General features: G+C 37.7%; 2 protein-coding genes across 5 annotated transcripts; one reads left to right on the forward strand and one right to left on the reverse strand.

Annotated features, from left to right (window-relative positions):
* The first annotated feature begins 11,345 nt into the window (after positions 1-11,345).
* On the forward strand, positions 11,346-39,165 carry LOC147179903 (voltage-gated inwardly rectifying potassium channel KCNH7-like). Of its 4 annotated transcripts, none has more exons than XM_086067610.1 (18): positions 11,346-11,665; positions 13,601-13,831; positions 19,997-20,152; positions 20,742-21,221; positions 23,776-23,796; positions 24,501-24,524; positions 25,137-25,351; positions 26,831-27,256; positions 28,299-28,530; positions 28,600-28,767; positions 30,126-30,325; positions 31,484-31,736; positions 31,814-32,019; positions 33,287-33,371; positions 33,573-33,857; positions 35,088-35,247; positions 35,360-35,535; positions 37,455-39,165. In XM_086067610.1, the coding sequence occupies exons 1-18, from the start codon at positions 11,590-11,592 to the stop codon at positions 37,568-37,570; spliced, it is 3,510 nt and encodes a 1,169-aa protein (XP_085923736.1). In that variant the 5' UTR covers positions 11,346-11,589; the 3' UTR covers positions 37,571-39,165. The 4 variants fall into 4 exon arrangements, with proteins under 4 accessions (XP_085923736.1, XP_085923737.1, XP_085923738.1 ...); XM_086067611.1 differs by having other exon boundaries at positions 31,493-31,736; positions 37,455-39,161; XM_086067612.1 differs by lacking the exon at positions 23,776-23,796 and having other exon boundaries at positions 30,126-30,326; positions 31,482-31,736; positions 37,455-39,161.
* Positions 38,688-43,629, reverse strand: gca (grancalcin). The gene is made up of 8 exons (XM_086067614.1): positions 43,329-43,629; positions 41,753-41,971; positions 41,613-41,682; positions 41,475-41,518; positions 41,253-41,400; positions 39,960-40,073; positions 39,820-39,878; positions 38,688-39,344 (listed from the first exon to the last, which is right to left on the reverse strand). The coding sequence occupies exons 1-8, from the start codon at positions 43,350-43,352 to the stop codon at positions 39,318-39,320; spliced, it is 705 nt and encodes a 234-aa protein (XP_085923740.1). The 5' UTR covers positions 43,353-43,629; the 3' UTR covers positions 38,688-39,317.
* Positions 43,630-72,089: the final 28,460 nt, after the last annotated feature.

Below are 72,089 nucleotides of genomic sequence, written 5' to 3' on the forward strand. Positions count from 1 at the left end.
CTATATGGCCATTACTGTGAAGAAAAGAGTGGCCGAATACTAAGCAAGCGTTTCAAACAAGGCAAGGTAATTACTTGTTTGACACTCACCTCAAGCTCTAAAAGCAAGATTCTTCAAGATGGGTTTTATTTGAACGCTCACAAAAGGCGGTTAATTTGCACATTCAGTAAGTGCCTGAGCTAAAACTGATTTCCTTTCCTTGATGAATACAAGCGATGTGTGTGCGTGTCCCTTATGCGTGATACTTTTCAAGTGCAAGGCTGGCCTGTAAAACTGACAACAGTATAACCTTGAAAGATTTTTTAAAAAGTGTTTTCTATAACAACTCTCCCACAATATTACAAGTGTGTCTATCCTAAAGTGTCTCTCTTTTTTGATTTTATTGTCATCAAGTCCTGTCAATCATATTGGCCTGTGTCTCTTAGTACTTAAATTAAGTAGTATAGATACTTTTGTGAGAAAATACTGGTAAAAGTAGGAATACTGAGTCAACTCCAGTTTAAAAAAAGAAAGAGGAAAAGTAAAAAAACAAACATATGGACTGAAGGGCAGTGACGTGCAAAAGTAAAATCTGTTTTACTATCAGTTAAATGCCCATTTTGAGAACATAAAATGTAGTGTCTCTTTTTTATTCTTTACTTTAATCATGCTTGCACTAAGAAACAAAAATAAATCGGTGAGCAAAGGTTTGTTTGTTTGACATTTATGCTATCAAAGCATGAACTGGAAAACAAGCAAAACATTAACTACAGAAAAAATACCATATATGCATTTTAGATTCGGCGGAGAAACTTTGACTTTGAACGCAAGGAGCTTGCGTTTTTTTAGGCTTGCCCATTTGCCATGATCAACAACAAACAATTCTTTGCCTTTCTTTTTGGGCCTGCACACCCAAGATCTCAATTAATCAAGATCTTTTACATTAACTCGCTCTCTGATTGTCTTTCTTAAAATGTTCTGCTTGCTATCGGTTGGAAGAAGTAACAATATTATTTTGACCAAGTTAGCAGTAAATGTAGCGTTTAAAAGTCACATATTTACAGAAAAAAAATATACTCGAATACAGACACCTGTACTTTGATATTTCCCAGCACTGGTTGTGAGGTTTGAGAGATACAAGCAAATGGCTAGCAATGACTTTCTTGTTGGTGAAAGAGGTTTGTTACTTCATGGCCATGATGGACTCTCAGTGAGGCTTTAGAAGAAAAGTCGGATTCATCTGTCTCACGGGGTGGCCTTGTCCATCCCAATTATGACCCACATTTAATTTGGCTTTTGGAAATGCCCCTGATAAAATTGCCACTTTCGCTCATTTCCCAAACCTGCATCCTTTTCTTTCTTTTTTTTTGCAGAGCCCACAGGCTAAAATTCATTGCCCTACTCTTGCTAGTTTCCAATGTTTTCATGGCAGCTTTATACGCTACTGCCTTTTTGAAAGTTCATAGCCTGGCTCGGAGGCAAAGGGGGGGGGGGGGTGAAACTGTAAGGTAAGCTCACAACCCCCACCCACACTTCCAGTTGAAGAATCAGGTGCTGCCTTGAAAGATTTTTACATCATCTTCCCTTCACTGCATTTAATGATTGTCGTTTTTTTTTTTTGCCTAGTTTTTATAAATGGCTAATTTCACATGAAATAAGGATGGCAGCAATTTGCAATAGGAATGTTATGTTATCTTGCACCCACGCTTGTGAAAAGTGCTTCCTTATTGCTGTACCCACTCAGGCCTCCGTTGTATTAGGGACGTTTCAACCTTCTGCTGGCACATGCAGCAAGTCACCACTGTGATCTTTGAATGTCAGGCCAGGGGCATCCAGAGACCAGCAGTCCTCTCAGCTGAGCATACGACAAGTTGATAAAGAGCATCAGAGCACACAGTGCCAAGATGATACCAAGCCAGGTCAAAAATGCTACCACGTGATAACAACATCATAGACATTAAAACATTTCTTTGGCATTTGGAATCAGTGTCCTGGCTACAAAATGAACATTGTCCTTTTTTTCCCCCTTTTGTTTATGCCCCATATAACTTCTGTTTAGTTGACTACGTATCTTGTGTCATCAATTTCACCTGTTCCTTAACTGCACCCAAAGTCAGGTGAGTGGACCATTACTCCTCACTTTCAGCCTTTTATATGAACCCTATAAAGCCTGAACCATGAAATATATGAGCGAAAATTCCGATTCTTTGTAAAGACAGTATTTATTGGTCTTTTTGAACATACAACAACAACAAATTAAAATCAACGTCCACATATGACTTTTAATTTGTGTCATATTTGATACATCCGGTCACAATGCTTTACATTCATACGTCTATAACTTAAAATATAATCATAAAGAGACATATCACGCATATTAGTATTTTCAAAATTCAAAAATAACATTTCCCATTATTAATAAGTATAGGTGTCTCTCCTTTCTCAATTGGGGCATCTTGCAAGATCGCTAAAAAAATCCATCAGCTGGGTATACTGCCCTCTAATGGATCATCCATGCAATGCATGTGTCAGATTATATACGCCAGGGTACAGATACGTTTGGCTTTGTAAGGTTAAGTAGTGCTGCCGTGACACGTCTACCGAAAGATCCGACAGCGTTTCCTTCGTTTAGTGCGCTCAAGGAAGCAAGTGTTGAAGAATCCTGCTAAGAGTGCATGAAGACATGGCAGAGAATGCGGGACACCAATCTTGGAACTTCTCTGACACTTTGTATGTATTTAATATGAAAGCGGATGGGAAGCCAATTCAGTGTTGAGAGTATTGGAGTATGTGCTCATATTTGCGCATTCCTCAACAGGATCATGACATCAGAGATTTTGACGTGTTTTGTGTGGAAGAAACAAAGACAATGGACCAACTTTTCAGTGAGCCGAGTGGCTGCAAGCTGAATACATGCAATTTTACAGAGTTGTGGACATGTGTAGGTGGACATAAGGCCCTTATCATCTCTCACTATGGTGATGTGAAACTGTGAAAGACTGGACAGGGGTGGTGGGCTGGAGACAGCCTCCTTTCCTCAGTGGCTGTCGTCTACTTGTGAACTGTGTATTGAAAATCTTTTGAATTTAAATTCTGAAAATGTGGGCACTTGTGATTTAACAGGAGTGTGGGACTCGAGGATTTTCTGGAGGGCCTTGTTGTAATAGACAACTGACTCACTGAGGAAAAGTTTTGGACAGTTGTAGAAATGACCTCATCCTTTTGCATTATTTGCACACCTGGTCTCGCGGGTTTCATCTCATTTGTCTTATTTGTCCTTAGCCTACACTGGGTGGAAAATAACCCAAATTGGGTCAAAAATGGACCAACCCAACTTTTTGAGTAATTAAAAACATTAAATTAATGAAATTATTTAAAAAAAATGTTTTTATTTTTTTTTAATCCACAAAACAAAACGGTTTTTTTGTGCTTGTTTTGTGGGTTATTCATTTGGCTAAACTTTTTGGGTTGATTGAATATCCCATCTAAATTTGGTCAAAAATGAACTTTGACCGAATGAGTTATTTAATCCAAAACGTAGGGTCAAATTAAATAATAACTCAAAGCAACCCAATTTGTTGTTGTTTTTTGTGGGTTGTTTATTTGACCCAACTTTAAATTGAATAACCCAATTGCATTGGGTGAAAAATGAACCGACTCAACTTTTTGAATTATTTAACCCAGAAAGTTGAGTAAAATTAAATTAACAACCCACAGAGCAACCCAAATTTGGGGTTATTTTTTGTATTGTGTCTGTTGAATCTGGCAAATGATTGCTCACGGACTAGAGTTATGCGCCTGCACCCTACTTAGAGTCGCTTATCTCCAATGACTAAATAGCTTGGCACATTCTGTGAGCTAATGATTGCTCATCAAATAGTTTGGGACTGCTTTGCTTTCACAGAGCCTGGACGCATTGCCATTGTGATCGAAAGGGGAAATTCACTCCCATTTTATCAAAAAAAGGAGAATTTAAGTGGAATTGTCTAATATTCGGGTTATGATTCTTGTGGATATCTTATCTATAAGTAAAGATGTGACATGTTTGGTTGTTGCAAAAGAAAGAAAAGATGTTCAACCACTTCTTAAATGTAAAGCATCCAAGACATTAAACACCTCCTATATTTCAATATACAGTAGTGTAAGTCACATAATTGTGCACTGAAAAGGAGTCTATTGGATATACATTTTAAAAGCGTATGGACATTGGATTGTATATTCTATGCAGTATTTATGTCCCTGAAATATGATTTTAATGCCTGAAACCAATGTCCATACAATTTTTTACGTAAATCATTCTGCCTTTTTTTCTAACATGTTATGGCAAAGGCAATACATGTGTACCCGTTCTTAATTGTGTTGATAATTGCGATCCTTTGTTTTTGGACTTTATTTTAGAATAGGAGGTTTTGAGAATGGCTCGACATGTGAGACCAAATAAAGAGAGGAGGACCCTTGGACCAGACAGCACATATTTCATGCATGACAGGCACAGGCGGCCCTCTAAGCAAAATCAAGAACTGCAGGAAAATCTGGGACGTTTTCTGTGCTTTTTAATGATTTCTGCATCTTCATCATGTCTTTAGTTGAAGATCTAAATAATAAATGTATTATTGATCCTCTGCTAAACTCCCACACACCGGGAAAGGAAATCTTCATGTGAAGGTTAATTAAGTGGATGTGCTGGGAAAAGGGATGACCTTTTGGATTCTTCTGTATTTTGTGCAACAATGACAATCAACACTTGTTATGATGAAAACCAACAATTAAAGCAAACATCTACTGTATATACAACACATTTAAGACTAAGATGACTCGTCCAAATTTTGAGTAGTGAATTTCTGTTTTGAATAGCTACCTTTAAAATCATACTAGAATGTACATTAATAAGTTATTTTCAGAGATAAAATAATCAATTATAGACTTAGAACATTGGCTACACCTGCATTTAGAAAATACATGGATTATTAAACTGTCATGACAGTTTAAATTCCAGTTAAAATTCCATTCATTTAACAACCAAAAAAACGTTAGTTAAAAAGTTTTAAATAAATAAATAATAGTTAACTCTTGAATGATGTCAACTACCTAAATGTTGAAGCTGAAAAGTAAACCTCTGTTCTGGATTTGGACATTTATGCAAAAATACTGCTCTCCTTTGGTGAAAGTGGGAACAGCATGTTGAAAATTGCTCGTTTCTCAGTAAGCCAATATATAAAATTGATTACATTTTGAGGCCTTTAGCGTTCACATGTTCCCCCGAGGTTTGTGTGTGTATGCGCGTTTTTCTTTTCTTTTCTTTTTTCTGGGTACTCTTGCTTCCTCCCACATTCCAAAAGTAAGCATGGGAGAATAATTAGAAAAGGAAGATTTTAAATTGTTCACAGGTCCACCCACATACTAAAAACATGAATTTGAAGTTAATTGCAGACTTTAAATTGTCCACAGGTATTAATGTAAGTGTAAATGCTTGTTTGTCTCTACCATATGAATTGCGATTGGCTGGTTAGCAGTCCAAAGTGTAGCTTAAATTACATATTGCAGCACAGCTTCGACTCTCCAGTTTTTGCTGCACTTTGCAAAATGGCCTAAGATACCACAAGGTGCTAAAATTGTAGCTAATCAGAAAAATAGCCATTGTGTCAAGGAAATATGTGGAAATGATGGATCTCGACTCAAAGATGCAAATATTTGGATGTTGGAAAGGAGCTACATTTAGCCTTGTTTGTTGGTGGGTTCACTGCATGTGTACATTTTTGTTCTACTTAGTTACTATTAAAAAGCAAACTCGGATAATCTCTGAGACATTCATTTTTACTTGTAATGTCGTGAACAGATGATTTTTGCTCCAGTTATTTTGTCACTTGCTTTTGTGGCATCACCAGCAGAGGGCAACGTAGATTTGTTTTTCTTCTAAATTGGAGGCATCATAGCCAAGTAATAGAAATGTAATGTCCGACATTCATTAATACTTACTGATATTAAATGTACTCAGTACTCAAGTATTGGAAGTATTTTTTAAAGTGAACGTTGAGAATTGATTGTTTTGTTTACTTCAGTGGTCTAGTTAAAGGTCTGTGTGTTGGAAAGCCAGAAGGAGCGACAAGGAAAAAGGGACGCACTAATGCTGTGCCCATAAAGATGTCCTGATTACCTGTATTTTATTTTTATGATGACCTTTCCCACCAGTATCCCTACCTCATCACTCCAAGCAGGATTATTATTCCGCTTTGCACCTCAACAAACCTTTATGTTGTAGAAACAAAGATGGTTAGAGGAAATGTATCGGTGTAAAAACCTGACCGTAATGCAGTACAGTTGCCAGAAAAATAAACAATTAAGTACATATACATGAAAATCTGGTTATAAAGTATTTGGACTTTGTAAGATTACGAGACTGTTCATTAGTGGCAAGAAGTGGACAGTTTTAGGTTGGCCAAGTCAGTATCCAGACTCAAACCCTATAGAGCTGTGGTTCTTGAACTTTTTACTAGTACCAGTACCACCATAATAGATACGTAGCTCTCCAAGTACCACCACAATGACAACATGTAGTTGGCTTAAATAAAAACAATTAAAATGTTTTATTCCTTAAATGTATATATGTTGTTGGAAGACGATGATTTGGACATTAACACTGCGCTTAAATATATTTAAAAAAATCTAAATGTTTAAATTAAGAATGTACTGTACATAAAAGTTAAATAAAATTGTACATCTATTTTTTTATTTTTTTACCAAGCTGTGAAAGACTTTCAAATCTTAAATGGGACAAATTGTATTTTTATTTAATTCAGGGATTATTTCATGTACCAGTAGAGGGAGCCGGTACACTAGTAGTACTCGTACCACAATTATATCCTGTGTCCAATATCACAAAGCCAAATTTGTCGGCAGCATGACGTCACTTTCGGCGCGACTCGACAGTACGCACAGACTTGTACATGAATGGATCGTCAACACTGCCACATTGACCGACAATCCATTCATGTGTAAATCAGTCATAAATCCGTGCGTGCTGTCGAGTCGCGCCTGGGGTGACGTCATGCAGCCTTGTGAATTTGGACACAGGAATAGAGTTATGTGCTACAAACTTGTATTTGACCTGCCAATGTGTCACAGCTCACAGGCTTGATTCACTTACATCTGCTTTATGTCCAACCTTGCCAGCAAGCAGTTGTTATTTATTCACAGATACTACGAGAATCCATCTTGTACTGATCCCGCTGATACATTCGCAACCAACCTTTTTTAGGTCGGACCAATCAGGCGTTGTTTAGGGCGGGACATGCCGCTGTGATAAAACCAGGAAGCGCCGACGCCGGGGGATGCAAACACAATCCTATAGCTCAACCTACTGAGTGTCAGCCGACTAAAAATGTAGCAGCTTTTAGCACTATACTTATATGGAACACTTCTCAATGCCATTAGCTATGAATCAATACAACCTATTGATTGGTGAGCTAATTTAACCTTGTAAGACGGCCACTAAATTGATTGTCGTGTCAAGGGAAGATTGAATCTTCGGGTAAGGGTACAGATTTAGCATGTCCTCAGGCACTGGGAATATTTGGATCATATCCTGCAAAAAATAAAAATAAATGCAGAAGTTATCATTGTAAAGTTTCTCATATATTCTCCATGCTTGAGCAGATTTTTGACACTATGTGACAAGGGATGAAATGTTTTGCCCCACAGCTGAACTGACCTGCTTCAAAACAAGAACATTATTAATTCTGAGTGGCATCAGACATAATACGGCCAAACAAGTTGATGTCAAAGAGAATCAGTACATTTTCCTTGTGAGTTTTCATGGTCAGCGTATACAACAGTTTCCATGGCAACTGAGGCTGCCGAACTCCTTAAGCCTGTGGAGCTTGCATGGAAACGAAACAAAAGGATCAACGAGACACATGGAGGGGTTTTCTTCAATCAGATGAAGGCTGCAAGTTCTGACTGCAGCAGGATTGCTGATGACATGCAATGACTAATTAGACATTAAAGCAATGATTTAAAAAAAATTGCCTCAAATTGCCCATTTCTCATCATTTTATTTAAATCAACAATATGTTGACAAAAATATTGCGGATCAACATGGTGGAACTATTTCTATTTTTAACACCATCACTTGACTATTGTTAACTCATTCACTGCCATTGACGGCTATAGACGTCATAAATTAATTTTAACTATCCTATTAGTTTAACATTTTCCCACTTTTTTTTAACAAGAGTATGAAAACCTAGAATTGTTTTTTGTACATATAGAACAGATATACAATTTGTGATTAATCGTGAGTTAACTAGTAAAGTCATGCAATTAATTACAATTAAACATTTTAATCACCTGACAACCCTAATTTAAAAAATACAAAAAATAGTAATTATTTTTAAAAAAAAATTAATAATCTTTATTTTATTTTTTTTAAAGAAAATATTAATAAAAATTAGGGGCATCAGGCGATTATCATTTTTAATTGTAATTAATCGCATGACTTCACTAGTTAACTCACAACTAATCACACATTTTTTATCTGTTCTAATACAATAAAAAGAAAATCTAGGTTTTCATACTCTTGTTAACAAAAGTGGGGGAAATGTAAAACTAATAGAAAAAGTTAAAAATGATTTTTTTACGTCTATAACCGTCAGTGGTAGTAAATGAGTAAAAGGGGAAGTCAGCCCAATTTGTTTTTTTGCCAATAATATGTTCTATGCAGCCCTACTTGCCTAAATATGGCATTCTGTTTAATATTGTATTAGTGGAATATGAGTTAAGCAGCAAAATCCAACAGTTTTTATCAGTATCCGAAGGCGGCCATTTTGCCACATGCTGTCGACTGAAGATGACATCAATGTTGCTCAGGTCTCAAGCAACAACCAATCACAGCGCAGCTTCAGAAAACAGGTGAGCTGCGATTGGCCGTTGCCTGAACAACTGTGATGTCATCTTCAGTCGACAGCAAGTGGCAAAATGGCCGCCCCCTGAGCTGGATAAAAATGGCTGGATGTTGCTTCATAACTCACATTCCACAAATGTAGTATTAATCAGAATGTCATGTCATGTTCAGACTAGTGAGGTCACATATAACATATTGTCAAGACATGTTTAAGGTTGACTTCCACTAACATAACAACATTTCTTAAACACAAGTGGGAAAATTTAATATTTTTGGCCAGAGTTACACAAAATAACTTTGGTGTTAATACAGCACGGCTCATCACTAAAAGAAAACCATACTTACAGTGAAACATGATTGTGGTAGCATCATGCTCTGCGGCTGTTTTAATTCACCCACAACCGAGGCTTTAGACAATGCGGAAGGAATTATGAAGAGTTCCAAATAGCAGTCAGTGTTAGCACAGGAAACCAAAAACCAAGGTCAGGAAAAGCAGACATTTTTGGCCGGGGTTAATAATTTTACACAAGGTCTAATGTGATTGATTAACACCCAGTTTTAAAAGCACACATCACCTCATTTTATTTATTTAATATTTTTAACTTCACACTTGCCCCCCCCTCCCCTTTTTTTTGTACAGGTTATAGATCATATCAATGGTTGAAATATTTTAGAAATACATGTCTTGTTTTTGTCTTATTTAAATCAGATAAACCTGGCATCTGCACAGGGGTGTGCAGACTTTTTATCAACCGTACATGTGATGGGTTTTGAACTATTGGCTGTGAGTTTGAATTTTCCAAGTTCATTTTCAACCCAAGGGAAGTGTTATTTGATGAAAGGGAAAAATGGGAACACACTCCATAACTTATCTAATCTTACTCAAAAGGTGCTTGAAAAGGACAAGCCAGGTCATTAACAAGGATCTGTGGGCTGTACATGCCAGACTTTTGAAGTGTCAGAGTGACATCGACGAGACAAAGCAGTTCCTAATGCCAAGCTGAACAACCGTGTAGCTCTCAAGGCGAGGGCGAGGGACACTTGACGTCTTTTTCTGACTTCCTGCCAGTAAACATCCTAGCAAAACAATTTCTGCATAAGTGATTGCAACTTGTTAATTCATAACGTCTGCTGTCTCAAGGCACTTAACGCATCGAGCGTGTCAAGGACCACACTCTTAACTCATTCACTGCCATTGACGGTTATAGACGTCTATTTTTTTCCCACTTTTGTTAACAAGAGTATGAAAACCTAGATTGTTTTTGTGTACATTTAGAACAGATATAAAATTTGTGATTAACTCGTTAAGTCATGCAATTAAATATGATTTTAATTGCCTGACGCTCCTAATTTTTTATTGTAATTAATCGCATGACTTCAATAGCTAACTCACGATTAATCATAAATTTGATATTAGTTCTAAATGTACAATAAAAAAAAATCTAAGTTTTCATACTCTTGTTAACAAAAGTGGATTTTTTTTTTAAACTAATTGAAATAGTTTAAATGAATATTTGACGTCAATAGCCGTCAATGGCAGTGAATGAGTTAATACATTATATATAAGACCAACTGAACCCCACATGAGCAAACACTTGGCGACGGAAAAACTCCTTCTAAGGAAGAAACCACCAACAGAACCCAAGCTCCTTGGGGGGACCGTCTGCCTCGGGCGGTCGGTTTGAAACGGAGAGAGTAGAAAAGGACCGAGGCTAAGGTACAGAGAGAAAGTAACGGTATAATAATTGGACCAGCACCATGACATCAACAGCCATAATAGTGCTATGATGACAGCAATAATGACAAAACTGACACACATACCAAACTGTCGATAACAAGCAGATACATGTGAAGGTGCACCTCCAGGAGCAGACAGCATCCGCCATAGGAGCGAGAGAGACAAAGAGAAACAAGGTAGTTACATGGATGAGGATAGAGAGAAGAGGAAGAGAAGCTCAGCGAATCAAGAGCAATCACCCAGTAGGTTTTTGGCAGCAAAAGAGATAAGCCAGAGTCATCCCTAATTGTACGTTTAATTATAGTTCATTAAACTTAATTTTGAAGCAATTTTTTTATTAAATTGCTCAACAATTCTCTGTTGAATCTTAAATTGGTTCAACAATTTTCTTTTTAAGGTGTAGTTAAAAAAATGTGATTCTTGGCCCATTGGAACATGCAACATTTGCATGGAAAATTAACAGTATAGGGTTTGATTACCTTAAGACACCTGGGAAATATTTTCAATTGTGGAAAAACATGATGATGATGATGATGATGGCCTTTACATTAAAATGACTATCACGCCATTAAAGAAAAAAGCTTGGCAGAAGATACGCCTACCCTGCGTCTGTCAGCACTTTTTATCCCTCAAAGCACCCCCCCCCCCCCCCACACCACCACACACACACACCCGCACCTCTCACTGCCTCCGACATCCATCACTGATACCCCCCCCCCCCCCCCCCCCAATCTGCACTACCACACAAACAATGCACCGCGCTCCTGCATGTTATGTATCGACACAAAAGAGGATCTCGGAAATGAGAAGCAAGATCGCTTTTGTCTGCTCTTGGCTCCCGCATGCACGCGAACAGCCAAGCCCGTCAAGCGTGCGTCATGGGGGGCTTTATTTTTTCCTGACCACCATGACTGACTGGTGACCAAAGGAACTGATTTTTCATTTTATTTTTTGCGGGTGGAGGGGGGGGATCATGCCGGTCCGCAGGGGTCACGTGGCTCCACATAATACATTTCTCGGAGTAATAATTCGTAAATTCGAAGGACAAAGTGAGTACAGTGTATGCTATTTGTGTCCTACATGTGCTGTCTTGCATGCTGCGCCCCTCAAATATAAACATAAAGCACGAGTCCCTTATCGCTCTTTAAGTTGATTATATCGTCACCCCAAAATCGTCTTTCGAGCGGACCGAGACCTCCTATTAGTGGTACAGGTGCAAGAACTATATCTTTTAATTTCAGTTCAAATCTCACTTAAGCCTGCATAATTGTTTTTCTTTTCTTTTCTTTTCTTTTCTTTTCTTTTCTTTTCTTTTCTTTTCTTTTCTTTTCTTTTCTTTTCTTTTTTTCTTTCTTTCTATTATTATTATTATTATTATTATTATTATGTAAATCAAGATAGCTTCTGTTGTGATATTGACGCTTTTTATTGGGAAATAATCACCCTTGGGTTAATATCATCAATTATCATAATCATCATTATGACTAGAACGTGCATTTTTATATACATTTATGATACTTTGATCGGCTCTTACGTAAAAAGATAAGGTTTTAAATAATGTAGCTGTAAACAATAGTCACCAAAATTAAAAATACATCAATCCATCCATTTTCCGAACCACTTCTCCTCACCAGGGTCGATCTTGAAATAGTTCTCTCTGTGTAGTGAATCGACATACTGTATGATTTTCACTTTTTGTTACATTTACCCCAAGAACAATACTTATTGGTTTGCTGGCTGGAAAACAGCAAAAAAGGTACAAAGCTCTAAACATATGTGGTCGGATTTTTTTTCTAAAAGAGTCACCCCTACAACTAGCCAAGTCTTCCAAAATAAGATAAAATCCAAGATAAGAAGTAGAACTTAAACTAAATGAAAGCCTCAGTGCACTGTAAAAATGGATACCCTCAATTAGTTATCATAACTTGTTTTTATAATTCACTCCCACTCAAGATAATGAGTAATGGAATGTCAACTTAATTTTGTGAGTTAGTGGCATTGCAACTCAAGGTTATAAAATTTTAATGTGTCAACATAACTATTAATAATGTGAGTTTTCCCGCCATGTTTTTTTGTCACTCGCAATGCATTGTGGTCCATATCAATCCGGTTGAGTGAACATTGATGTTCACTGCTTTTCAGAGTGCAATTGTGGGTAATTTTGAGTGCCCTATTTTCGCTCCCTGGATATTCGGACACCCCTACAAAATAGTGTGACCCCTCAGTAGGGCATTATAGGGAGTAGGGTGCACATTTGGAGTTAACTTAATTTATGCAAACATAGAATTGTATATTCCTTTGACAAAAAAAAATCCGGTTTTCTTGATTGGATAATGTAATGTTGTGAGTTGTTTTAACTCAGACTTTTAAGTTCAAACAACAATTTGTATAACTGAATTATGCGAGTTGAAATAGCATATCATTGTAAGTTTCCTTGACAAGAGAATGCAAGTTTTCTTGAATGGATAACGTAATATAGTAATTAATTTCAACTCAGAATATCAAGTTCAAATAATACATTTTTACTAATCGGGAACTTTTACAACTTAGTTACCTGAGTTGAAAAAAATAAGCTTTTTTTTTAAGTTGAGTTAAGGCAGCAATTGAACTTTTATTAAATTATTTTTTTATTAATTTTTTAAGTTGAACCACTCTAATATTTTCAACAGTGTGGCGTCACTACAAAAAGCAAGGCAGGCAGCTTTATTGATATACGTAGTTCATTTTCAGACACAATGTGCTTCACATAGTTAAAATACAACATTTAAAGGCAAAATAATTTTAGACATTTAAAAGTAAACAAAACAAAACAAAAAGGTAAAACTTGACAATTAAGTCTACACAAAATCAACTTTCTCGAATAAAAACGTACCGTACAGCTGTGCACAAATTCATAGGGACAATTGCTAGTTTTGACAGCCTATAATGTCTGTTGTTTTGGCACCAAGTCTAACGAACCATTTCCTTCAACTTTTTGTTGACAGATAAGAAATTCATTATCGCCAATGCTTGTGTGCAAAATTGCGCCATCATCTACTGCAACGACGGATTCTGCGAGATGACCGGTTTCTCCCGGCCGGATGTGATGCAGAAGTCGTGCACGTGCGACTTCCTGCACGGTCAGTCCACAAGCCGGTACGCCATCACCCAAGTAGCTCAGGCCCTCCTGGGCTCGGAGGAACGCAAGGTGGAAATCATGTACCAACGCAAGGATGGTGAGTGACCTTGACTGACTTTGTGTAAAGGTTGATATATGATGTGGTGCTTATTTTTGTATGTCTGAAATCATGTATTGAAAAAGTCAACTTGGAATGGATACATTTTTAGAAATGTACTTTATCGCAGAGGTGGGAGTAATAGGGCCAGGTATAAATATATATCTTTTTTAGAGGGTGGGGGCAATATTCTGAGACAAAAACTCGCAAATTCGCCGCTTTATAAGGTGGCAAATTGCTAGAAAAAAACCTCGTAAATTTGCCACTTTATAAAGTGACAAATTGTGACTTTATTAAGTGGAAGGTTTGAGAGTTTTTTTCTCTGAATATTGCCCCCACGCTCTAAGAACAAAAAGTTTATACGTAGCCCTATTACGCGGTCGTACAGGTTACTGTGGTTAAACAAAAAAATCAAGATGGTCAATTTCAAGCAAGTCCACTTGGGATCCAAAACCAGTCTCCATATTATTATTACTTTATTCCATCCATCCATCCATTTTCTGTACCGCTTGTCCTCACAAGGGTCGCGGGGGTTGCTGGAGCCTATCCCAGCTGGCTTCGGGCAGTAGGCGGGGTACACCCTGAACTGGTTGCCAGCCAATCGCAAGGCACACAGAGACGAACAACCATACTCACAATCACACCTATGGACAATTTGGAGTGTCCAATTCACCTGCCATGCATGTTTTTGGAATGTGGGAGGAAACCGGAGTACCCGGAGAAAACCCACGCAAGCACGGGGAGAACATGCAAACTCCACCCAGGAAGGCCGAATATTATTACTTTATTGTTTGAGTTAATTATGAGTCTTTGCATTGCAAATCTTGCATGTTGCATGTTTTCTCAATTTTATATATATAAAAAAAAAAAAAACATCCAAAGTTGATCATCTTTAACACTCCCGAGTCATTCGGAGTGGGGTTGTCATTGTTTGTGATCCTTTTCAGTTTCAATGTCATGTTTTCAGCTAAATCCAAATCTGTTAGCTTCTTATCGATCGTATTGAGCTTAAATTTCTATACTTTCTTCATAACAAAGTCATGGACATCGAGGGGGGAAAAAAAGCACAGGGGACAAAATGCAGCCCGACTAAATATCAGTGTGAATTTAAACACAAAACATCTCCATCATAAATAATCCCACAGTGGCCTCCATATGGTTGTCTATCAGTCAAGCGTGGAATTGACAATGTGGAGTAAAGAGTTTTGATTGGGTTGTGTTGTTTGAACGTACTGGAAAGTCGTTGGAACGTCTTGATAAAGTCATTCAAACGTTTTGGTAAAGTTGTTTGAACGTATTGGTAAAAACCTCAAAGGCAAGCCAAATGCTAAAAACACATTTTTTCCCATAATGCCACAATTACTCATGTTCAGGATCTCTTCGTAGGGTTGAGGATTGTTAGTACTAGTAGTATCTTGTCTTTTTTGCACAGAGATCTCTGATTATGTTCCTGGGATATGTTGTCCATCAATATTTTTGATGTTTACGATTGAGCTCTTTACCACCATGTAATAAAAGTAACTTACTAATATAAGTCATCGTGCAAAGTTCCAAACTTTTCGCCAGCATGAGCATGTTTCCCTGTGTCCTTCACAGTGGTTGAAGTGAGACCGTGTGAGCAAAATATTCGGATTGACTGTTATCATTTGCATTGTCCTTTTTCACCCCACGACTCATTTTTGCATTTTGCAAGCAGATTTTGTCTCCCATCTGCATATTGATGTTCAGCAGACGTCCATGTTTTTCTTTGTAATTTACTTTTGTTTTATGTAGAGACAAATCTATAAGTAGTTTGTCCTTCACATCCCGCCGCCCCCTTTCGGTCTTGTCATTTGCCTTTAAATGAGCAGCTCACAGTGTGTAGCAGGCCACCTTCCGTGCCCTCAAGTTTTATAGTGAACAATGTCTGCAAAAAGGGAGATGGATTACGCCATCCCGACAGATTTGATTCCATCGTATTTCATGATTTACCCCCCGCCTACCTGTGCCCGCTTTGAGTTGATGGCTCCTGAAAGAATCTTTGAGAGAGAATGTCATTCATTTATTTTATTGCCTCCCGTCGGCCTCTTTTGCTCGTTGTTTCTATTCATGGGGAACATTTACAGTTAGTTTTGAAAGGGGTTATCTATCCATTTGCTGTTATAAAATCCCGAAATTTCCCATGGTGGGATGAAATTACTATTGTGTTCTTTCCATCCATCCATTTGATGCACTGTAAATGCTAATGAGCCATAACAGAACTGAAGCTGTGGACAAACTAGTACGAGTATGTTCAAATGGCATTTCCGAAACAAGAGGCATTGAGAAGCTGGCACTTTGTCTCGTTTGACTGTTGTTGTTGTCAAAATGCTGATTTCTTTGAATCTGATTTTAAAAAGACAGGGCACTTAGGTCAAAAAGCTTTCAAATGATTTCAGATTGTTTACCCGAAAATACGGTATTACCATTGTCAGATAAATATGCTGCAAACATTCTCTCTTTTTTTTAGCAATACCAATATTGAATAACATTAGATTATTGTTATAGCTCGACGTTTTTTTTTTTTTAAAAGCTACCAGAAATATGTCAAAGGACAAGACCGTGTCCTTATGATTATAAGCATTGTCTGTCTTCTGCTTACTGGAACACTTCAAGCTCGTGTATATCTAAGGAATGTCAAGCATGAGCTACATATAAATCCTGTATCAGGAAGGATTAGCTCTTTGGCATATTATCGCTTTACACATGCGGTTGCAACGCGACATGAACAAAACATATGTATACACTGTGACTTGTCTTTAAAGTTGATAACTGCATTGACGTGAAATGGTGGCGGTACATGCAGGTTACTAACGCCAGTGACAGAATACGAAAAAAGGCTGCACAGAATCGAGACACTTGACTGTCTTGTGAGAGTAATGGAGCATCGCAATGCAGTTATGAGGGTGCTTTGCTTTGCTTTGAAGTTCCTGTAAAGTAAAAATGCCTTTTGAATTTCTCACACAACACTGTTAACTTGAATAAGTTAGAAGAAAAAAAAAGCCATTCAAGGGAGGTAACCGATTACCTCCCTTGAATGATTTGATTGCACGCAACTTAAATTGTTTTTTTTATACATAGTTACGTAGAAGCTTTCTGTCACAGCAAATCACTTATTCTCAGTTACTAACTTATAAATACAAGATTTTAATCACCAAATAACAACATTTTATTAAGTTACAGCTACTTTATATTTTTAAGTTATCCATACCTAAAAAGTAGTGTAGTTCAATTTGATCAAAAATTATTTGTACAAATTTTTCATAAAAGCAAACAAATTTAAAAAAGTTAGTTGTACTTTTTATCAAACTTTTGTGTACGTAATCTATTTGATTATTATTATTATTATTATATTATTATAGAGTTTGGTTTGCAAGCCTGCCAAATTTGAATGAATTAAAAAAAAAATGGAGATTCAAAACGGTGAAAAATCAAGCCCTCTCGCCCCTGTCAACTGTCAAATGTCAGTCAAATACATACATGTGGCATTTTTCTTATGCCTGCATAGCCCGTTTGAACCATGAAAATATATCCACTTAAAGCCATGGCTCTAACACGTATATCTCTTATCCACAGAATGAGTTGAAGAATAATCCTCATAATCCCAAAACGCTAGTGTTGTTTTAAGATTTATCTCTGGCACATGCTTGCATCTCTGTTGACAAATCTATGATAAGTAAACAAGAATGATTATCGGTCAATGCTATTCTTAAAAAAAATGGTTTTAAGTTTGCAAAGTAGAACCTTGATGCTCAACAACACATCAATATGAGGATGTGTGTGCTGCCCTTCAGCCTGCTTGCAAATGCACACTGAGCTGCACAGTCTTAATTATTGATAGTGGAAATTAAATCAAATGAAACTGAAACTGGACGACGTGCTCAAGAGTCATCTTATTTCCTTAATTATTTATTGCGTGAAATGTGTTATAGCCACCGGACCGCATTAGGATGCGACATTTAAAATCTTATACTTTGCTGCATGAAATAATACATTTGAACAAGTCTTCATTAAAAATGTTGAAATATTTTTTTCATTGCAATATTAAATCAAGTTGTAACATAATTGTACATGCATATTTACGAGTTTATATTTAGCAGTACATTCCTTAACTGGTGGACTTTTTTTTTGTCTTATGAGTGTCAAACTGGAAGATTTTGCAATGTGTGCATCTCTTGTAGTGCTGCTGTCGGTGTATTCAATCATTGTAGCTTTTTATTACTTAACGGCTGACTGTAATTTATATATCTTTCTAACAACCAATACTACTACTATCATTTTTCAAATAACATACAGGCTCTATAAATACATCTGATTCTGACATTGGAGTGTGGGAGGAAACCTGTATCTGGAGAAAACCCATACACTGATGTTTATCAATGTAAAATCAAACTGATCACTTTACTATGTGGTGCTATTGTGATATACTGTAGCTACATATCATACAAACAAACAATATTTTTCTCTTTTCTTTTTTGTTTGTTAGTAATTGGTCAACCCCCCTCAACCAATAGGGGATTCAATGATAGTGATCAACTTGCTTCTCTTCATATCAGCAGACTTAATATGACTTATTAATGTCTTCTTCCTATCGTGGTGACAGTGATGTACGATTAAAGGAATCATACTGCTGAGCCCAGCAGAATCCCGGCTCCCCAATACATAAATCAACCTCTTGCTGCCTAAAGTCAGCTGAAGCCCTTGATTTATTATCTTGCTGCGAAAAAAATATTTGTATTTTTATAAATGAATTGTAGAATTATAGAGGAGGGGGGGGGGGAAACTATCTATTGACCATTTCTGCATTCTGATGAATTTGTGGACAGGATGTTAAGTTCCTCTCGAAAAGAGCTGCTGTATGAGTTGAGGCAGAGTGAGCTATAAATAACCTCCTGCCGACAGTCGACTTGCAGCCTGATTTGACTGTGAGGATCTTCTAGAAATGTTCCAACTGAATGTGCATTGCGCAACTTCCTGAGATCAGTCATACATGAAAACTCTATGAAAATATTGGCATTAGAAATGAACCCCCCAACAGAGCAGGTTGGAAAAATAAAAATAAAACAAATTCGAGATGAAAGTATTACTAAGCCGGGCAGGGATTCTCTCCTGGAGCTCACATTTGGGTATGATCCACTTTTATAGACCCAGACAAACAACCAAACACATAAGTCATCCTTTTAAACATAAATATACACATATACTGTAAGTACAGGTGCAAAGTGGACACTAGAGCCCATTGTTAAGGGGTTTAATAAGTCAAATTAAATAAAGCCACTAAATCGGATATTATTACTAAGTCCGATATGAAATTCTGAATTCAGTTATGCTGCCATAAATGTTTGGGTCTTTTTTTCTCCGATGGATAGATGGATGGATGATTTTATTACGTGGGCATTTTCAATTAATTGCATGATCACTTTTGTTGCCTGGTTTCAACATTAACTCATTCACTGCCATTGACGACTATAGATGTCAAAAATTAATTTAAACTATTTCTATTAGTTTAACATTTTCCCCCATTTTATTCCCGAAAACCTAGATTTTTTAAAAATTGTATTAGAAGAGATATAACATTTGTGATTAATCGTGAGTTAACTAGTGAAGTCATGCGATTAATTACGATTAAAAAATAAATAAATAAAAATAATCACCTGACGCTCCAAATTTTTAAGAATCTTTTCTTAAAAACTGATTGTTAAAAATAAAAAATAAAAAAATTACAATTATTTATTTATAAAAAAAAAAGGGAAAACATTCTTAGAAATTTTGATAAAATTGTGATTAAATTAAAATTAAAATTTTTCGCATGACTTCACTAGTTAACTCACAATTAATCACAAATTTTATATCTGTTCTAAATGTACCCAAAACAATTCTAGGTTTCATACTCTTGTTAACAAAAGTGGAAAAAAAAAAGTTAAACTAATAGAAATAGTTAAAATGAATTTTTGACGTCTATAGCCGTCAATGGCAGTGAATGAGTTAATGACTGTGTTGAACTATTTATTATTTAAATTTAAACTGGATCATAAGATGTACACTGACTACTTTACAGGCTGGCAAAGTATCATTACTTCAGTGCTATATGACTTGAAAATATGTCATGTATAGTTTGACTAACAATGTTTCAATCTCTTTCGTCAGGCTCAAAGTTCCTCTGTGCTACACATATCATCCCGATGAAGAATGAAGAGGGTGTTGTCATGATGTTCATTCTCAACTTTGATTACATTCTGGATGAGGGCAGCAGTGACTCAGTGGAGAAACTAACCCGCGCTTCACCTTCCAAAGCTGAACAACGTAAGTAAAAATGTATTTAAAGAGGAAGTCAACCCCCCAATTTTTTTTTGACAATAATATGATCTATGCAGCCCCACTAGTCTAATATGAGTTAAGCAGTAAAATCCAGCTGTTTTTATCATTATCAGAAGGCGGCCATTTTGCCACTTGCTATCTTGTTAAAATGACATCACAGTTGCTCAGGTCTCAGTTAACAACCAATCCCAGCTCAGCTTCAGAAAACAGGTGAGCTCTGATTGGTTGTTTCCTGAGCCCTGAACAACTGTGATGTCATTCATCTTCAGTCGACAGCAAATGGCAAAATGGCTGCCCCCTGAGATGGATAAAAACGGCTGGATTTTACTGCATAATTTACATTTCACAAATGTAATATAAATCCGAATGTCATGTTTAGACTAGTGAGGTCACATATAATTGTCACAAAATTTTTAAACTTCCCCTCCAAGCAATAATATCAAAGCAATAAAATACATACACAACATTTTAGTAGTTATGTTTGGGAACAGGCGAGATCCAAGTCTACACAATACGAAATGCAAACAAAACACAATGAAAATTCTGGCTGTCTATAACCCAACTTCTCCTTCAGGGACAAGAAGATTCTTCCATTTCCGTTTGCCCGTTTTACCTCTTCTGGGCATCAGCAAGCAGTCCCTGCCTCAGGAGGACCCCGACGACGTGATGGTGGAATCTCCTTGCCACAGCGACGACTCCATGGCAATGTGCAACGAGCAACTCGCAAACGTCCGGGAGAGCTGGAGTCTTTCGAACCCCAACGACACCCACACCCTCATCGTCCCAAGCTTTTGTTCCACGCCCGTTTCCGGCCCTTTGAGTCACTCGTCGCCTAAAAGTCCTTGGGGCAGATTGCACCCAAATGAGGCTGGCATCCAGACTCGCGACAAGAGCCAGGGGGACACGATTATCGCCGCTCCGTCCATCCCAGGCCTCACTCCGACTGCATCCAGGGAGAGTGTATGTCGTATTCGTAGAGCCTCTTCCCTCTACAACGTGGATGGTTTTAGCTCCAACTCCAGGGTGGCCTTCAGGGATCGGCACGCCAGCGAAGGTAGGACTTTGGTATTCTATTGTACCCATGTAAAAATAAAAGTCATACAATCCTGTCATTTCAATATTTCTTTAAATGTGTTCCTCTTTTAAAGGGACATTCAGGGATCCCTATCGCCATCTAGTGGTGAACTAATAAATCTTTATTTTTGTAAACCGAATGTTATATGCAAAAAATATGTTGTATCGCATAAACATATATATATATTTGTATATATATAATCGCAGGTCTAGTAATCACTAATTATATTACATAACTGTAGTCTCACCTTACTCGCCGCCATCTTCCTGCTACGGATCCCCAAAGGGACAACTTTGCGAATGTAGTTGGCCATCGGGTGTCAGACCCAGTGGGTCGACCGCAGCTTACCTCCCTTCCACAGCTCGGACCTGCAGGTGGTCGTCACGAACTCCCGTGTTTCGGGCCCGTCGCTTGTCACTTTCTGCTTTGCTGTCGCAGACTTTTACTAGTTTTTTTTTTTTTTTTTACTAGCTCCTTCCGCTAGCTGCTCTTGTTAGCTTCTCCGGCTAATTCCGGCTAATTCCCAACGGCTGCCAAGTCGCCGTCGCTCGTCGATATGCTCGTTTGTTCACGTGGTAGGCTTGCGAAATGTGGTCTCTCTGAGCTACCGTAGTGTGCGTGCTCCTGCGTGCTTCTAATGCTATTCTTTGACCACTAGATGGCGCTATGGGTCTTTAAAGTATTGGAAAAGTGAGTCCAGTTCATCACAACCCTCTAAAAGATTGCGTTTTGAGCAGTCGTCAGTCGGATATTTCCATAGTATGTCTTGGCCGCTTTGGATTCCAGTCCAGTGCCTGCCTGCCTTGTGTGTTGTCTGTTGGTTTTTCCTCAAGTGTGTCCTATCTCACTCTCACTTTCTCTTCATCACACTTTAGTTGATAGGCTTCTGGAATGTTCTCTATCATAGAATGTCGTTGGCGCTTTTCAAGCCATCTGATGTTCAGATGAATCTTAAGCAGACCCATTTTCAGCCCCGGAGTTTCAGGGCTCAGACCGGCCCACTTTTTAGTTCACGTTTTAATGAACATACACAATTTTACAGTTTGCGTATCAATGTAAAATAGATGAGCATTTCCTCCAATTATATTCATATTGCATTTGATCAAAAAAATTAATTTACAATTGAATGCTCTTGCAAGAGCACGATTATTTGTTTATTTTAAGTACGTGAACATAAAATTGGCACAAAAAAAGGTAAAGAAGAAACCAATGTACATTAAATGGGATAAGACATTTTACACTTAACACGACACACTTATTTCCTGTTAGTACTCTTATTTTGAAACGTGTTCTCACCACTTTTGGTACACTATGAGCTGACTGGCACTAACTTGAAGAGAGCAACAGTGATCGTATGCGGTTTTCCCATCATGCTTTGTTTGCTGTTAATAGTAACACTTGTGATTGTGCTTTGCCTCCTTTATGTGTTATTTTTGTACAAAGGGTAATGCAGTATTTTTTTCTATTCACGGATTAAAGTTTCTCTTAGTAACAAAGGCAGGCAGACAGTGCTATATATAATACAATGGCGTACGTAAAGAGCATTGGAGTTACAGTTGATTAACAATGAGTCAATTTACGATAAAACGAATATGTGTGCTTGTGCGATTTTTTAATGAACGTGTGGGCTCCTGCCTGCAGATTCTCCACCCACCGGGAATTGTCTCGCCCCTCCAGATGCACCAGGCTGGTCTTGATCTTAAGCATCTGTTGCTGAAGATCTGTAGTTTGTTTTTTGGTGGTTGCTCCCCTATGCTCCACTTTGGAGTCGGGAAGAGGAGTAGGATCCGAGACACACGTTGGCGTTTTTGATGAATGTTTTGTGGTGGCCGCGAGGCACATTTTTCATCTAATGCCTGCCTGAATCAGAATAGCTTTCTCTTCTGGGATGATGAAATGTGTTTGGTGCTGCTGTCTGAATGAAAATAGTGGTGGTTGAAATACAAAGTGGCAACCTCGGATGATGTCGAAAAAGGGAGAAATATTGATAAATTGCTTTGTTGGGCTCATAAATGACCATTCATGCATATATCGCACCAGTGAGTTTAAAACATTTTTTTTTTGAAGGGCTTAAATAATGATTTTTTTTTTCTTATTTAAAAAGAGGATCAGAAATGTGCTCATCAAAGAGGAAGCGCAACCTGGGAGGTTTGGAGTCAAAGCTCCAGAGGCCAGATTGAGCTGGTTCCGACGTGCAGAGAAAGTACACTAGAAGTGATGTATGGATGTGGTTAAGGAAGACTTGCAGGTAGCTGGAGCTTAGAGTAGAAGTTGTAGAAGAGGATAAATCACGCCGGCGACCCCCGAAAAGTGTTAAGAAGAGGAAGTCTAGACCCTTTTGTTTTTGCATCTGGCGCCAACACAATACAGTTACATGTTGACTACAAAATAACGAATGTTGCTCATAGGGTCGTTGGTGGTGGGTTAATGTCAGATCCAATTTGCATACATGGAAGAACAGAAGCTCCTTTCTCATTTCTCCTCCTCTCCTTGTCCCCTGCACCTTCTTTGAAATTAATTGCTGCCATCGTAGACAATGGCCGCAATATCAAAGGTAACAAAGGGAAACTTCTTGCATTTTCATTGTATCGAACCTCTTCCCGTCTGTTGGTTCACATGCATTCAGTGCACAATTCAAGTATGCTTGCTGCATGGGTTGTGCTGAATGAAACATTCTTTGAATTTGAATGATAAATGATTTTCGAAAAATAATTATTAAAAACGTTGGGATATTATTTATACACAGTAAAATTTTGCTCTAAACTGAGTCATGTGACTTGGACTCGAGTTAGACTCGGGTCATGAATTTGACGACTTTAGACTCGACTTAACAAAATGTTAAAAGACTTGCAACTCGACTTGGACTTTAACAACAATGATTTGGGACTTCACTTGGACTTGAGCCTTTTGACTTGAAAAGACTTGCTTCTTCGTTCGTGGCTAACAGTTAGCTGTTAGCATTAGCGTTAGCATTGGTTGCTCTGAATATTCCACTCTCTTCCAAGTGGAAATTTTACTGTATTTAGAGTAGGACCAAATAGACTCAGTTTAGAGTCAAATTTACTCTACAGATTTTTCTGTGTACGTAAAAAAAAATTACAAATAAAGGAACCAGAATCATGTATCGTATTTGTGGGAACCCCAATAGGTCAATATAGGGTTTATGATGAATGAAACATAATTGATATAACTACATTCAATCAAAAGCTAGGATATCAAAGCTACTTTGTATAATGCCACTTTTCCCTTTACCTCTAGTGTCCCGCACCTGGATGGCTGGTGGTATGGCTTTAGCTGTTTTTCCTTCCAGTGCATGCGTCCTTACAGTTGTTAGAAGCTGTGCATGCAGATTTCATCCTCAACTGTCTGTTTCGGTGTCCTATGCCCTCAATCACAGCCGGAGTTGGGCGGGGTTGGTTCTGTGTCAGCCAGAGTTCACTTTGGGTCACTCACTCATGTCACTGTGTGATGTGTTTTCAAAATGAAGGTGAAGTGCTTAGTATTGTGGAGACGACGTGTCAACACGGTGCAGTGGTAACTTGACTTACAGCACAAAAAAAGAATAAAAAATTAACAGGTGACACCATCGTGACTCAAAACTAAATTCAATTGCGGCACTTATAGTCAAAGTACCACCGTACTGTATATGCTTCTGTACTTTGCTTTAGAAATATTGTAACTGTTTTATAATCCAAACACAAGAAGGCTGACGATGTCGCCGAGTAAAACATCTATTCTTGTCCAATCTTGATGGATTAAAAGTGTGCCGAGTTCATGTTTCACTACACAAATGTTGTATCGTCTGTGATGTGATGTGATCAAACTCACTTCCTTCATTATTATAGCCAAAGATAAACACTGGATTGTCCTCTCACTTTGGGTTTATTTCCTCAGGGCCTCTCATCCAGATCAAATCAAGTCTTCTCTGCTCCACCTCTGACTCCAACCTCAACAAGTACAGCACCATCAACAGGATACCCCTCATCACGCTAAACTTCTCAGAGTCCAACGTTGAGAAGAAGTGCCCCTCGCCCCCCTCTTCTGAGAAGACCGTTATTGCGTCCAAGGTCAAAGACCGTACGCACAACGTCACGGATAAGGTCACACAGGTGAGATGTAATACACGAGGACAGGTACTGTAAACTGCTCTCATGCGATTGTGATAAAAAATAGTGAAAAACTACAAGGAACCGGCCTGTTATTTTTAGTCACTTTCATATTGCTTCCTACGTAATTGTTCAAGGTTTGTTGTAAATAGTTGTTGTTAAGTGCAGTGATGGACTTGTAAGTTAGGCTGCCTTTTTTTTTAGAATATGGTTGTATGTCCGAATAGAAATGTCAAGTCTACTGTTTAGAAGATACAGTTGAGAAAAAGTATGGGGAAAAAACATGTTGGTTAGACGGCTTCAAAATGGTGTCAGTGTACCAAACTAACCTAACTGAGTTGGAAGTACAGCTTTGACTAATAAGCAGTGTGTAGTGGACAGCAGGGGTGAGCAAAATATGGTTATTAATAGGCAATAAAAAATGGTAAATAACTAAACTTAATAGTACATTTACATGCTTTATGTACTGTATAGACATTTGGTTAATTAATTATGATTTGATTAAACATCACCGTTTTAAAAATGTGAATAAATTATTAATTGATTATTAAAATTAAGTATTTTAAATTTTTATGTACTCTTTTTTTTACACTTCTTTTTAATTGTTTTTACCGTACTTTATGAATTTATTACTAACTTAAATAATAACTAACTACATAACTTGATTTAGATTAATTTTCATATAAAGTCAGCTTTATTTATAGTGCACTTTGCATGAAGCAAAAATTAGTCATACAACAAGACATTTAAAATAATAAATTCATAACAAAAAGAGTAAAAAAAAAAATATATATTTTTTTTTACAAAAAAAACAAGGGAGAGAGGAGTTTTGTCTAACATTTAGCAGGAGTCCTTAGCTTTAACAAAAAATAAATAAAAATACTTTCCTTTAACTCATTCACTCACAGCCATTTTCACTGAAGCAACCCCATTCACTCCCGGCTGTTTTACTGGATTTTGACTGATTTTGCAAGTTCCACAGAATATTGTGTTCTATTGCTATAAAAACATGAAACCTACCAAAATAAAGATTAGAGTCTCTAATCTCTAGCATTAGAATATATGTAAATGTCATCATTATTCACAGAAACTGTTTAAGACAGTGGGGAAAACAGCTTTTTGCAACATGGCCCTGGTTGATCTCTTATACTCTGCTGCCACCTGCTGATCGTCGTTGTAAAAACAAACAAACATGAAAAAAAACAGCATGGTAATATTTAGGAGCAAATGAGTTAATACACAGATTTGGACCTCTTATTTTTTTAACCTTAACTTCAAATGACTTGACTCATCGCCATCACTGATTTCAAAATCAAACGTGAGTCTTGAGTACAAAGGTTTGCCCATCCCTAGTGCACACCGTAACCCCTTTGAAAACAGACTGAAGCGCTTTGGTTTAGATGAAAAAAATTTAATCCTACGCTTCAAACTAAAATAGTGCTTGTCAAAAAGTGGTCATATATCATGCGTCACCCTCTCCAGGTTCTCTCGCTGGGTGCCGATGTGTTGCCTGAGTACAAACTCCAAACCCAGCGCTTGGACAAGTGCACCATCCTTCACTACAGCCCCTTCAAAGCAGTGTGGGACTGGCTCATCCTGCTCTTGGTCATCTACACGGCCATTTTCACACCTTACTCCGCCGCCTTCCTCCTCAACGACATCGAGGAGCAGAGGAGACAGGAGTGCGGCTACTCCTGCTCGCCGCTCAACGTAGTGGATTTGATGGTGGACATCATGTTCATCGTAGACATCCTCATAAACTTCCGGACCACGTACGTGAACATCAATGAGGAGGTGGTCAGCCACCCGGGCATGATAGCCGTCCACTACTTTAAAGGGTGGTTCCTCATAGACATGGTGGCCGCCATCCCCTTTGACCTGCTCATCTTTGGATCGGGATCAGATGAGGTGAGATGATTTGAACAAGGCAGAGTGATTGAGAAAACAGGGTAAATGCTTTCAATCATGAGATTAGATTCGATAAAACTACACGTGCAATTTCTAGAGAAAATGCGTGTGAATGCTGAAAGCTGAATGCGAATATTTGTGGAATGCTTATGAAGTAAACTGAAAGATGAAATATGTGAAAATGATCAATTGTAGCTCAATGGTAAAGAAATAGAACTTGAACTGCAAATCAGTCTAAGCAGGGATTCGAACCCTGTTCTCATGTTGTGCTGTACAAATGCGCCACCACCCTACTAAACTCAGTCAAAGAGTTGTGAAATGGTATTGACATAGTATGTAATTGTATAATGCTGACACTTGCGTTGAATTTTAACGTTAGAATAGAATGGAATAATATAGAAAAAAAACCATCATGCGAAATGGCATTAAATACAATGAATATTTAATAATTAGACAATTATGTGAAATTGAAGGTGTATTAAAATGTGCTCCAAGCGGGATTTGGACCCAATGCGCTTTAACTACTGGGCCACCGCAGCAGTATCACTCACCTGATAATATGATAAGTTGTATATATGGATGTTGGAGTGGAAAGTTGAATGTCTGTCCCATTGAAAATGAAAGGGTACATTTTGATATTAGACGTTAAATTGTGCAAAAAGAAGCACATTGAAATGTGAATGGTGTAAATCAGAAGTATTATGTGGGACTTTTTACTGCCCAAAAAAAAGCGGGCGGAATAAAATGCTATAATAAAGAATCCGGAAATCACAAGCGTGCTTTCAGCATTCACACAATAACTTGCTTCCAAGAAGGACAGAACTCTACCCGTGAATGATTTACAATTCAACATGTAAAGTGATTCAAAAATAGACAAAATTCTGACATAGTTCATGTGAACCCATTGTATTACACATTTTCAGCAAATAGCTGAGGATAAGTTTTACAGAAAAAAACGCAACGAGGTGAATTTGTGAATAATATTCAACCATAGTTTGAAATTGTTCTGAATAGTTTCCACTGTCCTTGTGTTGCGTCGCAGACCACCACCTTAATCGGTCTGCTGAAGACGGCCCGCCTCCTGCGTCTGGTACGCGTGGCACGCAAGCTGGACCGCTACTCTGAGTACGGCGCCGCCGTGCTCATGCTGCTAATGTGTATCTTTGCCCTCATCGCTCATTGGCTGGCTTGCATCTGGTACGCCATCGGCAATGTGGAAAAGCCTTATTTGGAACACAAAATTGGCTGGCTAGACAACCTGGGCTTGTCCATAGGTGATTGTCTCGTTATTTATATTTCGGGAAACCTTTGATACGTTATAATACTTTGGTTTTTCATCCTAGGGAAAAAATATAACTACAGTGACCCAGGCTCAGGGCCGTCCATCAAAGACAAGTATGTGACTGCGCTGTACTTCACCTTCAGCAGTTTGACCAGCGTGGGCTTTGGCAACGTCTCCCCCAACACCAACTCGGAGAAAATCTTTTCTATTTGTGTCATGCTCATTGGATGTGAGTGCTTTTATGGGAATCCTCTCATGAACTCCCACTTACATAAACATGATGGGATGTGTAATTGTAGAACAGGTGGTTTTACGTTCACAAAAATTTTAATTTTATCAGCCATTTTTATTTGTCAGTTTTGGTCCAGTTGTTAGTTTTTATCATGGTTAGTCAACCTCATCCCATTTTTTTTTTATTACTATAAATCTAGCCTTTTCGTTTTTATTTTAGTCCAAGAAAACATCATTTTATTCGTCTAGTTTTACTCAACAAAAACTGTCAACATTTCAGTCGAGTTTTAGTCAGGACAATCGTTTTACCCGTATATTTTTTGTCAGCAGATTATGTTGAACATTTTGGATCAACAACTATTTCACACAAAATGTTCTCCCATCTTTTTGATAAAAAACAACTTCACACACAAATACAGTGGCTACTATGGCTCCATGCTACGAGCTAGTAAGTTAGCCAACATTAGTTAGCTAGCGGTTGGGGTCATTGTTGGAACATTATAGCCATTGTATTAATGTTATTTTATAATTTACTTTAAAAACAAAAAAAACCCTAAAAACTTTCACCATGAATCCACCTCCTGTCTGTCTTTTTGATGAAAAACAACTTGACACATAATTACAGTGGCTACTATGGCTCCATGCTACAAGCTAGTAAGTTAGCCAACATTAGTTAGCTAGCGGTTGGGTTAACATCATTGTTGGAACATTATAGCCGTTGAATTAATATTATTTTATAATTTAAAAAATATATATTTTTACCTTTCACCATGAATCCACCTCCTGTCTGTCTTTTTGATGAAAAACAACTTCACACATAATTAAATATATCAACTAAGTGGTTGCTATGAGCTAGTAAATTAGCCAGCATCAGATTTTAGTTGTTTCAGTTGTTATTACGTGAAGTACATTTTTGTCTCGTCTTCTTTAGTCGATGAAAATGCATACTGATTTAGTCCCAGTATTGTTTATTAATAAGGGTTTTAGTCTAGTCTAGTCTAGGTTGAGTCCGGGGAAAAATGTGTATTGACGAAATTATTTTTGTTTCGTTTTCATTGACGAAATTAACACTAGTTCACAACCAAGTTCAGTAGCCCAAATGTGTACTTAAGTTGGAATTTGCCGTATTCTATCGCCAACCTTTGCAAATGCAATTAAATCACCATTTCAGTAATATTTGTTTGGTAGTGGTCCAATCTTGGATCAAATACTTGTTGTGAATTTTTCCATTCAGCTCCTTAGGGAATGAATGGCAAGTCATGCAAAAAGCACCGAAATGTTGGAAAAATTGACCATCAGCGTGTTTGTTTCAAATCCCGTCCCAAGCCCTCATTTGACTCGACTTGTGTTTTTCAGCGCTCATGTACGCCAGCATCTTTGGGAATGTATCGGCCATCATCCAGAGGTTGTATTCCAGCACGGCCCGTTATCACCTCCAGATGCTCCGCGTCAAAGAATTCATCCGCTTTCACCAGATCCCAAACCCACTGAGGCAGCGGCTGGAGGAGTATTTTCAGCATGCCTGGACGTACACCAACGGCATCGACATGAATATGGTATGAAAGATGCACATTCTGTTGGTTTGATTGAGGCATCAAGTGTAAAAACACAGAGCTGAGTGTGTTTTGGGGGATTGCCTTTGTCAGAAAATGAGTCAGCCGCACTTGACAGGCCTTCGGGGCACACGCTAGCTTGTCGTCATGGTAACACAAAGCTATGCCAAGGCACTAAAGTTGGCTTCTTTCAAGACAATGAAAAGTGGGCTGTTTGTGTTGTCTTGATCTCTGACGTATTTTTTTGGGGGTTGTTTTAGTTTCATTATATAACATGAATTAATTAGCAAAATATGTCTCCTTACAGTTTGTTAGTGCATTTCTGCTTCTTCCACTAAGTCATGTTCAACATCACAATACTGTTAATAGTACTTATTTAAGTTTGTCTTTTTCATGTCTGCCTCATGCCAAATGGAATGATTGGACCACTCCGGTAAGAGCAGGAGGTACATGTGTACAATTTGTTTACGCTGCTGCTGTTGATATCATATTCCACAATGTAGCCTTTAGCCTTATAGGCTACTGTTAAAACAGCATATTACCATCACTCTGGTATCATAAGCGTGACCATATTTTGAGTTAAAAAGAAAAAAGGACACTTGGCCCAGCCTCAAGATAATTAAATAATGCTGTTTACTCAATCATGCCATACATAATAACGATTTTAACGTATGCTTACTCTGTAGGGGTAGAAAATAAAAACAAAACTCTCTTTTGAAGTCTTAAGTCTTTTGAAATTGATAGATCTTTTTTTTTTTTTTATGTAGGGGATCGAACCCGCGCCACAACCACGGCTTAGGTTTGGAGGTGCACAGCACTACTAGTGAGCTAAAATTCTTGGTCACTGTCTTAATTCCTTATTTGAAAACTCAGGAAGTAAGGTACATCTAAAGTTGAACTACTTTTTTCTTTAAAAAATAAAATACTTTTTTAATATATAACAATAATAAATAACCCACACACAATGATGCACTCCGACTCCCATTTGTCCTGCAAAGCGTCAGTCAAATTCAAAAATACAACACATAATAATAAATAGGTCCCGTGAAAAATAATGAAAATCTGACATTTTCATGAATTTATACCCCTACGGACTCACGGACATGATGTAAAAAAAAGTGTCTCCTGCACTGGCTCTCACCACAAATATGTCTGCTTTAGGTCCTGAAGGGTTTCCCCGAGTGCCTCCAGGCAGATATCTGCCTTCACCTCAACAAGAACCTCCTGGAGGGCTGTCAGGCGTTCTGCGGTGCCACCAAAGGTTGCCTCCGGGCCCTGGCCATGAGGTTCAAGACCACGCACGCGCCCCCTGGTGACACACTGGTTCATAGCGGAGACGTGCTCACCATGCTATATTTTGTCACGCGTGGTTCCATCGAGATCCTCAAAGATGATGTCGTTGTAGCCATCTTGGGTGAGTCTGGTCGTATTAGACGTTATTTACCACCTGGTCACAATGTAAAAATTCAGCCATGCGCGTGTCGATTACAGGCAAGAACGATATCTTTGGCGAAATGATCCACGCGTTCGCCAAGCCGGGAAAATCGTGCGCTGATGTGCGGGTGCTGAGCTACTGCGACCTGCATACCATCCAGCGGGAGGAGCTCTTGGAGGTTCTGGACATGTATCCAGAATTTGCTGACCATTTCATGACTAACCTGGAGCTGACCTTTGACCTCTGCGATGAAAATGCCAAGGTTTGTTATCTGCAAAGAAGTCAAATGATCCTCAAAGAGCAGGATAGTTTGAGTGAGCGCTACTTTTGGTATCACCACTTAAAGACACTTGCGTTAACTTGTAGTCAACATTTTAGTACATTACTTTTGCATTCAATCTTTATGAATCATTAAAAAAAATTTATTTAGGCACAATATTTGTTGACCTCATGTTCACTACATTTGAATTGAATCTTTAAATCGATTTTTTTTATTGTCACAGTAGCACGTTAATACAAATGAACCCTAAATGTGCATTTTTTTATTGACTCACGTGTGCCACCAATAAAGTTGTTTTTTTAATTCATTCTTTAATATTTATTGTTACTGACAAACTTCTGCTCCTCATGTAAGCCCATTTATCGAAATATATGTCAATTTACAGTGTGCACCCCTAAAATGTCAGGCTGGAGGACACTGTACTCCGAGTAAAAAAGTTAGAATGCAGCCCTGTCGTTTAAAACCCTGATCATATTGTGAAACATTGAAACACTTAACCCAAATGAAACTCTAACCCGAGTTTGCAACTTTCATTTGAAGCCATAACTTTTTGTGTGAAAATAGACATAAATTGAAACCCTACTTTGAAACCCTAACACAAATGTGAAAACCTAACCACTGTTTGAAACCCTACTTTGAAACCCTAATTTGAAACTGTAACCTTAGTTTCATACTCTAATTTGAAACACTAACCGTTATCTTGAAACCTTAATTAGAAACCCTAACCCTAGTTTAAAACCCTACTTTGAAACCGTATCCTTTGTTTGAAAATCCTATTCAAACCTCAAACCCTACTTTGAATCCCTAACGCAAGTTTGCAAAACTAATTTGAAACCTAACCTGTTTGAGACCATAATTTGACATTTTAACCCTAATTTGAAACCTTAAGACTAGTTTGCAACCCTGATTTGAACCCCTTACCCCCGTTTAAAACCCAGATTTGAAACCCCAATCCTGATTTGAAACCCTAATTTTAGCCCCTAATTTGAAACCCTAATCCTAGTTTTCAACCCTTATTTGCCACCCTAACCCTAGATTGAAATCTTAATTTCAAACCCTGAATTTTGAAACCTCAACCCAAATTTGGTAATTGAAGGGGGCAACCAAATTCTGTCCACAAGTGTGTAATCATAATGTGATATGAAAAGCAAGACAGCGCAGGCATGACATGTTTATTCATGTTCCATTCCGTCGTTGACATTTGTAATGACATGTATCGTATTTATTTTATTTGATTTGATTTAAACAGACACCCTACCCGCAAGACACCGATTCCTGTGTGGACCCTCGAATGAGTCGAAGGAGAGTTTCATGCACGAGCAAGTCTTCCACTGGTATGTTCCATCTGACTTTTTATTTTACTTTTCTTTTTTTTTTCATTTAATTATTAACAATATCGTTTTGGTCAGTGTTTCTTCATATACAGTATAAGAGGTTGAGTCATATGTCAAATTTTCTTTTTCCTTCAAGTCGACATAGTGTATAATTGGACCTGGCCACCCATAAACAGACAAAAGTAAATCTGATGTTTCTAGGCCCTCAACATACGGAACCTGCGCCAACATTCTGTGAATCCACGCGGGAGCAAATCATCTTCACCTCCTCCTCCTCCTCCGTCGCCGAGGAGCGCCGAGATTCTGTCATGGAAGGCGATAAGCACAAAGAGGAGGAGGTGGAGATGGAGACAAAGAGCATGGAGGAGGAAGAGAAACAGAAGAAGGCTTGGTGTTCCGGCGCACGAGGCTACCCGGTGTTTACGGACCACCGCTCTGCCATTGGGGTCGGCGGTTCTGGAGATGACACACATTTCCATCCACAAGGTGAGGAGACTGCCAAACGCGTCCTTTCGAGTGTGCAGGCTCCCTCTAGTGGCACACAAAAGAATCACTGCCAAAGTACAGTTCAGTTCTGAGTAACTTTTGTAGTAAATTTGCATTAGGGTTAGAGTTAACCCAATTGTTGAGTCAATCTTTTATGTGCGATACATTTTAGATGGATGGATGGATGGATGGATATAGATAGATAGATAGATAGATAGATAGATAGATAGATAGATAGATAGATAGATAGATAGATAGATAGATAGATAGATAGATAGATAGATAGATAGATAGATAGATAGATAGATAGATAGATAGATAGATAGATAGATAGATAGATAGATAGATAGATAGATAGATGGATGTTGTGTTTTGCTATTTGTAATATTACAACCTTTCCCTTTTTTTCTTGTAATGTTTTGACTTTCGAAAAATTATATTTTACAACACATATATCAACTTTCTTTTACCTAAAAACAGATATAATATTTTTCTCCCAACATTATGACTTTATAATTTTAGACTTTAGATTTAATGATAAAAATAAAATGAAAACATTATTCCTGTAAAGTTCTTAAGTTTTTGCTTGTAATATTTTGACATTATTCTAATAAATTACACATTTTTATTTTGAGTTTTCTTTTTTCTAGTGTTTTTTAAAATCTATATATATTTATTGTATTATTCTGACTTCAGTCTTGGATATATACAATATATATATATTTTTGTAATATTTCAACTTTATTCCTGTAAACTATTTTTCCCTGAGTATTACAACTTTTCTTCTTATAATATTCATGTACATTTTTAAGTTTTTCTCCTAGGAATAAAAAGAAATTGCAGCTTATTTTGATAAATATTTAGGCCTACATTGCTACTAGATTTTAAAGATGATTATCATGATGATGATGATTGATGATGAGAAAAGCTCAAAAAAAGAAAAGAAAAAAAAGCACTGTACATGCACATGCCTTACATTTTGTATTTCTGCACTACATGCAAAATGTTACAAGTTTTTTTTTTTTTTTACTTACTTGATTAAGCTACTTGGTACTTGATTTGGTGTTTGTGCAGTGAGATCGCCTGTTCGTATATAATTCCCGATGTCTTGTTTACACCACAACATCCCTTGACAGCAAGTCTTGCATGTCAAGAAGTTTCTCGAACATCATGTCATATTTCCTAAAAACGGATCATGGATGCCATTTTGACAGTGACCGTTTCCAACAGAGCTCCTCCAAGACCAGCGAGCCCTTGCGAGCCGCCGGGTCGAGGGCAAGGAGTCACCCCGCTGTCAGGCCACGCCAGCTGGGCAGGATGACACCAACATAGACCTCAGCTATGTAGAAGTGGAGCAGCGGCTGGACAGGCTGCAACAACACCTGAACAGGTGCGGCAGGGAAACGAATAAAAGGCCTACGGGTGGCCGCTGGGTTACAACGTGGTCATCGTACGAGCGGACACCTCCAGTTCTGTGCCGTGTTGTGCTATTTTGACCTCAGGCTGGAGTGCCAGATGACGGCCGACGTACAAGCCATCCTCCAGCTCCTCCAGAGGCAAACGACGGCCTTCCCGCCTGCCTACAGCACCGTCCAGCACGGAGGAGAAGAGGATGAGCGTCAGGGTGCAGCCGGAGTCGCACATCCAGACAACTCCCAGACGCAGACATCCAACTCGGGTAGACTAAACAAGCCTTCATCTTTGGCACCCCTTATAACAACAATTCAACATACTGTGGGTATAAAAAGTCTACACACCCCTGTTCAAATGCCAGGTTTATGGGGTATAAAAAAAATTTGACCAATATTTCATAGCATTGAATATTTTCCCCATCATTAATGTAACCTATTACGGAAGTGTATTGCATTCACTTGAAAAAATAAAAAAGAAAACAATTTGGGGGGGACTGGTTTTTTTGAATATTTTTTTTAAAAATTCAGTTTTTCTGAATATTCTTTTCTGTTTTACAGATTTTTTTTTCTCTGTCAAAAAATTATTCAGAAAAACAGGCTGAAAAAAAATATTCAGAAAAACAGGAGGAAAAATTACTCAGAAAAACGGGGGGGATTATTCAGGAAAAACAGGGGGGAAATTAGTCCAAAAAACAGGATTATTTTTTTTTTAACAAAAAAATCAATATTCCGAAAAACAGAGCTGGTGTTCTGTTTTTTTGAGTTTTTTTGTTTTTTTAACCTCTGAACTCGTTGCAGACTCGCTAATAGCGGAAACGGATACTTTCCCACATACGTATATATATCCCACATAAGATGGTCATGTTTACTTACTGGCTCTCAATAAAGGAATGAATGTGTATATTGTATTGTGGTTTGTTCTCTAATCTCTGAGGGAAAAAACGTTTTAAAAGTATTCAGAAAAACAGAAAAATAATTATTTTATAAAACAGGGAAAAATTACTCCGAAAAAAATGAAACAAATTATTCAGAAGAACAAAGGAAAAAATATATTTTTTTTTAAAACAGAAAAAAAAATAAAAAAAAAAAAAACAGGGAAAAAAATATTAAATTAAACAGGAAAAAAAGCAAAAAAAAACAAAGCTCCCCCCAAAAACAGGACTTTTTTTTCAAGTGAATGCAATACGCTTCCGTAACCTATATATTGAAAGCAAAAAGAAAAAGAAAAAAAGGGTCAGGAAAAGCCTACTTGAACATGTGAACTTTATCAGGGATTAATGGCAGTAGGTATGTGCTGACTGAAGTTTCCCATGAGTTTGAATGTAATTGGTTTATTCTGAACACAGTCACAACCATTTAGAATAGGGTGTACAAACTTATGCAACCATGTTATATTACCTCAAAAATATTGTTATTTTTTATGCAATTGGGTTGTATGAGTTAGTGGTTCTCAAATAGGGTATGTGAAGGCACTGCAGGGGGTAGCAAGAGTTTAAAATAAATTTAAAAAGCCGCATCCATGCAAAAATCTTTTAGACATATTTCAAAATGTCATGAAAATCTAAGTTAATAAAATGAGCTTTATATTCAGTAGGCTATTAAATGTCATTGTCCTAAAAACTGTCTTCTCAAAATTGTATTTAAAATTAAGTTATTGATTTCTTTTTTAGAATAGATTTTTTCTATAATCCCAAAGGAGGACACTTTAATGGTGATATTTTTTTGTGCACAAATGTTTATTTGTAATTATTTCCTTTTTTGTATTTTTTTTTTTTTAGTCTTTTCATTTCCAAATAGTTCATTATACAAAAGAAGCTCCAAAGTTTAATAAATCAGACAATTATGTTTTTTTGTTGTTATTGTTGTGTGTTTTTTCAAGCAAAGATTTTGCACTGGTTAGGGGGTACTTGGCTGAATAAGTATTTCATAGGGGTTACATCACAATTTTTTTTTTTAAATATTAATGTTGGGCTCATTTTGTGACAAAACAATATTCGAACAGGGGTGTGTAAACTTTTTATAACCACTGTAACCACCATGTGTACTCCTAAATGCCATAGGACGTATTTTTGTTCAACCTTCTTATTCACAATCTGTTTAATAGAAACCTAACCAAATTACATTGAAAGAAATTAAATATTGATTGACGATTCATCCAACTTCCTTGACTTTTGTTCTTTTTCAGACTCGTGGCCCACAAGAGGTCAGACTGCGCCGCACACAAACTCATCCAGGTGTGAACCGAGCTGGACTGGAACAGGGACTCCCAATGGGAAACGTCACGTGTACTCTGTTGAATGACGCCAACGTCCCTGCAGACCGACAATGTCACCAGCAGCTCGGCACCAGCGGGACTCCATGGGCCCGCATCTGACCCGAGGCTTCTTTGGAAGTTTCCTTCCCCGCGCTCCCAAGACGACCAAGGACTTTCTTTTAAGTTTGACTCAGGGTCGAAGAAGTTGAATATGCAAAGGAACAACAAATAACTTCCATTCCTTTACAGAAAATCCCTTCCTAATTGTAATTTGGATTTCTTAAGTCCATTTATACACGATTATATTGAACATATATGAAGATAATGTACTTTAATGTATTTCAAGTACAACATTTAAATGACATGAGATGTGCATGTTTGTTTTTTAAAGTATTTTTGGTTTCTGACGCATGTTCCTTAAATTGATTAATCCCCACAGCACTTACGAATGTAGCTGGCAAAGTCAATTTTTTTTTTGCTAGTTGTCTTCCTCACAGGGGACACGAGAGAAACTTCTTGCCGGGCATATTCGCATTTCACTTTGTGAGGTTGCCGTGTTTTTCACAGCAGCTTCAAGTGGACGGAAAGTTGACGTACATCCCATAATGTTGGCCTGCTTTGCTTCTGGTCATTTAACAAGCTCTAGGAATATCCTCATGCATAGTAAGAACCTAGTCAGTTACTACTTTCAACCAGTCTGCCTTTTCTTGAACATATTTTGCATTTCTCACCCCTTCTCAATTGCGTACATGTTAGGTTTGTCATTTCTGAAATGACATCATTGATTAAAACTTTTGAGGTAATTGTCTTCAAGGTAACATTTCACGGGTGAACTTTATTTGACATCAGGTCAACTTTTCAATGCACGTCCAACTGTTGAATTTTGTGTTCTCCCAAAAGGACCTACAATTCACAACAGGTGTTTGACCCATGAACATTTCCCAACTTGCATGTCTTTCTGTATCTGTGGCAGTCTCTGTATCGATTTTACAAGCTGTTGATGACAATCCGAGCTCACTGGATGGGAACGAGATAATGAGGTAATTTATGCTCTACTTACTTTACTGGTCTACTTGGGACACAATTTTCCAGAATTCATAACCAGTCATTCAAATTTGCAACTGTTTGCACATTCTTTAGAAGAAAAAAAAAGAAGAAAAGATGTACTGGATTATGCAAGTGGCACATTTTTAATCTAGTGCTGATCACATTTGTGTTTTTTTGGCCATGTGATACAATGCTCCACTTTCCACAGCTAATTTGAATGTTCATGTTCTTTAATGAAATTGGAACAAATGTGTAAGTACACTTAAAAAATACACAATTGTACAAAGTCAATAAACACACAATGTAGTAAACAGTTTGTGAGTAGCAAAATATAATCTCTCCTACATGGATTATGTGCACTCTTCTTGGGACTAGAAAATAAAAATGTTGCGTATACATGTATGTGAAATATAGACATATATAATAAGTATGAAGTTGTTATATGGATGTATTTATAAATTTCATCCCATTCATGAGGGTATTAAAAGAAACAGGTGTCACAGGATCTCTTATTCAAACTATTAGTATTTGGCGTCACACATGTATTAATTCATACAAGTATGCATACATCCACTTATAAGCAAATCAATTCTTAATAGCAAGCTTTACAGACCATAATGGTCACTGGTCTCTAATCCCTCCAGGGACCCGACTGGCCATAATTGTTGTACAGTGATTGGTCCAGGAGCAATCCTGCTTGGCTCCCCAAGGGATTTTTGGACTCATAGCTCCGCCCACCAGCAACACTTAAATGGCCATTGTGCACTGGATGAACTGCCCAAAGAGAAAACAAAAGAACAAACTGAAGCTGGTTCAAACACAACTTAATAACAATAATAATAATAATAATAATAATAAACAACAATAATAATAATTGTGTTAAGGAGAACTCTGCTTTGAAAACAGCTGCAAGTGAACGAATTATAGGCAAAAAAATTCAATAACCTATAAATATTCGATTGTCATCATGTTGCTGAAAATATGTTTGTGAGCATTCTTCACTTTCGACAGACATGCAAACTAATCAATATGATCACTGCGTCCTGACAGAAAACGTTGAAGTTGAGTGAATCGCATTTTAAAAGATGAACAATTGAGTTAAGAGAGCTAGTTTAGCTTGAGCTTCTCATGCTAGCTACATACCCGCCAACTACTTTTCTGCCATAAGTTTAGTAGCGTCAAGCGGGTTGTTTTAACATTTCACATGACAGCACATATAAAAACACATGTTGGCGGAACCGTGACTTACATCGTCATAGCTGAAGTGCACGGAACCTTGCTGCATGGTGTCTCTCCTCCTAAAATGATCTGCAGTAGGAATAAATGTAAACGTAAATGTCAGAGCTATTTGAAATCAATTTGCTGCCTCGCATATTGTGCATGTGGTACCTGTGAGAGCACGGAGCTTGACACAGCAGGCCACATAATCGTCAAAGTAGACCCGACCGCCTTTGTTGTAGCGCTTGATGATGGCGATGAGTGTCTGAGGACTGATGCGGTGTCCTGGTTTAAGTGGGGGGGATACATGTTATAACTTCACTTTAATAGTGTCATTTATTCTGTGAGCAAGCTCGGGACTCCATTTTTCTGTATAACAAATCATATTTTTCATTGAAATTAACTGAAATCAACATGTTCCAGCTCTACAAATACACAAATGTTCTTTTTTTAATTAAGGAAAAATAGCACCGTATCCTAAAATAAAACTATTAAAAACAAAATAATAGTAAAAGAGAAAAAAATAAAAAAATAAAAATAGCACCGTATCCTAAAATAAAAATATTAAAAACAAAATAATAGTAAAAGAGAAAAAATAAAAATAGCAATGAATCATAAAATAAAAATATTAAAGTCAAACTAGTAATAAAAGAGAACCAGAAAGTCCCCCCGAATGACCACAAAAAAAGAAAAGAAAATGTGAATCTTGTAATATCACCAACTACCACTAGATGGCAGACATGTCTTCGTCGCACTTACAATGGGTCTTTTACTGCCCTATGCTACAATATGAGTAAGCCGAATAATTTTTGTGCGGATTTGGATTGACATGCAGGACAAACATACTACCACAATAATATTAAAATTTTGAGTGTGTGGATATTTGTTAAAAAATGCACAAAATGAGTTCTTGCACTTCATGTTGCTTTGCTGTTCAGCAGTTTTGGACCGTCCTTGAATGGTCATTTTTATGCAAGAACGCCTTTTGCACTGAAATGTTCATGTGTGTGTTTTGTCCATATTAAAAATTGCATTTTGTCATACATCTGGTTAGGAAGTGTGTGGTCCTATTGCCCCCCCCCCCCCCCCCCCCCCTGTGCAATCAGTCGGTTTGGCTGTGTACCACGCGGTTAGCTCCGCGATAATTGTGACTAATTGACACCCATGCAAAAAGGCTTGTCATTTCCCATAGAAGCCACAAGATGGCAGCAAACCCCCCTTTTTTTCCTATTAGACAAGGCTATGGTCAACCAAAATGAAGATGATGCTGCTCACATCAGTTCAACATTGGTTACCACCACCACCAGATGGCACCATTTTCATATTAGACATGACTTTGGCCTGAGTAGAAAAACAAATAGGAGAATTTGTGAAGGTCAAACTGCGACATATTTTCACGCCGTTAGTAATATCCAAACGTATTGTTGTTTTTAGTTGGATGCGGAAGCATCATCAGTCTCTTACCCATCGAGCTGATTGCCTGCGTCATCTCGTGGTGCTCAATAGTGCCACTCCTGTCCCGGTCAAACATGATGAAGTTCTGCTTCCAGCCGTTGAGCGCCAAAAACAGCTCCTTGAACTCATTGAAGCCCATCTTGCCCGTAAAGTCCCTCTGGTGGGCGTGGTGAAGGTTCAATAGCTGATGATGTAAAACAACCTCATTGCTGCGGTCACACAAAAGGATACATCGAGCATCGCGATCATGATTCTGCATGTCTCCAGGCTAAACGCTGCAACATGGAGAAGAAGAAGAAGAAGAAGAAGAAACGATTAGTACAAACAAGCACAACTTCGGGGAGCTTCAGCACGAGGAATGCCACTCACGGCTGTAGGTTCCAGTGAAGCCAGACTGAGTTAAACACCTCTGCAACTCCATTGCATCTACCTCACCGTCCTGCACAGAAACAATCAGACCAAATTGTACCTGACTACAAGCTAAATTAAAAGACAACATTTTTTCATACCTGTCCAGCAATGGCTGTGAAGTAACCCCACATTGGGTCGTTGGCAGCTGGAGCCATAGCGCCATATGAGCCCGGATAGCATCCTCCGTACGGGGTGCATCCACCACCCTGGAGCGGCATGCCTCCCATTGGGCCAAGCATTGGTCCACCCATGTGATTGGGCATTGGTCTCCGCATTGGTGCTCCAGGCATTCCTTGGGTTGGCATTGGGCTGCCAAACTGACAAAGGAAATTGCCCATTATTTAGAAGACTATAACAGCATATATAGACTATGACATCATCGTCCTGTTCCTGCCTCATGTTTAACTTTACACATGATATCAATGATAAGGTGCGCAAGAGTATGCAGTATGGACAAAACCAACCAATCACATACCTTGTTGACTTGATAATGCAGGGTGATAAGTCTTAATAATACCGGATATACAATAAAAACTCTAACTGTAGAGATGCCATCTATTTTTTGGCATAGCGTAGCAAATAATTGTCAGACACACCCTAGCATTCCTTGTCATACACACGGTCCAACCCATTACTATGTTTAGTGTTTAGACAAAAGCAGCATTCCACCGAGCATTATAAAATACAATTACAATTTTACAATTCAAATACATATATTTTTTAATATGTTGCTTTCATTGAAACATGATTCACTAAGAATAATAAGTTAAAATGTATTTTTTTAAATACATTCATCTCATTTAATAACTCGATAACTGAAATCAGGTATTAATATTTTAAATAATAGAATACAAATTATGTTAAAATAGGTATTTAACATATGTAAATCAAAGAGCGTTATTTTATCAAATCTCTGGCTAATCAAATATAATTCGATAGACTATGAATACAATTCTAAAATGAACAACCGTTTTATTTGTTGTACTAATACAGCCACTCCACACCCCCAATAAAGTGTTTAGTTAACATTCATCTTTATTTACATTTGATTGATATCTCATTAAATAATTTCAGTGTCGATTTATTGTAAACAATAAAATAAGCAATATCATTTTCTTTCTTCCGCCTCCTTCGCATTATAAGCAAAGCCAGACACATTTATAAAACAGAGCTGCTTGCCTACTCTAAATCTAAGCAAGTGGTAAGGCACCCGGCTACTTTCTGATCGGTCGCTTCGCAACAAAAGACAAATATGGGCAATGCTTACGTGCTTCCGCAGACATGTCTTTGCTACCCAGGAGGTTACACGCCACTCGGCTGTGCGCAAAAGCAAATGTGTGTAAAGCGTCCGAAGATATGTTTGTGCTGTTTTATCAGTTTTAAGCTTTGTTATTATTCATTGGTTAGCAAACAAATGGCATCGCTACCGGCACTAACCAATTTAGTTAAACAGTGGTTGGTGAGATTTTTCCAACCCGGAAGTCATTTACCTCCGGTCATTTCAACCCTAAACAAAAAGTTATTTTGTTTTCAATCACACAAAACACGAGGAATAAATCGCCATCTTTGTGCTTCAAAACTGCGAAATACTTGGTGAAGCGCACGCGCGACACTCACGACCACGGAATGTAACTCGATTATAAAGAAAAACTTGAGCACGTTGAATGTACTCACCCCACCGTATCCCGGGTAGGCCATATGTTGATCTAAATGGCACAAATAGCACAAATTGAAAATGTTTTAGCCGTGAAGAACACAAGTGACACCTTTTCTACTTCCGGTAACTAAGAGCCAGGCGGGACCGGATATTCAAGCCACGACGTGACGTATTTAGAAAGGCCCCGCGCGTTGGGTCTGTTCCTCGGTGAAATAAACTTGACAGGGCAATCTCTAATTATTCATACAAAAAATACGAGGAATAATAGATTTGCAACCGAGATATGCACGAAATCTTGCATGCGTATGTTACGACAACTACAGACACAAAGGTTAGCAAACACACCATAGACAAAAACAACACCTAATCTGTTTATAGCGCCATATTATGCGTTGGCGACAGCGCCATATTGGATGTGGCAAAGTAACGTTTCGAGCTGTACTGCAAAACAGGGTTGGGGAATCCAGCTCCAGAAAGAAAAACTCTACCACAGATTGGCTTTAGCCACAGTTGCTTCTACTTAACTGGCAGGCAAACCACCTCATAGAAGCACCTGTTGAGTAGAAGCAACTGTGGCTAAAGTCAAACTGTTTCAGGCTTTGTTTTCCCTGGACCTGGATTTACCAACCCTGACTGTAAACTAATGCAACTAATGTAAAATTAAACCCAAATTATAACCTTACAAGAGTAAAGACATGTCAAGCAATTCATGTACTGTACTAACAATCATATTGCGACAAATAGTATATACTGCAGATGGACACATTTTTACAATTTTAAAACTCAGGAGTGACTGCCACATTTTGTCACTTAGAACGTTATATATTTGTAATACTTTTTAAATGTTTTATCATCCATCCATACATCCATTTTCTTAACCGCTTTTCCTCACAAAGGTCGCGGGGGGCGCTGGATCCAGCTTCGGGCAGTAGGCAGGGTACACCCTGAACTGGTTGCCAGCCAATCGCAGATGTTTTATCATGTTTTTTTTTTAAATTTAAAATATATATATATTTATGTTTTAATATGTTATTAACTTTTTTTAGCAGCATTTTGGTGTCAACTCCTGTTGACTATTAAACGTGCTATATAAATAAGGTATGGTATGGTATAGAACGGTATGTGGTACGGTACGGTATGGTATTGCAGCAGTGTAACACTGAGTTTATAGTAGGCGGGAAATAAGCAATAATCAATATACAGAAATAGAAGGCCCCAAAATTTTGTCCCGGGCCCTATGGGTGTGGGGGGATTGTGTGCTTGTGTGTATCCATGCTTTAAATGACCATTAAAAAAAAGTGAAGTGGCTTCACTGATTGTGCTTGTTTATTCCTATTGATCAAAACTGAAATTTAAGTTTAAAACCCTACTTTGAAAGCCTAAACCTAGTTTAAAACCCTACTTTGAAACCCTAACCCTAGTTTAAAACCCTACTTTGAAACACTAACCCTAGTTTAAAACCCAACTTTGAAACCCTATCCCTAGTTTAAAACCCTACTTTGAAACCCTAACCCTAGTTTTAAACCCTATTTTGTAACCCTAACCCTAGTTTAAACCCCTACTTTGAAACCCTAACCCTAGTTTTAAACCCTTCTTTGTAACCCTAACCCTAGTTTAAACCCCTACTTTGAAACCCTAACCCTAGTTTACAATCCTACTTTGAAACCCTAACCCTAGTTTAAACCCCTACTTTGAAACCCTAACCCTAGTTTTAAACCCTTCTTTGTAACCCTAACCCTAGTTTAAACCCCTACTTTGAAACCCTAACCCTAGTTTACAATCCTACTTTGAAACCCTAACCCTAGATTTAAACCCTACATTGAAACCCTAACCCTAGTTAAAACCCCTACATTGAAATCCTAACCCTAGTTTAAAACCCTACTTTGAAACCCTAACCCTAGTTTAAAACCCTACTTTGAAACCCTAACCCTAGTTTAAAACCCTACTTTGAAACCCTAACCCTAGTTTAAAACCCTACTAACCCTAGTTTAAAAGCCTACTTTGAAACCCTAACCCTAGTTTAAAACCCTACTTTGAAACCCTAACCCTAGTTTAAAACCCTACTTTGTCACCCTAACCCTAGTTTAAAACCCTATTTTGAAACCCTAACCCTAATTTTGAACCCTACTTTGTAACCCTAACCCTAGTTTAAAACCCTATTTTGAAACCCTAACCCTAGTTTAAAACCCTACTATGAAACCCTTACCCTAGTTTTAAACCCTACTTTGAAACCCTAACCCTAGTTTAAAACCCTACTTTGAAACCCTAACCCTAGTTTTAAACCCTACTTTGTAACCCTAACCCTAGTTTAAACCCCTACTTTGAAACCCTAACCCTAGTTTTAAACCCTTCTTTGTAACCCTAACCCTAGTTTAAAACCATACTTTGAAACCCTAACCCTAGTTTAAAATCCTACTTTGAAACCCTAACCCTAGTTTTAAACCCTACTTTGAAACCCTAACCTTAGTTAAAATCCCTACATTGAAACTCTAACCCTAGTTTAAAACCCTAACCCTAGTTTAAAACCCTACTTTGAAACCCTAACCTGAGTTTAAACCCTACTTTGAAACCCTAACCCGAGTTAAAACCCCTACATTAAAACCCTAACCCTAGTTTAAAACCCTACTTTGAAACCCTAACCCTAGTTTAAAATCCTACTTTGAAACCCTAACCCGAGTTTAAAACCCTACTTTGAAACCCTAACCCTAATTTAATACCCTACTTTGTAACCCTAACCCTAGTTTAAACCCCTACTTTGAAAACCTAACACTAGTTTTAAACCCTACTTTGAAACCCTAACCCTAGTTTAAAACCCTACTTTGAAACCCTAACCCTAGTTTAAAATCCTACTTTGAAACCCTAACCCGAGTTTAAAACCCTACTTTGAAACCCTAACCCTAGTTTTAAACCCCTACATTGAAACCGTAACCCTAGTTTAAAACCCTACTTTGAAACCCTAACCCTAGTTTAAAATCCTACTTTGAAACCCTAACCCTAGTTTAAAACCCTACTTTGAAACCCTAACCCTAGTTAAAAACCCTACTTTGAAACCCTAAGCCCTGTTTAAAACCCTACTTTGTAACCCTAACCCTAGTTTTAAACCCTACTTTAAAACCCTAACCGTAGTTTAAAACCCCACTTTGTAACCTTACCCTAGTTTTAAACCCTACTTTGAAACCCTAACCCTAATTTTAAACCCTACTTTGAAACCCTAACCTTAGTTTTAATCCCTACTTTGTAACCCTACCCCTAGTTTAAACCCCTACTTTAAAACCCTAACCCTATTTATAAACCCTACTTTGAAACCCTAACCTTAGTTTGAAATCATACTTTGAAACCCTAACCCTAGTTTAAACCCTACTTTGAAACCCTAACCCTAGTTTTAAACCCTACTTTGAAACCCTAACCGTAGTTTAAACCCCTACTTTGAAACCCTAACCCTAGTTTTAAACCCTACTTTGTAACCCTAACCCTAGTTTAAAACCCTACTTTTAAACCCTAACCCTAGTTTAAAACCCTACTATGAAAACCTAACCCTAGTTTTAAACCCTACTTTGAAACCCTAACCCTAGTTTAAAACTCTACTTTGAAACCCTAACCCTAGCTTAAAACCCGACTTTGAAACCCTACTTTGAAACCCTAACCCTAGTTTAAAACCCTACTTTGTAACCCTAACCCTAGTTTAAACCCTTTCTTTGAAACCCTAACCCTAGTTTAAACCCCTACTTTAAAACCCTAACCCTAGTTTAAACCCCTACTTTTAAACCCTAACCCTAGTATAAAACCCTACTTTGAAACCCTAACCCTAGGTTAAACCCCTACTTTGAAACCCTAACCCTAGTTTTAAACCCTACTTTGTAACCCTAACCCTAGTTTAAAACCCTACTTTTAAACCCTAACCCTAGTTTAAAACCCTACTATGAAACCCTAACCCTAGTTTTAAACCCTACTTTGAAACCCTAACCCTAGTTTAAAACCCTACTTTGAAACCCTAACCCTAGCTTAAAACCCGACTTTGAAACCCTACTTTGAAACCCTAACCCTAGTTTAAAACCCTAATTTGTAACCCTAACCCTAGTTTAAACCCTTTCTTTGAAACCCTAACCCTAGTTTAAACCCCTACTTTAAAACCCTAACCCTAGTTTAAACCCCTACTTTTAAACCCTAACCCTAGTATAAAACCCTACTTTGAAACCCTAACCCTAGGTTAAACCCCTACTTTGAAACCCTAACCCTAGTTTTAAACCCTACTTTGTAACCCTAACCCTAGTTTAAACCCTTACTTTGAAACCCTAACCCTAGTTTAAACCCCTACTTTGAAACCCTAACCCTAGTTTAAAACCCTAATTTGAAACCCTAACCCTAGTTTAAACCCCTACTTTGAAACCTTAACCCTAGTTTTAAACCCTACTTTGTAACCCTAACCCTAGTTTAAAACCCTACTTTTAAACCCTAACTCTAGTTTAAACCCCTACTTTGAAACCCTAACCCTAGTTTAAAACACTAATTTGAAACCCTAACCCTAGATTAAAGCCCTACTTTGAAACCCTAACCCTAGTTTTGAACCCTACTTTTAAACCCTAACCCTAGTTTAAAACCCTACTATGAAACCCTAATCCTAGTTTTAAACCCTACTTTGAAACCCTAACCCTAGTTTAAAACCCTACTTTGAAACCCTAACCCTAGTTTTAAACCCTACTTTTAAACCCTAAACCTAGTTTTAAACCCTTCTTTGTAACCCGAACCCTAGTTTAAACCCCTACTTTAAAACCCTAACCCTAGTTTACACCCCTACTTTGAAACCCTAACCCTAGTTTAAAACCCTACTTTGAAACCCTAACCCTAGTTTAAACCCCTACTTTGAAACCCTAACCCAAGTTTAAACCCTTACTTTGAAACCCTAACCCTGGTTTAAAACCCTACTTTGAAACCCTAACCCTAGATTAAAACACTTTTTTGTAACACTAACCCTAGTTTAAACCCCTAATTTGAAACCCTAACCCTAGTTTAAACTCCTACTTTGAAACCCTAACCCTTGTTTTAAACCCTAATTTGTAACCCTAACCCTAGTTTAAAACCCTACTTTTAAACCCTAACCCTACTTAAAACCCTACTATGAAACCCTAACCCTAGTTTTAAACCCTTCTTTTAAACCCTAACCCTAGTTTAAACCCCTACTTTGAAACCCTTACCCTAGTTTACACCTCTACTTTGAAACCCTAAACCTAGTTTAAAACCCTACTTTGAAACCCTAACCCTAGTTTAAACCCCTAATTTGAAACCCTAACCCTAGTTAAAACCCCTACTTTGAAACCCTAACCCTAGTTTAAAACCCTACTTTGAAACCCTAACCCTAGTTTAAAACCTGACTTTGAAACCCTACTTTGAAACCCTACTTTGAAACCCTAACGCTAGTTTAAAACCCTACTTTGTAACCCTAACCCTAGTTTAAACCCCTACTTTGAAACCTTAACCCTAGTTTAAACCCCTACTTTAAAACCCTAACCCTAGTTTAAACCCCTACTTTGAAACCCTAACCCTAGTATAAAACCCTACTTTGAAACCCTAACCCCAGTTTAAACCCCTAATTTGAAACCCTAACCCTAGTTTAAACCCCTACTTTGAAACCTTAACCCTAGTTTTAAACCCTACTTTGTAACCCTAACCCTAGTTTAAAACCCTACTTTCAAAACCTAACCCTAGTTTAAACCCCTACTTTGAAACCCTAACCCTAGTTTAAACCCCTACTTTGAAACCCTAACCCTAGTTTACACCCCTACTTTGAAACCCTAACCCTAGTTTAAAACCCTACTTTGAAACCCTAACCCTAGTTTAAACCCCTAATTTGAAACCCTAACCCTAGTTTAAACCCATACTTTGAAACCCTAACCCTAGTTTAAAACCCTACTTTGAAACCCTAACCCTAGTTTAAAACCCTACTTTTAAACCCTAACCCTAGTTTAAACCCCTACTTTGAAACCCTTACCCCAGTTTAAACCCCTAATTTGAAACCCTAACCCTAATTTAAACTCCTAATTTGAAACCCTAACCCTAGTTTAAACTCCTACTTTGAAACCCTAACCCTTGTTTTAAACCCTAATTTGTAACCCAACCCTAGTTTAAAACCCTACTTTTAAACCCTAACCCTACTTAAAACCCTACTATGAAACCCTAACCCTAGTTTTAAACCCTTCTTTTAAACCCTAACCCTAGTTTAAACCCCTACTTTGAAACCCTTACCCTAGTTTACACCTCTACTTTGAAACCCTAAACCTAGTTTAAAACCCTACTTTGAAACCCTAACCCTAGTTTTAAACCCTACTTTGTAACCCTAACCCTAGTTTAAACCCCTACTTTGAAACCCTAACCCGAGTTTAAACCCCTAATTTGAAACCCTAACCCTAGTTTAAAACCCTACTTTGAAACCCTAACCCTAGTTTTAAACCCTACTTTGTAACCCTAACCCTAGTTTAAACCCCTAATTTGAAACCCTAACCCTAGTTTAAACCCCTACTTTGAAACACTAACCCTAATTTTAAACCCTAATTTGTAACCCTAACCCTAGTTTAAAACCCTACTTTTAAACCCTAACCCTAGTTTAAACCCCTACTTTGAAACCCTAACCCTGGTTTAAACCCCTACTTTGAAACCCTAACCCTAGTTTAAACCCCTACTTTGAAACCTTAACCCTAGTTTAAAACCCTACATTGAAACCCTACTTTGAAACTCTATTTTGAAACCCTACTTTGAAAACCTACTTTGAAACCCTAACCCTAGTTTAAAACCCTACTTTGTAACCATAACCCTAGTTTAAAACCCTACTATGAAACCCTAACCCTAGTTTTAAACCCTTCTTTTAAACCCTAACCCTAGTTTAAACCCCTACTTTGAAACCCTTACCCTAGTTTACACCTCTACTTTGAAACCCTAAACCTAGTTTAAAACCCTACTTTGAAACCCTAACCCTAGTTTAAACCCCTACTTTGAAACCCTAACCCTAGTTTCAACCCCTACTTTGAAACCCTAACCCCAGTTTAAACCCATAATTTGAAACCCTAACCCTAGTTTAAACCCCTACTTTGAAAACTTAACCCTAGTTTTAAACCCTACTTTGTAACCCTAACCCTAGTTTAAAACCCTACTTTCAAAACCTAACCCTAGTTTAAACCCCTACTTTGAAACCCTAACCCTAGTTTAAACCCCTACTTTGAAACCCTAACCCTAGTTTACACCCCTACTTTGAAACCCTAACCCTAGTTTAAAACCCTACTTTGAAACCCTAACCCTAGTTTAAACCCCTAATTTGAAACCCTAACCCTAGTTTAAACCCCTACTTTGAAACCCTAACCCTAGTTTAAAACCCTTCTTTGAAACCCTAACCCTAGTTTAAAACCGACTTTTAAACCCTACTTTGAAACCCTACTTTGAAACCCTAACCCTAGTTTAAACCCCTACTTTGAAACCTTAACCCTAGTTTAAACCCCTACTTTAAAACCCTAACCCTAGTTTAAACCCCTACTTTGAAACCCTAACCCTAGTATAAAACCCTACTTTGAAACCCTAACCCTAGTTTAAACCCCTACTTTGAAACCCTAGCCCTAGTTTTAAACCCTACTTTGTAACCCTAACCCTAGTTTAAACCCCTACTTTGAAACCCTAACCCTAGTTTAAACCCCTGCTTTGAAACCCTAACCCTAGTTTAAACCCCTACTTTAAAACCCTAACCCTAGGTTAAGCCCCTACTTTGAAACCCTAACCCTAGTTTTAAACCCTACTTTGTAACCCTAACCCTAGTTTAAACCCCTACTTTGAAACCCTAACCCGAGTTTAAACCCCTACTTTGTAACCCTAACCCTAGTTTAAACCCCTAATTTGAAACCCTAACCCTAGTTTAAACCCCTACTTTGAAACACTAACCCTAATTTTAAACCCTAATTTGTAACCCTAACCCTAGTTTAAAACCCTACTTTTAAACCCTAACCCTAGTTTAAACCCCTACTTTGAAACCCTAACCCTGGTTTAAACCCCTACTTTGAAACCCTAACCCTAGTTTAAACCCCTACTTTGAAACCTTAACCCTAGTTTAAAACCCTACATTGAAACCCTACTTTGAAACTCTATTTTGAAACCCTACTTTGAAAACCTACTTTGAAACCCTAACCCTAGTTTAAAACCCTACTTTGTAACCATAACCCTAGTTTAAACCCCTAATTTGAAACCCTAACCCTAGTTTAAACCCCTACTTTGAAACCCTAACCCTAGTTTAAAACCCTACTTTGAAACCCTAACCCTAGTTTAAAACCCGACTTTTAAACCCTACTTTGAAACCCTACTTTGAAACCCTAACCCTAGTTTAAAACCCTACTTTGTAACCCTAACCCTAGTTTAAACCCCTACTTTGAAACCCTAACCCTAGTATAAAACCCTACTTTGAAACCCTAACCCTAGGTTAAGCCCCTACTTTGAAACCCTAACCCTAGTTTTAAACCCTACTTTGTAACCCTAACCCTAGTTTAAACCCCTACTTTGAAACCCTAACCCGAGTTTAAACCCCTACTTTGTAACCCTAACCCTAGTTTAAACCCCTAATTTGAAACCCTAACCCTAGTTTAAACCCCTACTTTGAAACACTAACCCTAATTTTAAACCCTAATTTGTAACCCTAACCCTAGTTTAAAACCCTACTTTTAAACCCTAACCCTAGTTTAAACCCCTACTTTGAAACCCTAACCCTAGTTTTAACCCCTAATTTGAAACCCTAACCCTAGTTTAAACCCCTACTTTGAAACCCTAACCTAGTTTAAACCCCTACTTTGAAACCCTAACCCTAGTTTAAAACCCTACTTTATAACCCTTACCCTAGTTTTAAACCCTACTTTGAAACCCTAACCCTAGTTTAAACCCCTACTTTGAAACCTTAACCCTAGTTTAAACCCCTACTTTAAAACCCTAACCCTAGTTTACACCCCTACTTTGAAACCCTAACCCTAGTTTAAAACCCTACTTTGAAACCCTAACCCTAGTTTAAACCCCTAATTTGAAACCCTAACCCTAGTTTAAACCCCTACTTTGAAACCCTAACCCAAGTTTAAAACCCTACTTTGAAACCCTAACCCTAGTTTAAAACCCTACTTTTAAACCCTAACCCTAGTTTAAACCCCTACTTTGAAACCCTTACCCCAGTTTAAACCCCTAATTTGAAACCCTAACCCTAGTTTAAACTCCTAATTTGAAACCCTAACCCTAGTTTAAACTCCTACTTTGAAACCCTAACCCTTGTTTTAAACCCTAATTTGTAACCCTAACCCTAGTTTAAAACCCTACTTTTAAACCCTAACCCTACTTAAAACCCTACTATGAAACCCTAACCCTAGTTTTAAACCCTTCTTTTAAACCCTAACCCTAGTTTAAACCCCTACTTTGAAACCCTTACCCTAGTTTACACCTCTACTTTGAAACCCTAAACCTAGTTTAAAACCCTACTTTGAAACCCTAACCCTAGTTTTAAACCCTACTTTGTAACCCTAACCCTAGTTTAAACCCCTACTTTGAAACCCTAACCCGAGTTTAAACCCCTAATTTGAAACCCTAACCCTAGTTTAAAACCCTACTTTGAAACCCTAACCCTAGTTTTAAACCCTACTTTGTAACCCTAACCCTAGTTTAAACCCCTAATTTGAAACCCTAACCCTAGTTTAAACCCCTACTTTGAAACACTAACCCTAATTTTAAACCCTAATTTGTAACCCTAACCCTAGTTTAAAACCCTACTTTTAAACCCTAACCCTAGTTTAAACCCCTACTTTGAAACCCTAACCCTGGTTTAAACCCCTACTTTGAAACCCTAAACCTAGTTTAAACCCCTACTTTGAAACCTTAACCCTAGTTTAAAACCCTACATTGAAACCCTACTTTGAAACTCTATTTTGAAACCCTACTTTGAAAACCTACTTTGAAACCCTAACCCTAGTTAAAACCCCTACTTTGAAACCCTAACCTTAGTTTAAAACCCTACTTTGAAACCCTAACCCTAGTTTAAAACCCGACTTTGAAACCCTACTTTAAAAACCCTACTATTAAAACCCTAACCCTAGTTTAAAACCCTACTTTGTAACCCTAACCCTAGTTTAAACCCCTACTTTGAAACCTTAACCCTAGTTTAAACCCCTACTTTAAAACCCTAACCCTAGTTTAAACCCCTACTTTGAAACCCTAACCCTAGTATAAAACCCTACTTTGAAACCCTAACCCTAGTTTAAACCCCTACTTTGAAACCCTAGCCCTAGTTTTAAACCCTACTTTGTAACCCTAACCCTAGTTTAAACCCCTACTTTGAAACCCTAACCCTAGTTTAAACCCCTACTTTGAAACCCTAACCCCAGTTTAAACCCCTAATTTGAAACCCTAACCCTAGTTTAAACCCCTACTTTGAAACCCTAACCCCAGTTTAAACCCCTAATTTGAAACCCTAACCCTAGTTTAAACCCCTACTTTGAAACCTTAACCCTAGTTTTAAACCCTACTTTGTAACCCTAACCCTAGTTTAAAACCCTACTTTCAAAACCTAACCCTAGTTTAAACCCCTACTTTGAAACCCTAACCCTAGTTTAAACCCCTACTTTGAAACCCTAACCCTAGTTTACACCCCTACTTTGAAACCCTAACCCTAAATTAAAACCCTACTTTGAAACCCTAACCCTAGTTTAAACCCCTAATTTGAAACCCTAACCCTAGTTTAAACCCCTACTTTGAAACCCTAACCTAGTTTAAACCCCTACTTTGAAACCCTAACCCTAGTTTAAAACCCTACTTTATAACCCTTACCCTAGTTTTAAACCCTACTTTGAAACCCTAACCCTAGTTTAAACCCCTACTTTGAAACCTTAACCCTAGTTTAAACCCCTACTTTAAAACCCTAACCCTAGTTTAAACCCCTACTTTGAAACCTTAACCCTAGTTTAAAACCCTACATTGAAACCCTACTTTGAAACTCTATTTTGAAACCCTACTTTGAAAACCTACTTTGAAACCCTAACCCTAGTTTAAAACCCTACTTTGTAACCATAACCCTAGTTTAAACCCCTAATTTGAAACCCTAACCCTAGTTTAAACCCCTACTTTGAAACCCTAACCCTAGTTTAAAACCCGACTTTTAAACCCTACTTTGAAACCCTACTTTGAAACCCTAACCCTAGTTTAAAACCCTACTTTGTAACCCTAACCCTAGTTTAAACCCCTACTTTGAAACCCTAACCCTAGTTTAAACCCCTACTTTAAAACCCTAACCCTAGTTTAAACCCCTACTTTGAAACCCTAACCCTAGTATAAAACCCTACTTTGAAACCCTAACCCTAGGTTAAGCCCCTACTTTGAAACCCTAACCCTAGTTTTAAACCCTACTTTGTAACCCTAACCCTAGTTTAAACCCCTACTTTGAAACCCTAACCCGAGTTTAAACCCCTACTTTGTAACCCTAACCCTAGTTTAAACCCCTAATTTGAAACCCTAACCCTAGTTTAAACCCCTACTTTGAAACACTAACCCTAATTTTAAACCCTAATTTGTAACCCTAACCCTAGTTTAAAACCCTACTTTTAAACCCTAACCCTAGTTTAAACCCCTACTTTGAAACCCTAACCCTAGTTTTAACCCCTAATTTGAAACCCTAACCCTAGTTTAAACCCCTACTTTGAAACCCTAACCTAGTTTAAACCCCTACTTTGAAACCCTAACCCTAGTTTAAAACCCTACTTTATAACCCTTACCCTAGTTTTAAACCCTACTTTGAAACCCTAACCCTAGTTTAAAACCTTACTTTGTAACCTTACCCTAGTTTAAACCCCTACTTTGAAACCTTAACCCTAGTATAAAACCCTACTTTGAAACCCTAACCTAGTTTAAACCCCTACTTTGAAACCCTAACCCTAGTTTAAAACCCTACTTTATAACCCTTACCCTAGTTTTAAACCCTACTTTGAAACCCTAACCCTAGTTTAAAACCTTACTTTGTAACCTTACCCTAGTTTAAACCCCTACTTTGAAACCTTAACCCTAGTATAAAACCCTACTTTGAAACCCTAACCCTAGGTTAAACCCCTACTTTGAAACCCTAACCCTTGTTTTAAACCCTACTTTGTAACCTTAACCCTAGTTTAAACCCCTACTTTGAAACCCTAACCCTAGTTTAAACCCCTACTTTGAAACCCTAACCCCAGTTTAACCCCCTAATTTGAAACCCTAACCCTAGTTTAAACCCCTACTTTGAAACCCTAACCCCAGTTTAAAACCCTACTTTGAAACCCTACTTTGAAACCCTAACCCTAGTTTAAAACTCTACTTTGTAACCCTAACTCTAGTTTAAACCCCTACTTTGAAACCCTAACCCTAGTTTAAACCCCTACTTTGAAACCCTAACCCTAGTTTTAAACCCTACTTTGTAACCCTAAATCTAGTTTAAAACCCTACTTTAAACCCTAACCCTAGTTTAAAACCCTACTATGAAACCCTAACCCTAGTTTTAAACCCTACTTTGAAACCCTAACCCTAGTTTAAAAGCCTACTTTGAAACCCTAACCCTAGTTTAAAACCCTACTTTGTAACCCTAACCCTAGTTTAAAACCCTACTTATAAACCCTAACCCTAGTTTAAAACCCTACTATGAAACCTTAACCCTAGTTTTAAACCCTACTTTGAAACCCTAACCCTAGTTTAAAACCCTACTTTGAAACCCTAACCCTAGTTTTAAACCCTTCTTTGTAACCCTAACACTAGTTTAAACCCCTACTTTGAAACCCTAACCCTTGTTTTAAACCCTTCTTTGTAACCCTAACCCTAGTTTAAACCCCTACTTTGAAACCCTAACCCTAGTTTAAACCTCTACTTTGAAACCCTAACCCTAGTTTAAACCCCTACTCTGAAACCCTAACCCCAGTTTAAACCCCTAATTTGAAACCCTAACCCTAGTTTAAACCCATACTTTGAAACCCTAACCCTAGTTTTAAACCCTACTTTGTAACCCTAACCCTAGTTTAAAACCCTACTTTTAAACCCTAACCCTAGTTTAAACCCCTACTTTGAAACCCTAACCCTAGTTTAAACCCCTACTTTGAAACCCTAACCCTAGGTTAAACTCTACTTTGAAACCCTAACCCTAGTTTAAAACCCTACTTTGTAACCCTAACCCTAGTTCAAACCCTTAATTTGAAACCCTAACCCTAGTTTAAAACCCTACTTTGTAACCCTAACCCTAGTTTAAACCCCTACTTTGAAACCCTAACCCTAGTTTAAACCCCTACTTTGTAACCTTACCCTAGTTTTAAACCATTTTTTGAAACCTTACCCCTAGTTTTAAACCCGACTTTGAAACCCTAAGCCTAGTTTTAAACCCTAATTTGTAACGCTAACCCTAGTTTAAAACCCTGCTTTGAAACCCTAACCCTTGTTTAAAAGCCTACTTTAAAACCCTAACCCTAGTTAAAACCCCTAATTTGAAACCCTAACCCTAGTTTAAACCCCTACTTTGAAACCCTAATCGTAGTTTTAAACCTTACTTTGTAACCCTAAACCCTAGTTTATAACCCTACTTTTAAACCCTAACCCTAGTTTAAACCCCTACTTTGAAACCCTAACCCTAGTTTAAACCCCTAATTTGAAACCCTAACCCTAGTTTAAACCCCTACTTAGAAACCCTAACCCTAGTTTTAAACCCTACTTTGTAACCCTAACCCTAGATTAAAACCCTACTTTGTAACCCTAACCCTAGTTTAAACCCCTACTTTGAAACCCTAACCCTAGTTTAAACCCCTAATTTGAAACCCTTACCCCAGTTTAAACCCCTACTTTGAAACTGTTAGAGTAGACAATATTAAGTATTGTACTCTTTACGTGTTCAATTAACTGAATGGTGAGATCCTGGTGAAGAAGTCCCTTTGCAAAGGTAAATAATTATCAGAAGCTTCTGATGACAAAAGGCTGACGACACTGAAGCCGTGTTCTGGTCAGATTGTCTCAGGCTCTCCGGCACATCCTTATTTATTGAAAAGTGGGTCCATAGAAAAGTCAGCCCACAGTACATTTGTTTACAACTCAGTAAAAACAAGAGTATTCCTCTCTCCTCCCTTCTGTAAGTTCCCATAGCTATAAATCAGATTAGAGAAAAACAATAACCAGCCTGTGCCTCCCTTTCCGACAGAGACAGGTACCAGACACATACACTCCTTTATTTTCTCAGGAGTGTGAGACAGATACAATAGACAATCCCATTCATTGAGCTCCACAGCTATAACTAAATCCAAAACGGCTAAAATATAAATTGAAACTGAAAAACAATGTTAATAACTTAACATTCCCTCATTTGAGCTCATGAGAGCTCAACACATTAGAACATTTTTTTCAATGGTTGTGTGGTAAAAATAATTATCCTTAAAACATCCCTTTAGCAGAAGAGGAGGTAGTTTAGCAATCATATGACATTAAAAAACAATTTGATACATTTAAAAGATTTTTAGTGGAATAAGCATAGCATATGTGAGGCTTAACATAAAATGTTGTTCATTAAAAAGTGTCGCAATGTATCGGCAGACGAATATGTGTTCTTTGAAGCCATCTCGTGATGAAGTTCTTTGTTGAATGAAAAAAGTGACGCAATAGTTTTTCTCTTCTTTAAGAATCTGGGGTAGACTACCCAAATTCTTCGATTTGTCACCGGGATTATTCTGCCCGAAAATGTGACTCTTCGTGGAATGATTGCCCAAGAAAAGGCACTTGACTTGATCCGTTGAATGATGTCAAAACGATGTCGAATGATGTCGAAACGGCCGCTCCAGAACGAACACTGGGTCAGCTGACGTGGCTTCCAGGTCGGAGGTGATAAGATTGATGATCATCAGTTGATGAGATAGCCGGCAGCCTTGTAGACCAGTTGTGGAATTTCGTCTCTCCTTTTAACCTGAGAGCGAAATATGTTTTTAGTCTTCTCATAAACCCACATAAATTGTATTTGGAGGAAAAAACCCTGATAGTTTTGTTAGTTGGGATTAGTAAATGTTATTTGGTTAAGATCCGTAGGTCCTGTGCTGTTGGAACAGGAAAATATCTATTTTTGTGACATTAAAATAGAGCCCAGCCTTTGATTGAGTTGAATGACATTCGCTCATTCATTAATATAAGACAGAGCTTGTAAATATTTATTTTTCAAAAAGGTTTTGTTCAATAATAGGTAATTTTTTACCACGACTTAATTGTTCTAAATTTGCATAACTGTGCCTTTCACCATCCTGAAAGTAATCATTTTACTAGCATATCATATATTCTCTTCCCAGAATCTCATGACCGGCTGAATCATGGCATGCTGGAAAAAGCTCACATATATTCATATTATCTATACTCTTTTGCAAACACTGGGCTCCAAACATTACATTTTTCAAATGTGATCCTGAGATAAAATATATAATATAATATAATTACCTTCATTCGGCGAATATGCATTATTGTCCTCTTTCCCGCTGCAAGCTTACCTTTCTTCCGCTCTTGTTTTGTTCCCTGTAGATTTCTTCAGACTCAAACTGTAAATTATCCCATTCAAACTCATCCTGTCAATTGGAGTGTAGGCCGATACCCTACAACCTTTTTAATTTTGTTTTTAATTTTCTAATTCGTCTACATTGGTTAATTTCTTAAACATAAACTCCCTCATTTTGACAAAGATCCACTGATTTTTTCAAACACGTCAAGATAAAGGGAGGATAAAATAGAGACCTCATAACTCAAAATACGTCGTAAATAACACAACCCTCTAAATCAGGCTATGAGGTAAACAAAAAAAAAACTACAAAACACAATAAAGATGAGCACAAGCAGATACAATTTAAAACACTAATATATGATAACTTTGGGACCATAAAAATAGAGGTAACCATATTAATCTAATTCTCCTAGAGTTAAGCAAACTAAAAATTATTTAAACTGCTAATCAACCTCACCTCTTTTACAGATTAGTGGGGCTGAGGATAAAATTACACAAAATTTACAAATATCTACAATTTCCTTGATTTAATCAAACTAAAAATTATCTTCAAACTGCTAATCTTTTACATATTAGCGGGGCTCATAAAAAACACAGCACACAAAATATTTCTGGGATTCAAATACTGAGTTAGTCTTTTACTTGTTACTACTCATTTTATTCTATTCTTTTTTCTATATTATAGCTGCAGCTGGACGAAGTCCAAAAAAGTTCCTCACGGGGAAAATCAAAGTATAGCGTATCATATCATATTAATAAAATTCCCATTGTACCAATTCAGAAACTGATTCTCCCAAAAATATAGGCAAAAATTTAGTAGGCTATAGATTGAAATACATTTTCACAATCCCTCATTTCAAATTTACATATGTCGTTTTCAATTTCCTGAAATATCTTGCTATAGATCACAGTTCCCCACTCAAAACATTGAAAATGCCTTGCATACACTGTGCAGCATTTTACTGATTGGGGGTCGCATCCCAGTCAGACCACCAGCTTTCTTAGTCCAGTCCCCCAGCAGAAGGCAGGACGGCAGCTGTTGTCAATGTTCAGGGCGGGGCTGTGTCAGACAAAGTTCGATGAGAGGAGACATCTGTAATGAGGCTTGTACACAGTCACTGGGCATTGTGGAAGTTGAGCATCATGTTTTTTTAGGCACAGGACGAGAAGACTGTTGCTCTGCGGCTTTTGACCTTTGATCTCTGCCACATCCATTCAGACGCTGTCTGCAATGTGGATCCGATGACACACAGTCTTTCTGAGAGCTCACCTGACCAAAAAAATGCACACTCGTTGATACAATGCATTAAAAATGCCAGATTGAGGATATGGGATCATAGCAAGACAGTTCACTTCCTGCTTTCGCAAAAATGTTTGGTAAAAAAAACAGCCTCTTTTTTTTTAAAATTTTAATACCCCTTCCAAAAAGCTACTAGCAATACTTGCAAATACAACGTATCAGCAGCTGGGGCGCATCCCGTTCACAGTTTGTAATCAGTGAAGGCCATCAAACCCTCATCTGCCTTGGAATTCAAACATCAGTTTCTGAAATGACACACTCAGAGAAAAAACAAATATTAAAAATCATTATCATTATGTCAATTTCAAAAACATTTATAACTTCTTATTCAACTATCTTAATTCTAGCCACAACTGTACAGATGTAGGCATAATTATGTCAACTCAACATAGCTCAAACAAAATATCATTATTTTATCATTATTCTTTAATCATTTGTCCCGAAAAGGGAAAGTTAACAAATTAACCATCTTCATCAATCATTAAAGTGTAAAGACTATCGGCTCAGTCACTAAAAAAATAAATAAAAATAAAATAAATAAAACATTAATTTAATATTCTTCTACAAAAACTCAACAATATCTTTCAAATACTATTTTTTTTTTTTTTTATTGTTTATCATTCCTCTCTTACCTAAAAAAAAAAGAAAAAGTCCCACTACGAGGACACATTATGCTCTAACCCACAGCCCCCTCCTTTTCTTCTAACCTAGAAACGGGGGGGGGGGAATCTTAACATTATACATCGCAAAACCTATTTTATCACATTCCCATTAATAAAACAAACGCCACTATCACAACAGTCTCATCTCACACAAAAACAACACCAAACTTAGTTAAAGATATTGAAGAAAAATAAACAAAATCACATTTCTCACTCACAATCAAACAATAATAATAATAATAATACGTGGATAAACGTCTCCACTTACCGTACTTTATTTATTTAGGCCTAGAAGTTCCGCCCGTCCGTGAACGCCGCATCTAGCTCCACGTCAAAATACCACCATCCGTTAAAATACAGCGGAGGAGACCATTCGTTATAATTCAGCGTCGGGGTCACCATTTGTTAGAGTAGACAATATTAAGTATTTTACTCTTTACGTGTTCAATTAACTGAATGGTGAGATCCTGGTGAAGAAGTCCCTTTGCAAAGGTAAATAATTATCAGAAGCTTCTGATGACAAAAGGCTGACGACACTGAAGCCGTGTTCTGGTCAGATTGTCTCAGGCTCTCCGGCACATCCTTATTTATTGAAAAGTGGGTCCATAGAAAAGTCAGCCCACAGTACATTTTTTTACAACTCAGTAAAAACAAGAGAATTCCTCTCTCCTCCCTTCTGCAAGTTCCCATAGCTATAAATCAGATTAGAGAAAAACAATAACCAGCCTGTGCCTCCCTTTCCGACAGAGACAGGTACCAGACACATACACTCCTTTATTTTCTCAGGAGTGTGAGACAGATACAATAGACAATCCCATTCATTGAGCTCCATAGCTATAACTAAATCCAAAACAGCTAAAATATAAATTGAAACTGAAAAACAATGTTAATAACTTAACAAAACCCTAACCCTAGTTTTAAACCCTACTTTGAAACCCTAACCCTAGTTTAAAACCTTACTTTGTAACCTTACCCTAGTTTTAAACCCTACTTTGAAACCCTAACCCTAGTTTTAAACCGTACTTTGAAACCCTAACCCTAGTTTTAAACCCTACTTTGTAACCCTAACCATAGTTTAAACCCCTACTTTGAAACCCTAACCCTAGGTTAAACCCCTACTTTAAAACCCTAACCCTAGTTTAAAACCCTACTTTGTAACCCTAACCCTAGTTTAAACCCCTAATTTGAAACCCTAACCCTAGTTTAAAACCCTACTTTTAAACCCTAACCCTAGTTTTAAACCCTACTTTGTAACCCTAACCCTAGTTTAAAACCCGACTTTTAAACCCTAACCCTAGTTTTAAAACCTACTTTGTAACCCTAACACTAGTTTAAACCCCTACTTTGAAACCCTAACCCTAGTTTTAAAACCTTCTTTGTAACCCTAACCCTAGTTTAAACCCCTAATTTGAAACCCTAACCCTAGTTTTAAAACCTACTTTGTAACCCTAACACTAGTTTAAACCCCTACTTTGAAACCCTAACCCTAGTTTTAAAACCTTCTTTGTAACCCTAACCCTAGTTTAAACCCCTAATTTGAAACCCTAACCCTAGTTTAAAACCCTACTTTGAAACCCTAACCCTAGTTTAAAACCCTACTTTGTAACCCTAACCCTAGTTTAAACCCCTAATTTGAAACCCTAACCCTAGTTTAAAACCCTACTTTTAAACCCTAACCCTAGTTTTAAACCCTACTTTGTAACCCTAACCCTAGTTTAAAACCCGACTTTTAAACCCTAACCCTAGTTTTAAAACCTACTTTGTAACCCTAACACTAGTTTAAACCCCTACTTTGAAACCCTAACCCTAGTTTTAAAACCTTCTTTGTAACCCTAACCCTAGTTTAAACCCCTAATTTGAAACCCTAACCTTAGTTTAAACCCCTACTTTGAAACCCTAACCCGAGTTTAAACCCCTACTTTGAAACCCTAACCCTAGTTTAAAACCCTACTTTGAAACCCTAACCCTAGTTTAAACCCCTATTTTGAAAACCTAACACTAGTTTAAACCCCTACTTTGAAACCCTAACCCCAGATTAAACCCCTACTTTGAAACCCTAACCCTAGTTTAAAACCCTTTTTTGTAACCCTAACCTTAGTTTTAAACCCTACTTTGTAACCCTAACCCTAGTTTTAAAACCTTCTTTGTAACCCTAACCCTAGTTTAAACCCCTACTTTGAAACCCTAACCCCAGATTAAACCCCTACTTTGAAACCCTAACCCTAGTTTAAAACCCTTTTTTGTAACCCTAACACTAGTTTAAACCCCTACTTTGAAACCCTAACCCTAGTTTTAAAACCTTCTTTGTAACCCTAACCCTAGTTTAAACCCCTAATTTGAAACCCTAACCCTAGTTTAAACCCCTACTTTGAAACCCTAACCCTAGTTTAAACCCCTACTTTGAAACCCTAACCCTAGTTTAAAACCCTACTTTGAAACCCTAACCCTAGTTTAAACCCATACTTTGAAAGCCTAAACCTAGTTTTAAACCCTACTTTGTAACCCAAACCCTAGTTTAAAACCCTACTTTTAAACCCTAACCCTAGTTTAAAACCCTAATTTGAAACCCTAACCCAAGTTTAAACCCCTACTTTGAAACCCTAACCTTAGTTTAAAACCCTACTACTTTGAAACCCTAACTCTAGTTTAAACCCCTACTTTGAAACCCTAACCCTAGTTTAAACCCCTACTTTGAAACCCTAACCCTTGTTTAAAACCCTACTATGATCCCTTAACCCTAGTTTTAAACCCTACTTTGAAACCCTAACCCTAGTTTAAACCCCTACTTTGAAACCCTAACCCTTGTTTAAAACCCTACTATGATCCCTTAACCCTAGTTTTAAACCCTACTTTGAAACCCTAACCCTAGTTTAAAACCCTATTTTTAAACCCTAACCCTAGTTTAAAACCCTACTATGAAACCTTAACCCTAGTTTTAAACCCTACTTTGAAACCCTAATCCTAGTTTAAAACCCTACTTTGAAACCCTAACCCTAGTTTTAAACCCTACTTTGTAACCCTAACACTAGTTTTAAACCCTTCTTTGTAACCCTAACCCTAGTTTAAACCCCTACTTTGAAACCCTAACCCTAGTTTAAACCTCTACTTTGAAACCCTAACCCTAGTTTTAAACCCTACTTTAAAACCCTAACCCTAGTTTTAAACCCTACTTTGTAACCCTAACCCTAGTTTAAACCCCTACTTTGAAACCCTAACCCTTGGTTAAATCCCTACTTTGAAACCCTAACCCTAGTTTAAAACCCTACTTTGTAACCCTAACCCTAGTTTAAACCCCTACTTTGAAACCCTCACCCAAGTTTAAACCCCTACTTTGAAACCCTAACCCTAGTTTAAACCCCTACTTTGAAACCCTAACCCTAGTTTAAAACCCTACTTTGAAACCCTAACCCTAGTTTAATACCCTACTTTGAAACCCTAACCCTAGTTTAAACCCCTTCTTTGAAACCCTAACCCTAGTTTTAAACCCTTCTTTATAACCCTAACCCTAGTTTAAACCCCTACTTTAAAACCCTAACCCTTGGTTAAACCCCTACTTTGAAACCCTAACCCTAGTTTAAACCCCTACTTTGAAACCCTAACCCTAGTTTTAAACCCTACTTTGTAACCCTAACCCTGGTTTAAACCCTACTTTGAAACCCTAACCCTTGTTTAAACCCCCACTTTGAAACCCTAACCCTAGTTTAAACCCCTACTTTGTAACCTTACCCTAGTTTTAAACCCTACTTTGAAACCATAACCCTAGTTTAAAACCGTACTTTGTAACCCTAACCCTAGTTTAAACCCCTACTTTGAAACCCTAACCCTAGTTTAAACCCCTACTTTGTAACCCTAACCCTAGTTTAAACCCCTACTTTGAAACCCTAACCCTTGGTTAAATCCCTACTTTGAAACCCTAACCCCAGTTTAAAACCCTACTTTGTAACCCTAACCCTAGTTTAAACCCCTACTTTGAAACCCTCACCCAAGTTTAAACCCCTACTTTGAAACCCTAACCCTAGTTTAAACCCCTACTTTGAAACCCTAACCCTAATTTAAAACCCTACTTTGAAACCCTAACCCTAGTTTAATACCCTACTTTGAAACCCTAACCCTAGTTTAAACCCCTTCTTTGAAACCCTAACCCTAGTTTTAAACCCTTCTTTATAACCCTAACCCTAGTTTAAACCCCTACTTTGAAACCCTAACCCTAGTTTAAACCCCTACTTTGAAACCCTAACCCTAGTTTTAAACCCTATTTTGTAACCCTAACCCTCGTTTAAACCCTACTTTGAAACCCTAACCCTTGTTTAAACCCCCACTTTGAAACCCTAACCCTAGTTTAAACCCCTACTTTGTAACCTTACCCTAGTTTTAAACCCTACTTTGAAACCATAACCCTAGTTTAAAACCCTACTTTGTAACCCTAACCCTAGTTTTAAACCCTTCTTTGTAACCCTACTTTGAAACCCTAACCCTAGTTTAAAACCCTACTTTGAAACCCTAACCCTAGTTTTAAACCCTACTTTGAAACCCTAACCCTAATTTAAAACCCTACTTTGAAACCCTAACCCTAGTTTAAAACCCTACTTTGAAACCCTAACCCTAGTTTAAAACCCTACTTTGAAAACCCTAACCCTAGTTTAAACCCCTAATTTGAAACCTTAACCCTAGTTTAAACCCCTACTTTGAAACCCTAACCCTAGTTTTAAACCCTTCTTTGTAACCCTAACCCTAGTTTAAACCCCTACTTTGAAACCCTAACCCTAGTTTTAAAACCTACTTTGTAACCCTAACCCTCGTTTAAACCCTACTTTGAAACTCTAACCCTTGTTTAAACCCCCACTTTGAAACCCTAACCCTAGTTTAAACCCCTACTTTGTAACCTTACCCTAGTTTTAAACCCTACTTTGAAACCATAACACCAGTTTAAAACCCTACTTTGTAACCCTAACCCTAGTTTAAACCCCTATTTTGAAACCCTAACCCTAGTTTTAAACCCTTCTATGTAACCCTAACCATAGTTTAAACCCCTACTTTGAAACCCTAACCCTAGTTTAAACCTCTACTTTGAAACCCTAACCCTAGTTTTAAACCCTACTTTAAAACCCTAACCCTAGTTTAAACCCCTACTTTGAAACCCTAACCCTTGGTTAAATCCCTACTTTGAAACCCTAACCCTAGTTTAAAACCCTACTTTGTAACCCTCACCCTAGTTTAAACCCCTACTTTGAAACCCTCACCCAAGTTTAAACCCCTACTTTGAAACCCTAACCCTAGTTTAAACCCCTACTTTGAAACCCTAACCCTTGGTTAAACCCCTACTTTGAAACCCTAACCCTAGTTTTAAACCCTATTTTGTAACCCTAACCCTCGTTTAAACCCTACTTTGAAACCCTAACCCTTGTTTAAACCCCCAATTTGAAACCCTAACCCTAGTTTAAACCCCTACTTTGTAACCTTACCCTAGTTTTAAACCCTACTTTGAAACCATAACCCTAGTTTAAAACCCTACTTTGTAACCCTAACCCTAGTTTAAACCCCTACTTTGAAACCCTAACCCTAGTTTAAACCCCTACTTTGTAACCCTAACCCTAGTTTTAAACCCTTCTTTGTAACCCTACTTTGAAACCCTAACCCTAGTTTAAAACCCTACTTTGAAACCCTAACCCTAGTTTTAAACCCTACTTTGAAACCCTAACCCTAATTTAAAACCCTACTTTGAAACCCTAACCCTAGTTTAAACCCCTACTTTGAAACCCTAACCCCAGATTAAACCCCTACTTTGAAACCCTAACCCTAGTTTAAAACCCTTTTTTGTAACCCTAACCTTAGTTTTAAACCCTACTTTGTAACCCTAACCCTAGTTTTAAAACCTTCTTTGTAACCCTAACCCTAGTTTAAACCCCTACTTTGAAACCCTAACCCCAGATTAAACCCCTACTTTGAAACCCTAACCCTAGTTTAAAACCCTTTTTTGTAACCCTAACACTAGTTTAAACCCCTACTTTGAAACCCTAACCCTAGTTTTAAAACCTTCTTTGTAACCCTAACCCTAGTTTAAACCCCTAATTTGAAACCCTAACCCTAGTTTAAACCCCTACTTTGAAACCCTAACCCTAGTTTAAACCCCTACTTTGAAACCCTAACCCTAGTTTAAAACCCTACTTTGAAACTCTAACCCTAGTTTAAAGCCCTACTTTGAAACCCTAACCCTAGTTTAAACCCCTACTTTGAAACCCTAACCCCAGTTTAAACCCCTAATTTGAAACCCTAACCCTAGTTTAAACCCATACTTTGAAACCCTAAACCTAGTTTTAAACCCTACTTTGTAACCCAAACCCTAGTTTAAAACCCTACTTTTAAACCCTAACCCTAGTTTAAAACCCTAATTTGAAACCCTAACCCAAGTTTAAACCCCTACTTTGAAACCCTAACCTTAGTTTAAAACCCTACTACTTTGAAACCCTAACTCTAGTTTAAACCCCTACTTTGAAACCCTAACCCTAGTTTAAACCCCTACTTTGAAACCCTAACCCTTGTTTAAAACCCTACTATGATCCCTTAACCCTAGTTTTAAACCCTACTTTGAAACCCTAACCCTAGTTTAAACCCCTACTTTGAAACCCTAACCCTTGTTTAAAACCCTACTATGATCCCTAAACCCTAGTTTTAAACCCTACTTTGAAACCCTAACCCTAGTTTAAAACCCTATTTTTAAACCCTAACCCTAGTTTAAAACCCTACTATGAAACCTTAACCCTAGTTTTAAACCCTACTTTGAAACCCTAATCCTAGTTTAAAACCCTACTTTGAAACCCTAACCCTAGTTTTAAACCCTACTTTGTAACCCTAACACTAGTTTTAAACCCTTCTTTGTAACCCTAACCCTAGTTTAAACCCCTACTTTGAAACCCTAACCCTAGTTTAAACCTCTACTTTGAAACCCTAACCCTAGTTTTAAACCCTACTTTAAAACCCTAACCCTAGTTTTAAACCCTACTTTGTAACCCTAACCCTAGTTTAAACCCCTACTTTGAAACCCTAACCCTTGGTTAAATCCCTACTTTGAAACCCTAACCCTAGTTTAAAACCCTACTTTGTAACCCTAACCCTAGTTTAAACCCCTACTTTGAAACCCTCACCCAAGTTTAAACCCCTACTTTGAAACCCTAACCCTAGTTTAAACCCCTACTTTGAAACCCTAACCCTAGTTTAAAACCCTACTTTGAAACCCTAACCCTAGTTTAATACCCTACTTTGAAACCCTAACCCTAGTTTAAACCCCTTCTTTGAAACCCTAACCCTAGTTTTAAACCCTTCTTTATAACCCTAACCCTAGTTTAAACCCCTACTTTAAAACCCTAACCCTTGGTTAAACCCCTACTTTGAAACCCTAACCCTAGTTTAAACCCCTACTTTGAAACCCTAACCCTAGTTTTAAACCCTACTTTGTAACCCTAACCCTGGTTTAAACCCTACTTTGAAACCCTAACCCTTGTTTAAACCCCCACTTTGAAACCCTAACCCTAGTTTAAACCCCTACTTTGTAACCTTACCCTAGTTTTAAACCCTACTTTGAAACCATAACCCTAGTTTAAAACCCTACTTTGTAACCCTAACCCTAGTTTAAACCCCTACTTTGAAACCCTAACCCTAGTTTAAACCCCTACTTTGTAACCCTAACCCTAGTTTAAACCCCTACTTTGAAACCCTAACCCTTGGTTAAATCCCTACTTTGAAACCCTAACCCCAGTTTAAAACCCTACTTTGTAACCCTAACCCTAGTTTAAACCCCTACTTTGAAACCCTCACCCAAGTTTAAACCCCTACTTTGAAACCCTAACCCTAGTTTAAACCCCTACTTTGAAACCCTAACCCTAGTTTAAAACCCTACTTTGAAACCCTAACCCTAGTTTAATACCCTACTTTGAAACCCTAACCCTAGTTTAAACCCCTTCTTTGAAACCCTAACCCTAGTTTTAAACCCTTCTTTATAACCCTAACCCTAGTTTAAACCCCTACTTTGAAACCCTAACCCTAGTTTAAACCCCTACTTTGAAACCCTAACCCTAGTTTTAAACCCTATTTTGTAACCCTAACCCTCGTTTAAACCCTACTTTGAAACCCTAACCCTTGTTTAAACCCCCACTTTGAAACCCTAACCCTAGTTTAAACCCCTACTTTGTAACCTTACCCTAGTTTTAAACCCTACTTTGAAACCATAACCCTAGTTTAAAACCCTACTTTGTAACCCTAACCCTAGTTTAAACCACTACTTTGAAACCCTAACCCTAGTTTAAACCCCTACTTTGTAACCCTAACCCTAGTTTTAAACCCTTCTTTGTAACCCTACTTTGAAACCCTAACCCTAGTTTAAAACCCTACTTTGAAACCCTAACCCTAGTTTTAAACCCTACTTTGAAACCCTAACCCTAATTTAAAACCCTACTTTGAAACCCTAACCCTAGTTTAAAACCCTACTTTGAAACCCTAACCCTAGTTTAAAACCCTACTTTGAAAACCCTAACCCTAGTTTAAACCCCTAATTTGAAACCTTAACCCTAGTTTAAACCCCTACTTTGAAACCCTAACCCTAGTTTTAAACCCTTCTTTGTAACCCTAACCCTAGTTTAAACCCCTACTTTGAAACCCTAACCCTAGTTTTAAAACCTACTTTGTAACCCTAACCCTCGTTTAAACCCTACTTTGAAACCCTAACCCTTGTTTAAACCCCCACTTTGAAACCCTAACCCTAGTTTAAACCCCTACTTTGTAACCTTACCCTAGTTTTAAACCCTACTTTGAAACCATAACCCCAGTTTAAAACCCTACTTTGTAACCCTAACCCTAGTTTAAACCCCTATTTTGAAACCCTAACCCTAGTTTTAAACCCTTCTATGTAACCCTAACCATAGTTTAAACCCCTACTTTGAAACCCTAACCCTAGTTTAAACCTCTACTTTGAAACCCTAACCCTAGTTTTAAACCCTACTTTAAAACCCTAACCCTAGTTTAAACCCCTACTTTGAAACCCTAACCCTTGGTTAAATCCCTACTTTGAAACCCTAACCCTAGTTTAAAACCCTACTTTGTAACCCTCACCCTAGTTTAAACCCCTACTTTGAAACCCTCACCCTAGTTTAAACCCCTACTTTGAAACCCTAACCCTTGGTTAAACCCCTACTTTGAAACCCTAACCCTAGTTTAAACCCCTACTTTGAAACCCTAACCCTAGTTTTAAACCCTATTTTGTAACCCTAACCCTCGTTTAAACCCTACTTTGAAACCCTAACCCTTGTTTAAACCCCCAATTTGAAACCCTAACCCTAGTTTAAACCCCTACTTTGTAACCTTACCCTAGTTTAAACCCCTACTTTGAAACCCTAACCCTTGGTTAAACCCCTACTTTGAAACCCTAACCCTAGTTTAAACCCCTACTTTGAAACCCTAACCCTAGTTTTAAACCCTATTTTGTAACCCTAACCCTCGTTTAAACCCTACCTTGAAACCCTAACCCTTGTTTAAACCCCCAATTTGAAACCCTAACCCTAGTTTAAACCCCTACTTTGTAACCTTACCCTAATTTTAAACCCTACTTTGAAACCATAACCCTAGTTTAAAACCCTACTTTGTAACCCTAACCCTAGTTTAAACCCCTACTTTGAAACCCTAACCCTAGTTTAAACCCCTACTTTGTAACCCTAACCCTAGTTTTAAACCCTTCTTTGTAACCCTACTTTGAAACCCTAACCCTAGTTTAAAACCCTACTTTGAAACCCTAACCCTAGTTTTAAACCCTACTTTGAAACCCTAACCCTAATTTAAAACCCTACTTTGAAACCCTAACCCTAGTTTAAAACCCTACTTTGAAACCCTAACCCTAGTTTAAAACCCTACTTTGAAACCCTAACCCTAGTTTAAACCCCTAATTTGAAACCTTAACCCTAGTTTAAACCCCTACTTTGAAACCCTAACCCTAGTTTTAAACCCTTCTTTGTAACCCTAACCCTAGTTTAAACCCCTACTTTGAAACCCTAACCCTTGGTTAAACCCCTACTTTGAAACCCTAACCCTAGTTTAAACCCCTACTTTGAAACCCTAACCCTAGTTTTAAACCCTATTTTGTAACCCTAACCCTCGTTTAAACCCTACTTTGAAACCCTAACCCTTGTTTAAACCCCCAATTTGAAACCCTAACCCTAGTTTAAACCCCTACTTTGTAACCTTACCCTAGTTTTAAACCCTACTTTGAAACCATAACCCTAGTTTAAAACCCTACTTTGTAACCCTAACCCTAGTTTAAACCCCTACTTTGAAACCCTAACCCTAGTTTAAACCCCTACTTTGTAACCCTAACCCTAGTTTTAAACCCTTCTTTGTAACCCTACTTTGAAACCCTAACCCTAGTTTAAAACCCTACTTTGAAACCCTAACCCTAGTTTTAAACCCTACTTTGAAACCCTAACTCTAATTTAAAACCCTACTTTGAAACCCTAACCCTAGTTTAAAACCCTACTTTGAAACCCTAACCCTAGTTTAAAACCCTACTTTGAAACCCTAACCCTAGTTTTAAACCCTACTTTGTAACCCTAACCCTAGTTTAAACCCCTACTTTGAAACCCTAACCCTTGGTTAAATCCCTACTTTGAAACCCTAACCCTAGTTTAAAACCCTACTTTGAAACCCTAACCCTTGTTTAAAACCTTACTATGATCCCTTAACCCTAGTTTTAAACCCTACTTTGAAACCCTAACCCTAGTTTAAACCCCTACTTTGAAACCCTAACCCTTGTTTAAAACCCTACTATGATCCCTTAACCCTAGTTTTAAACCCTACTTTGAAACCCTAACCCTAGTTTAAAACCCTATTTTTAAACCCTAACCCTAGTTTAAAACCCTACTATGAAACCTTAACCCTAGTTTTAAACCCTACTTTGAAACCCTAATCCTAGTTTAAAACCCTACTTTGAAACCCTAACCCTAGTTTTAAACCCTACTTTGTAACCCTAACACTAGTTTTAAACCCTTCTTTGTAACCCTAACCCTAGTTTAAACCCCTACTTTGAAACCCTAACCCTAGTTTAAAACTTTACTTTGAAACCCTAACCCTAGTTTTAAACCCTACTTTAAAACCCTAACCCTAGTTTTAAACCCTACTTTGTAACCCTAACCCTAGTTTAAACCCCTACTTTGAAACCCTAACCCTTGGTTAAATCCCTACTTTGAAACCCTAACCCTAGTTTAAAACCCTACTTTGTAACCCTAACCCTAGTTTAAACCCCTACTTTGTAACC

Source organism: Leptonotus elevatus, chromosome 2 (genome assembly GCF_054856555.1).
Source record: "Leptonotus elevatus isolate MCC_2025b chromosome 2, RoL_Lele_1.0, whole genome shotgun sequence".
NCBI classification, from domain to species: domain Eukaryota; kingdom Metazoa; phylum Chordata; class Actinopteri; order Syngnathiformes; family Syngnathidae; genus Leptonotus; species Leptonotus elevatus.

Coding starts and splice junctions, on each gene's coding strand:
- LOC147179903 (XM_086067610.1), top strand. CDS start 11,590: ATGCCGGTCCGCAGGGGTCACGTGGCTCCACATAATACATTTCTCGGA. Junction 11,666..13,600: donor TCGTAAATTCGAAGGACAAA/GTGAGTACAGTG, acceptor TTTTGTTGACAG/ATAAGAAATTCATTATCGCC. Junction 32,020..33,286: donor TCTGCGATGAAAATGCCAAG/GTTTGTTATCTG, acceptor TGATTTAAACAG/ACACCCTACCCGCAAGACAC.
- gca (XM_086067614.1), bottom strand. CDS start 43,352: ATGGCCTACCCGGGATACGGTGGG. Junction 41,972..43,328: donor CCTACCCGGGATACGGTGGG/GTGAGTACATTC, acceptor TTCCTTTGTCAG/TTTGGCAGCCCAATGCCAAC. Junction 41,519..41,612: donor CTTCACTGGAACCTACAGCC/GTGAGTGGCATT, acceptor TCCATGTTGCAG/CGTTTAGCCTGGAGACATGC.